General features: G+C 41.0%; 1 pseudogene; it reads right to left on the bottom strand.

Moving 5' to 3' along the window:
* Window positions 1–18,124: 18,124 nt before the first annotated feature.
* Window positions 18,125–44,869, bottom strand: LOC145394987 (uncharacterized; annotated as a pseudogene).
* Between the last annotated feature and the right edge of the window lie 27,220 nt (window positions 44,870–72,089).

Raw genomic sequence — 72,089 nt, 5'->3', positions numbered from 1 at the left:
GCCATACACTCACTCGCTCCCCACCTCACGCCCACTGTGACTCACTCTGCCTGTGTGCCTTACCCAGTGCTGTACATAGTGAAGGCATTTTGTAAATATTTTCATGTAAGTGTAAGTTGAAAATATTTTCTTGTAACTGTAAGAGGTTGTAAATACGTTCTTATAAGTGCCAGGGCTGTACGAAATGAAGTCAAATTGTACCTTCAGGTAAGTGTAAGTTAATGCATTCACAGTCAGAAAGACATGCAAACTGTGATAGATGCTGAAGTAATAAGTAATCAGAAAAGTGTACTCAACATTGCTATACCTCCCCAGCATAAATACCTGAGTATACCTTACATAGAATACGGCTTTCTCTCACGTACTTGGTGAGCGTGAGAGAGCAGCTCTACCTGTACATGAGTATGCAGGGCTCATTAAAACTCATATCCGAGCCTCGGCGAGCATTTTAATGGCGAATTTCGTTGGTTCCACATCAAAATCTATCATTTTAACCCCCCCAACACAGGTCGAAAAATGGCCGGCACTGGGGTGACACATAGGGCTAATAATAGCCAGTATGCGGTGGGTTAAAGCTGTTGGTGGGTATCCAAGTTACACTCACTGAGTGCTCGTTTATTGCTTGTTGGAATCTTTCGGTTCGGCAAAAATTTTGGTCAGTTCTGTATGTTTGTTTGTCTGTCTGTCTGTGTCTGTCTGTCTGTTTGTTTGTTTGTCTGCACTCTACAGGTCAAAATTTTGTGCCAGTCGTTCGGGAAAGTGATTCAGAAGGTAGATATCCATAGACCCTGGATGCCTATTGTTTCTCATCAAAATCGGCCAAAGGTCCTGGGATGGATGGGGTGTTGAAACCCCTCATAGGCCGTGGGTCCGGAAATCGTTGGGACCCGTCTGGTGCACCTGATAAGGCAATTTTTAGCTTCCTAAACCCATCCTGTGATTCGCAATCAAGATCAAAAATTTTTGCCAAATGACTGCCTACACGCCTGTGAAAAGTATGTAAACACACATAAACGCACACACTAAGAAATATCGATATATATACCATCTTTATGCCAACACAGGTCAGTCCAAAGTCCGGTGTAAATTAATGGGTGTTTATTTTCACTAGATGAACACAGATCCTGCCCATTGTACTCTTGCCTAGGAAGTGAACTGGAGCTGGAGGAGAAGCTCGGCTGCTCCTGGTCTAGATCTAAATCAGTATATTTTGCAAGTGATGCCTGCTCAATACTACAAAATTGGTTATGTAGGCCAGGAACACACTTGTAATTCCACACTTGCATATTATTAGATCTACACTAATTGTTCTCGCTTGCATCGCTCGCTCAAACAGTAAATTTAGTCACAGTTTGGACCCCCGACATATGTATCAGAACGAAAGGTGTATCGCATCAGGAAGAAATGGGAGGTCAGGAGGAAAGTTCTGTAGTACAGTAGGCACCTTTTTTGGATATCTCGGCCAATTTTGAAGCTACAAGAAAGTTGGACCCCAAATTGGAAATCGCATAAAAATCCTCAATTATTTTCATTTCACAGACAACCCATAATTGCCAATAGTTTTTCCGTAAATGAAGGGAACGATTTTCTATAAGGCAGTTTAGCCTAACAGCCGGCTATGCAAGAAGTAACGGTCTATTGTTGTGTGAGCAGCGCAGCAATATTTTCCGATGATTGCTGAGAGCAACCAGGTTCTGCCTTTTCAAAACAAATAGTACCTTCTGTTTGGCTTTTTTTTTGGGGGGAGGGGGAATTATTGACTGAATCCGAGTCAGACTAATACAGTACCCTGATCGACAAAAGAAACTCTGCATTTCTGATTTCTTATTCGAATGAGAGCGCACAGAGAGATTTGGTGAAAATAATTTTTGTGAATTTGCAAAAAGCAAAGATATTATGAACCTGCTACGTCCCAAGCCCTAGACCTAAAATTAATACAAGAGAAGTATTGGTTTAGGAAATGTGGGGGAATATTTTTGGTGTACTCTAATAAGTTCTTTACTGTAACTTCAGGTCAGGAAATCAGAGGAAGATGATGAGCCAATTGAAACAATATTCAGCACTGCCTGACTTTCCCGCTCGCTCGCTCGAACACGTTCCACACTTTCAGTGTGGACGCCTATTACATGTTATGTATTGCAATCAGTGTAGTTTGTAAGAAGTTATTAAATAACTTTAACATTTTTTCAACGGTTAATTAAGAATTGAGTCTCCTGACACAATGGAGAAATGCCTATATGAGTCTAGTTACATCGTGGAAGGGGAAGTAATTGAGTAAGATAATAAAAATGTAATAGAAAACGATGTAGCTAGTCCCCCTTTGGTCTTGGCATTCGAAGAGCCGCAAAAAAAAAAAAAAAAAAGGCCACTGTACTGCCCCCCAGCCTTTCCTCCAAGTCTTAAAGAAATGAGATCAAAGCTGCTTAAGTTGTTTTGTCTGCAAACACTCACACACGGGCCGAAGTTCAATATTTCCGTGACCTCGAATTTTGACTGAATGTTCACAAAACTAAATGGGTTGAATTTTTTTCTTACCCTTAATTTCGTGTTTAGTCAAAATTCGATAAAAACTAAGCTTATTTTCCCAAGTAACTTTTTGAGATAGCCCTATGATCTTGACCTTCGGCCTATTGTTCTAGAAAACTCGTGGCTTAACTATTTGCTGTAGTATCCCAGTCAAGGACTATAGAGCCATGACGAAAGCGAGTCCTTCATTAAAGATATATTATAAAGAGCAGTTGTGCCCTCTCTCCAAAATACAGGAAACTACTAGAAAATGGAGAGAAAATGGACATCGAGTCGAGTTGTTTGGCGGACTATTTTTCTTCGATTTCGACACTAGCGCCCATCATGCTGAGGACTGTATAATTGGAAATAATTAAGTATTTTGCTCTGTATCTGTGCCATTACCTTATTCTCATTCAGCACGAAGTAATGATTCATAAATCATACAGTTCTAAAGGATTCTGATACTAATTGCTTAATTAAAATAAGAATTAAAATAATTTGAATAAGGTACCAGCATATGATAGAAAGTATGGAATGAAGTGCACACACACACACACACACACACACACACACACACACACACACACACACACACATTTTTGTTTCTATATCCATCCATCACCCATTCCTACATTGCCCCATGAGGAGCGTAGGAGCCCGGGGCTAGGCAGTTGGTCCCGACATTTAAGATGAGAGTGACCAGCCTCACTCATCCCTGAGTGGCATTACATGAGCAATCAACCCCAACCACCCCTTGAATATAATCCTTCACCGGCTCAATCCGATTGGAGTGCAATAATTACCCACTAAACCACCAGGAGCCAAAATTTGGTTATATGGTTACCACCAAGCGTAGTGAATGGTTTCCTGGTGTTCAGGAAACTATTTGGCTTGTCACTCAGTGTAGAGTCACCCACAGGCAGAGGGAAGAGGAAAGAATGAAGGAAAGAAAGACAGAAGAGGGACTGTAAAGTCACCCGTAGGCAGAAGGACAAGGAAAGAATGAAGGAAAGAAAGACAGAAGAGGATGGAAGGAAAGAAGGATGGAGGAGAGGAAAGGGCAGACACCCGACAGCAGCACTACATCGAGTGAGCGCCCCCACCTACCACTTTTGTTTCTATATACTGACGCCAATTACAGACATCTTCTAAAAGAATTATCTCTTCGATTTGACTGCAATAATCCATTGGCAACACGAGGTATACTCGTACTTAAGAAACTGACAAAAAAAAAAGTATTGGCAAACTATATTGCACTCACAGTGAGTGGAGGTGCATTCACAACTTTACCAATATAACTAACACAGTACTGTTGGTCATGTAACAGGTAACAAGATGCCCTCTGTCACTGAGGGGGGCGTATGCCTGTTATATACCCCCCCCCCCGTAGCAAACGACAAGTAACTGACTGTGCTGCCACCTTGCCTATCAACAGGTATTAAAATCCTCCTCACATCGTCTCGTAAGGTTCAAACGTCCCTATGACTATATTCATTGGTCCCAACCCTTCTATCAAGTTTTGTTAAAGTAGCAATAAAACTGTTTGAATGATTCTGTTCCCCTCCCCCCTCCCAAAACATGTGCACCCCTGTCAAAACCTAACACCTGCTCCATGCCTGCATTTTAATTTTCCGGTATACTTGGTCAGCCAGTCATGTTGTCAGAGATGGATCGAATGCCTTCAGAAAAGGCTCGGCAACATCGCACCTTCATCATCCCCCTCCCTCCAACAAAATAAGTTGTTATACTAGGTTGACATTAGGTTCGGCCTTAGTTGATTAGGTATAGGTTTGTTTTGGTGTGATTAGCATAATTATTTTACTTATTCCCGTGCGAAGAAGCGGCGTTGCCGTATAATTTCTTCCTGAACTCGCTCCGACGTTGTCAGAATGACTGGATGACTAAGTGTACCAGAAAGAAAAGAAACACGCCTCCCGCCCGCAAGCGCAAGTGTAATAAAGAAAGAAGCAAAGGAGAGATACAAATACAGAAAGCAACACAGAAAGAATTAATGATATAAAAACAATTCATATAACAACAACTCCAGAAAAAAGAAATGCAGAAACAAAGAGTGTAAAAAAGACTTGGACACACTAAATATCAAGACAGTGATAACCACAATTAGAAACAAAGATGTACAATAAAGAAATAAACAGGAAAAGGATATAAAATCAGAACAGAAAGAAACAAGGGCATAAAGTAAGGAGGACGGAAGGAACAGACAAGAACACAGACAGAATGATGAAAAGACAGATCAGAGCGGCGATAGACAACCACAAGCAGACAGAAACCCTGGCAGGGGGAACCATAAACTGACTGTAGCAGTGACAGAGACAGTCAGGCAGATGCGCTGAGAGATAAATTCAGACAGACAGATACACAGACAGAAACACAGACTAAAGCACGGTTATACAGAAAACAGGCATATATATATACATTATATATATATATATATATATATATATATATATATATATATATATATATATATATATATATATATATATATATATATATATATATATATATACGCGTAGAAACACAAAACACATACACGACCATAGACAAACAAAAAGGACAGAGAATGAAACAAAAAGACTAGCGTGAAGAAAGACTGACAGACAGATAGATAAAGGGACGGACAGGACAAAAAAATAAAGGACCGAACGAAAGGCACAAAAAAAGAAAGAATCAGACAAACCGAAAGACTGACAAACAGAAATCCAAAAAGAAAGAGGGACAAACAGACAGACAGACCAACAGACTTGGACAATCGAAAATACAATGAGACAGGGAATAGACAGAAAAACTTTCAAAGACACAGGGACAGAGGATGACAGACAGAAAGCCAAAGAAGCAAAGAACACGACAAAGTCTTACTGACAAAATGACAAAAAGAAAGAACGAAAGAACAAGTCCCACCAAGTATTGCTATGCAGTATAAATTCCCCTACCGATGATATCCATACAAACAGTATGTACTACGCATACAATGTGGATATGATAGCAGGACGTATGGACAGCCATTCACTAACCTCCCCAGACAACACACAGAGTGGACACGAATGTAGATATGGCTGTTAAGTATGATAGTACCCGACCTTGTTTAAGCCCCAAGTGTGACCTTGACCTTGGGAGTGAAGTGCTTGTTGCTGTGCACGACACAGTGACATTGCTTGGGGAACACTTGTGTAAAGTTACATCAAAATCTGTCCATGCTTGTGAAAGTTACAGTGCGGACACGAAATTGCGGACGTACTGATGAACGTACTGACATACTATGGTACTGACGAAATCGCGCCAACCTAACGTCCCCGACTGGTTTGACCGGTAGAGGACTAATAAACGCATACGCTTCATACCTGTTCGTGCTGGCGTGATATGTGTTCAGGTCCAGGTGTTTGAACTCTTGCTTCATGAAGCGTTCTCAGATTACTGAGTCAGCCAGTGATTGTTCCCCTGTCCTTCTCCAGCTTTGTCTTCGACTTCCCTCTCGCTGGGATGGGGTGTAAAGACACTTTTGCTCATGACTGTACCTTTAGATGGTTTGATTATTTGGAGAGATTGAATTATCAGAAACTGACTAGCAGTGTATGTGATGAGGTGAAGGGGAAAAGGGGGGGGGGTAACTGAGGATGAGATGCTGGGATAGGGTGGATAGGTAAATTTAATAGGGGGTGTGAGGTAGAGAGAGGGCTGTCTGATGGTGGAGGAGAGGATGCCATGAAAGTGATTAACTTCTAACCACTCTGCTCGGAATAAGACATTTGGCTATAAACAGGCATATAGGTGTTTTTAGTTTAAACAAATGGCAAAAAGTTTTATGTATTGGTCTAGATAATTATTCAGTTTTTGACAAATTTAAAACCGCCTAGCTAATGGTAGACAACACTTCCGATTTGATAAACCCAACACCAAGGAAAAAATAAGGATGGGTTTATTGGAACTAATTTCAGATCCTAACACTTCTTACAATCCCACCCCCACCTCCCGTGACGCAAGTCATGTAGGCTCGTAATTCCCAAGCAACAACTCTCAGGAGCCAACTGTACGCGCCTCATTGTCTCATGTTTGGTAGCAAAAATAAAACATAATTGCACTGAAAATTTTAAACTGGAATCATAAATAAAGGTTGTGGGCGGCCATCCACTTCATAAAATTTCTTACAAAAGGTTTCTATTTCTAAAGGCGGCTGCAACTTTTAGTTTTTTATGTTCCACAGAGAGTGGTTGATCATGATCTGTTTTATGAGACAGATTAATATTATCCAACAGTTTTTTCTTGTGAAGAGTATTTTACTCAGTTCTGTCTCACACAAGTTACCTCTGAAGGGAATGAATCTTACCTCATATATGCGGGATTTGTAACAACGCAACACGAAGTTTGTAGTAAAAGCAGCATCACAGAACTTTTGTGGTATATTGTAGATATATACCGATGTACTGCTATCGGTATCGGTGGTATCGACCCATTTTTAGAGTATCGGTATCGGAATCGGTATCGGCTGATTTTCTGCCAATACTACCGGTACTTAAACAGAATTTAGTGCGTAGCGTACCACTCACTGGAAGTTATTTTGTTAAATAAAATTTGGATGTTTTATATGGATGAAAAATACATTATTGGTAATATCCAATCATTTAGTATCATATTATTTTGAGTATATGGTGATTCGTAGTTTCATAACAAACTTGAAAAAAAAAAAAGTCGCATGAGTATGGGCAACAGCCTAATGGATTGGTCTCCAATGCAATGGTATGGTATCGGTAGTAGTATCGGTATCGGTCCAATTTTGTAATATCGGCATCGGTATTGGTATCGGTCAAAATTTTGGTATCGTACATCTCAAGTATATTGAGTTACCTGCGTCTCTCATCAGCACCCCCATTGGTGAGTCCGGAAGTAAATTAACAGTAGCTTTACGGTTCTTGATGCTATAATCGAAAACAAGACTGGCAGTGGCTAAGAGGAGAGAGGAAATGATAAGAATTTTCATAAGTATCACCTCATGCTCGTAATGGCTTATAGGACTAAATGGCTACTACTCAGACTTTGACAAGAGCGAGTCCTGCTTGCGCATTTTTTTTCCCTTCCGGTACACTTAGTCATCCAGTCATTTTGGCAACATCGGAGCGAGTTCAGCGAGAAATGTTTCGGCAATGTTGCACCATTGCTTGGGAGTAGATAAGGGGGCGCGGTAGCACAGTGGTAGCGCGCCGGACTCGTAATCGGGGGATTGCGAGTTCGAGCCTCGCCCGGGCTGCCGTGCCGGGAGTGGTAGCTCGCTCCTGTAACCCTAGCAGGGCTTAGCTCGGGGGACCTCCATTTCTCCCATTTTTGGGGGGAGTAGATAAAAGAATTCTGGTAATCAAATAAAAAAAATCACCAGAAAAGTTGTGTTTTGACATAAAATCAACCTATACCTCACCAACTTAGGCCTAACTTAAAGTAAAGTACCATAATACCTGATTTTGTTTCGAAGATTGACAAAGGTGCGACTTTGCCGATTCTTTTCTTGGGGCACTCAATCAGACGTTGCCAAAATGACTGGATTACTAAGTATACCAGAAGAAAAATAATTTCATCCCGCTTGTGTAGTGCCAAACGGAAAAGGTGTGACCAGAATAACCCCAAAACTATGACGAGTTAAGCAAAAGTATTTCATGGGTAGGTTGCCATTCCAAGATTATTGTACACAGTTCCTGCCAGATGGAGTGAGAACACCTAGTTCAGAAACGGGGTGATAGGGGTCTCATTGTACTAGGTAACAGTGGTGTGTAGTCATGGAATTTTATGAAGGGTTCAGTCAGCTGTGAGATTGAAACAAAACCTGAGCCTTGTTAAGATAAGAGTGGTCTTAGATAAGTGTGCTTTGATTTCAAATTTTTAACCCAATGTGATGAGCGAGCTGCACTCTCCCTCGTAAACAATAGTCTTCCCCTTAAGTCACCATGAACCGCCAAAAAGAACATACAGTTCTTCAAGGAAGAATCATTGGACCATGGAGTCCCCAGAGGGGGGACCATAAATGCCCCCACCATCCGCCCCTCTCCCGGTGACGACTCGAGGTGCCTGGAACCACTGTCTGACTCTCTTCTTCTTCATTTCTGCAACATTCGCGGCCTTTCCTCTAACTTTCGCTCTGTTGAGCACCACCTCTCCTCCTCTAAACCTCACCTTCTTTTTCTAACGGAGACTCAGCTGTCTGAGGCAACTGACAGCAAACCCTTTTCTGTATCCTCCTACTTTCTCTATACTCATTTCAAAGCCAAAGGTGGCTGTTGTGTATATATACGCAACAACTTATCTTGCTCTCGTGTTCCTGAACTCGATTCATCTGAATTCTCTACACTCTGGCTTTGGCTTTCCTGCCATTCTCTGACTAAATATATCTGTGCTGTTTACTTATCCCCTAATTCTACTGACTATCAAAAATTCTTTGACTATCTTATTTCTACGATGGAACACATTCTATCCATTTCTCCTTTCTCTGAAATCTCCATTCTAGGAGATTTCAATGTTCATCACCACCTTTGGCTCTTCTCTCCTTTCACTGATCCACCTGGTGAACAAGCCTACGTCTTTTCTATCCTTAATGACCTAGAGCAGCTTGTACAGCACCATACCCGTATCCCTGACCGCCTAGGAGAGAGTTCCAACATACTTGACCTCTTCCTCACAACTAATCCTTCTGCTTACTCTGTTAATCTTTTCTCTCCGTTGGGCTCCTCCGATCACAACCTTATTACCTTAACGTGTCCTATCACTCCGGTACGGCCTGTGGACCCTCCAGGGAAACGTCGTCTGTGGCATTTTGGAGCCGCGGACTGGGAGGCCCTCAGGCAGTACTTCTTTGATTTTCCCTGGAATGATTATTGCTTCCATGGCCGTGAGCCATCTGAGTGTGCCTTGCGCATTACGGAGGTTATGCTCTCGGCATGGAAGCATACATTCCTTTCTCATATTCTTTGACTAACGCAAGAAAGCCTTGGTTTAATCACGCTTGTTCTAATGCTGTCCGGAACAAGGAGAGGGCCTACAAAAGGTACCAGAGCCAACCCACCCCTGAAGCACATCATCTTTTCGTTTCTGCCCGGAATCGTGCTAAGTCTGTTTTTCGCTCTGCTAAAAATAATTTCATCCATACAAAATGCTCTCAACTCTCGAACTCGAATTCTTCCCGCTCCTTCTGGCACCTTGCCAAAAATCTTTCTAACAACTTTACCTCATCATCCTTCCCTCTTCTTTTCTACTCTGATGGTTCTGTAGCTATTTCTTCTACTGATAAAGCAGATCTCTTTGCACAGACTTTCTCCTCCAATTCCACATTAGACGATTCCGGTGCTGTTCCTCCATCACTTCCCCTCTCTGACTTCCTCATGGCTGACATTAAAATTTCTTCAGTTGATGTATTTTCTGCCATCACTGGCCTCAGTACTAACAAGGCATATGGGCCTGATGGGGTCACTCCTGTTGTTCTCAAGAACTGTGCTTCTGTGCTTACACCCTGCCTACGTGAACTCTTTCGCCTTTGTCTGTCAACTTGTACCTTTCCTTCTTGCTGGAAGTTTGTTCTCATTCAGCCAGTCCCAAAGAAGGGTGACCACTCCCAACCCTCCAACTATCGTCCAATTGCTTTAACGTCCTGTATTTCAAAAGTTTTCGAGTCAATTCTCAATAGAAAAATTTTAAGGCATCTTTCCTATCACAACCTTCTTTCCGATCGTCAGTACGGGTTCCGTCAGGGATGCTCCACTGGCGATCTTCTCACCTACCTTTCAGACTCCTGGTCATCCTCCTTTCGGGACTTTGGCGAAAATTTTGTCATTGCATTTGACATCTCAAAGGCTTTCGATCGAGTCTGGGATAAATCTTTAATTTCCAAACTGCCCTCCTACGGTTTCTATCCTTCTATCTGTGCCTTCATTGCTAGCTTCCTTTCTGGTCGTTCTATAGCCGCTGTTGTAGACGGCCATCGTTCTTCTCCTAGATCTATCAACAGTGGTGTTCCTCAGGGCTCTGTCCTATCACCAACTCTCTTCCTTTTATTCATCAATGATCTTCTAAGCTGTACATCTAACCCTATCCACTCATATGCTGATGACTCCACCCTTCACCTTTCCATTCGGTTCCTGCAATGCCCATCTCAACAGCTACTTCAACAAACAAGGGATGAGGCTATGGCACATCTAATGTCTGACTTGGCTTGTATCTCTGACTAGGGTAAAAATAATCTGGTTATTTTTAATGCATCCGAGACTGAGTTCTTACACCTGTCAACCCGACAAAATCTTCCACAGGTATACCCACTAATGTTTAATAATATTCAGCTTAATCCTGCATCATCCTTGAACATGCTTGGGGTTTCCTTTACTCGGGACTTATCTTGGAAAGATCATATTACATCTCTTGTAAAATCTGCTTCCAAGAGATTGGGTGTGCTAAGCCGACTCCGCTCTTTCTTTACCCCTGAACAATTGTTGACTCTATACAGGGGTTTTATCCGCCCCTGTGTGGAGTACAACTCTCATGTGTGGGGAGGCTCCCCACATACAGCTCTTCTCAATAGGGTGGAGTCAAAGTCTTTTCGTCTCATTAACTCTCCTCCTCTTCCTGACTTCCTTGGGGGAGGCGGTGGCTGAATCGGTAGAGAGGCGGCCTGCAGTCCTGATGGACCCAGGTTCGAATCCCGGCTGGGGCAGGGAACAGTTTAAGGATTTGAATTTCATAAAAACAGACTTTCCTGATCTACCAGATAACCCGCCGACATGTCATAAAAGTACCCCCGCTAATACCAATACACCAGTCCTGTATGAGACAGCCCTAGCATGTATTCAGTATGGACGGTGGGTGTTAGCGCCGAAGTGGTGACATGTAGAGAGGTGTATGGTATGTAGGAGGACTACTGGGCCTTGAGAGCAGGCTGTGAAGCCTATGCCCAGAAGTCGGACACATAAAAAAAGAAAAAAAAAAAAAACTCTGTCTCTTCACCGCACTGTTGCATCTTTATCTCTTTTCTATCGCTACTTTAATAGTCACTGCTCCTCTGAACTGTCTGCTTGCATTCTTCCACCTCTACGACGGGCGCGTAGCACCCGTCTGGCAGCAAACTCTCATCCCTTTTCTGTCCAACTCTCTAATGCAAGAGTTAACCGTTACTCCCAGTCTTCCATTTATGCAACAGGTCAACTCTGGAACTGTCTCCCTCTGTCTGTATTTCCTGCTGCCTATGATTTCCAGTCTTTCAGAAGCAGTGTGTCCAGGCATCTCAAAATGATCGGATCTTGAATTTGGCTCTCTCTTGTATTTTGTTTTTCTCTTCGAGGGAACTGTTACTGCGGGCTCATGGCCTTTGGTTCCTTCTTCCTCGCATAAAAAAAAAAAATATGCAGTTTTCTGCTTTCGGTGACATCTCAATCTCTATACGTGATAAACATGCAGTGTTGACCCTAGAATCCCTGTCAGCTGGTAGAGAACCCTATTTTAATAATTTTGCTTATTGACTGAAGAGCTTGTGTGGCTCAGATATTCATTCTTAAAACATTAGTGGAAAAATTTCTAAAGAAGGGAAAGAAGTTCTATGCGGCCTTCATGAATTTGGAGAAAGTATATGACAGGGTGGATAGACAAGGATTGTGGAAAGTATTAAGAATATATGGAGTAGATGGGAAGTTGTTAAATTGTGTGAACTGTATGTATGATGGTGCTATGGCTGCAGTGCGTGTGGATGGAGAACTGAGTGAATTTTTCTCTTTGAAGGTTGGGCTGAAACAGGGATGTGTCATGTCTCAATGGTTGTTCAATCTGTACATGGATGGGGTAATAAGAGGTACAAGGCAGGGGAGTGGATGTTGGAGTGGCCCTAGTGAGAGAGGGTAGTGTTTGGAAACTCCCTGTACTGTTGTTTGCCGATGATACTGTGTTGTTAAATGAAGACGACGGGGAGCTGCAAGGCTTGGTGGATGAGTGTGGGAGAGTGTGTATGAAACGGACTCTAAAGTTGAATGTAGGGAAGAGTAAAATGATGGTCTTTGAGAGAGGTGAAGTCAGTGAATGTACAGTGAGGTTGGATGGTGAGGAAATGGAAAATGTGAGTAGGTTTAAGTACTTGGTGAGTGTGATGAGTAAGGATGGAAGTTTGGAGGGTGAAGTGCTTGAAAGGGTACAAGGAAGAAAGGTTGCTGGTTCCTTGAAAGCAGTGATAAGAAACAGGGAAGTGAGCATGGAAGTGAAAAAATTACTACATGACAGTATTGTGATACCAACTCTAACGTATGGAAGTGAAGCTTGGACGTTATTGGAAGGACACAAGGCAAGAGTGAGAGCGGTGGAAATGAGTTATTTAAGAGGAGTCTGTGGAGTCACATGGAGAGACAGGCTGACAAATGAGGATATAAAGGAGCGTTGTGGTGTCGATGTGGATGTGATAGGAAGCGTTAGGAGGAACACACTGAGGTGGTTTGGCCATGTGGAGAGGATGAAGAGGGAGAGACAGACTAGGAGAGTGTATGTGAGTGAGGTGAAGGGGGAAAGAGGGAGGGGGAGGCCGAGAATGAGATGGAGAAATGGAGTGGAGAGGTATAGGGGAGAGGGGGGTGTGAGTTGGGAGCAGGGCAATGATATTGCGGGGGACAGGGCGACGTGGAGGCGATTTGTTTGTGGCCACCCCGTACGGAATTGAGGCGTCTGGCAATGGATAGATAAACAGATAGCTTAATGATTTGGTAAATAGCATATACTGAAGGTGTAGCGCCTTAAGAAGCAAAAAAAAAAAAGAACTGATTTATACTATGATGACTTCATATTTCCATGGTAATTAATGAATGCTACCTTTTCCTGATCCTAGAAACACCAGAGACATTGCAAGACATGTTAAATAACCTGAACAGAAGAAGTCTGAAAGTAGGACTAGAGATAAACCAGAGTAAAGCTAATGTTTAATCCACATACATCTAAGAGCGCCATCAGATTAAGCTAAGAAAATCTTGAAGAATTCGAGAGTACGGTTGCTTGGGGCAAATATTACAATCAACAAAAGACCATGAAAGCGAAATAAAAAGACTCATTTCAACTGGATGGAAAGCTTTCTGTCAACATAGAGACATTATGAAAAGTAGCCTGTCAATATGTATGAAGCGAAAAGTATATAACAAATGTATAATTCCATCTATGATGTACGGTTGTGAGACCTGGAAACTAATAAAATCGATGGAAAATAAACAAATCTGTACTCAGAGAGCAATGGAAAGGTCAGTGTTGGCAATATCTGAATAGACAGGAATACATCAACTTGGGTGAGTGGGCAGACTAAAGTCAAAGTTATTATAGAAGTTATAAAAGAACAAAAATGGAGGTGGGCAGGCCATGTATCAGGAATAAGGGATAACCGATGGAACAAGAGGCTGACTGACTGGACACCAAGAGATGGTAAGTGTAGCAGAAAAGGGCCAGACAGGAGGTGGAGAGATGAGATGACGAAATTTGCAAGGAAAACGTGGCACAGATAGGCTCAGTCAAGGAATTCGTGGAGAAGGTTCGGGGAGGCCTTTGTTCAGCAGTGGACTTGTAATGGGTGATGATGATGATATATATACTGTACATATTGTGTATATATATATATATATATATATATATATATATATATATATATATATATATATACATATTTATATTTATATTTATATATACATATATATATATATGTATATATATATATATAAGTGGTGATTATATATATATATATATATATATATATATATATATATATATATATATATATATATATTTATATTTATATTTATATATACAATATATAAAATGTATATAATATATTAAGTGGTGATTAATATATATATATATATATATATTTGGGCCTGCCTTACTGTCCTATCTTTGCCAGGATGCCCTGCATGAGGACTTTTTTTTCTTAAATAACAGAACAGCGGAAGGAAAAACAAATGAAAAAAACAAAAAAACAAACAAACATCAGATTACTGGCGTCCTCCATTCATAAAATATCTGTAACAGTTGGACTTGAAAACTGTAGGGTGGAAGTTTGAGGGGAAACAACTCCGTGGAAGCGAGTTCCAGAGAGATGCAGTGTGGGAAATAAAAGAACTTTGATAGGCAGAAGTTCTGCAATATGGCTGTGTGACATTCCATTCACAGGGCCTACCAGATGCCCATGTAGCCTGAGGGAAGGCATGGAGAGGTGGCACAATGGACGTAACTTCGTCTGAGCATTTGCCATAAAAATATCTGTAAAATAATGCAAGGGGGGCAACATTCCTTCTTATTTGTAGGGGAGGTAGGTTATTTATAATAACAGGGTTATTAATAATTTCAACAGCTTTGTTTTGATTTTGTCTTGTGTTTTTAGTGCAACCTCTCCACATCCATTCCACAAGGGTGAGCAATATTCAAGCTGAAAGCGCATGACTCTTATAAATTATAGCTGACTGCTCTTCAGTGAAGAAGTTGCAGACTCTGCACAATAATCCACGTTTCTTTGAGGGGATTTCAGCAAGTGATCTGACGTGAGGCCCAGCTGATAGTATTGTTAAGTGAGACACAGAGAATTTCAATATTTTGGAGATGGGAGTATTAGTAGCATTGATGGTAGTATACGAATCTGGAAATATCTGTCTATTAGTAAACTGTATATATTTGGTTTAACTAGCATTAAATGAGACAAGATTGTTTTGTTCCCATTCAATGATCGTAGACAAGTCGTGATTTATGGAGATGGCTGTACTGAGTTGAGAGTTAGAGTTATTAGCCTCTGTAAATGGGTGTTTGAGTGTGAATGAACTGTGAAGTGTTGAGTCATCTGTGTATGAATGGATGGGATTGTGGGTGACAGATAAGAGATCATTAATATGAACCAGGAATTGAATGGAAATTGGAATATATATCATCTACTTTTATTCTTATTTTTCTGTCGCTGAGATATGAGGAAAGCAGAGGAATAAAAGACGTTAGTCCATAGCAAGGGAGTTTGGACAGCAGGGAACGGTGCCACACCCTGTCGAAAGCTTTAGAAATATCAAGGGCTACTGCGTGAGTTTCTCCATGTTGGTCAATTGATTGGTGGATGGTATGAGTCAGGAGACTGAGTATGTCAATGGTGAATCTTTCGTGTATTATCCTCAAAATGTGAGGTACCATTGTATTAGGTATAACTAACTGCATAATATTTCATTTATGATTAGGTTGTCCTGGATTTACCGTATATAAGGTATTGTTTACTACTGTTAATTGTTCAATTGGTACATGTAACTTGGGTAATGATATCATCCCCTGACTCTAGAATGTATATAACTTTAGACCATACTGGGTCCTGTCTTTGTGCCTGTGAGATTTCTTCATTACTGGGTAATGTTTCCTCATTGTTGAGGAGTGATTCTCTTAGAATAATCGTAGAGACATTCGTTGATGGATTTCGTGATAAGGCATCTGCTACCAAATTTACATTACCATTTATGTAGAGAATATTTAATTGTAATTCTGGACTGTACATTTCCATCATGCTTTCCTCCCAGAAACAGTTCTTTCTGAAACGCGCCCAAGAGAGGCTTATGATCAGAATAGAGGTGAATTTAATAACCATATATTAGACCACGAAATTTCTGTAGTGAAAATGATACTGCTAGAGCTTCTAAGTTTGTGTTACAATAATTTTTCTCTGCCTCTTTTGTTTCTCTACTGGTAAATGCAAATGGTTGGTATTTTCCACGTTTATCTTTTTGCATCGATACAGCACCTAAGCCTTTAAGAGAGGCATTTATGAAAGTTGTGAATGGTTTATAAAGTTTGGATGTCAAGCAAGGTGCACATAAAAGCATATATTTTAAATAATGTAATGCTAACTTTTGTTCCTCTCCCCACCGAAACACAGCTTATCTTTTTTCGGAAGGTAGAATAATGGCTCTGCGATATGAGATAATCCTTATATAAAAGATCTGCAATATCCTGCTGGGCCTACCAACTGCCGTACATTATCTATATTCGTGGGTACAGGGAAATACGTTACTGCTTTTATTTTCTCGTCTGAGGTGTGGATACCCTCTGCATCAAGCCTATGGCCAAGGAATTAAACTTTTCTAAAGGAAAATTTGCATTTAGATAGCTTAATTTTTAATCAAACATTGGAATGCTTGTAAGTAGCTGGTCTGATTTCAGTAAATGCTCTTCTATTGTTTTCGTTGTAATTATGTCATTCAGATAAATGAAAATGCCATCACCTAGCATGCCTGATAACAGACTTTTCATTAAACGTTGGAAGGTGAGTGAGCTGTAAATGAACCCCCATTGGCGTCCTTTGGTACTGAAAATGACCACTATTTGAAGAAAATGCTGTGATTTTCCGTGATTCTTCATCTAACTCTAGTTGGTATTAGCCACTGAGTAAATCGAGTGTTGAAAAGACGTTATTTCCTAGTCCAGTATTATACAAGACGTCATTTAATGACATGAGAAAACGGTGTGGAAGTGTTTCTTGATAAAATTTGCGATAATCAACGACTGCCCGAATTTCCGAGTTTTGCTCAGGTACAGTCGGTCAAAGAAGTGACGGCAGAGTATCCAGAAGTTTTCGGTCATCGATAATGTACATATTCTTCCTTATATCTTTACAAGGTAAAACTTATTATGTAAAAGTGTTACAGAAAACAGTAAGTAAATGAAAAAGGACCAGTATATTTCAAAACTGTAGGAAACAGTTCGTTAATTACGATAATACAAATTCATAAACGGAACTAATTGAAATTTCAGAACTATCGCTCAGGGACAGTCAGGAATAATTTGCGAGTTCAAGTATAATATGGTAAAACGCAATAATTTTTAGCAGCGTAATATTAAAAAGAAAAGCGCTTTAATAATCAATTACAATCAGTCATTATTATTTATAAAATAATATCGTTCCTTTATCATTCTTTTTCTTTGCCTGCCCTCCTCTCTTCCTATTTCTCCCATCTTTCCTGTCACTTCTTATTGCTTTACTTTCCTTTACAGGTGGCTTTACACTGACAAGCCAAAAGGTTTCCTGTAAGCCAAGAAGCCATTTACAACGCTGGGTAGTAACCATATAACCAAACCTTACGTGCTCCCTACGTGTCAACAAGTGGGTTCGTGGAGGGTCAGTGCCCCTCCGCGTAAAACAAATAACTCAAAGTCAAATGGTCACCCCTTACGGGATTACGGCGTCTGGAAATAGATAGATAGATAGACAATACTAAGGAATATTTTAGTCATTTATTTCCGTTTTTGTTGTCTCCATAGACGACGACAGAAAGCGGCAATGCAGCGTAAGTTAGTAGGCAATTTTAAATGGTTTAATCAACATGCATGGAAGGAAACAGCTTTTACCGAAAGACATGCGATTATTACACTGCATCTGGCCAGTTTTTCATTAAGAAAATTCTCTTGTAGTTTTTAGATAAGCCAGAGGATTATAAATTATTGAAAAATAAGGAAAATCTCGAAAATTTGCTGAGAGTCGGAACTCCTTGGAGAATGACAATCTTGTGTCGTAGCCTATAGTCTGTCTCAGGAAAGGCGAGGGTAGAATATCGTCTATTGGTGCTACTTTGGCTTGTTATCTACAAGGAAAAAGTATCTACACCGTACCTACCATTTGACCACGATTCTGGTCTGAACCGATCGCTGTACAAACTTCTCTGCACATGCTGAACCAATCGCAAATTGCTTCGGTACCTCTACCAGTTAAACTTTGAACCAGATCATAAGAGAGGTCTTGTATAAAATAAAAGATCAGTTCTAAAATTTGGCAAAGAGAGAGCTTGCAATTTGGTTTGTTATTTATATCTGTGAAGTGGAAGAATACATTGCCTCTGCTAACGGAACGAAAAGTTTGACATCCACGGTTTCTGCAACGAAGAATGGGCATAAATTCGCCATTTCGTCCTCTTTTCCGAGCGTCCTTCATCTCTCCGCCACATCGATGACATGGTGAAACACTTTGTTCTTCATCAAAAAGTCTATGTCTTCTTAAAAATGCCAGTGCCTTAGTTTCGTCGCTGATTTCGGTGTAGAATTCTTTTGCGAGCATCTTAAGGGCTGTGTCAATGACTGAAATATAAATGAGGATTTACGGAGGTTAGGAGGAATTAAGAAAGGTAAAGGACTGGCCTATCTTTGAAATCTAGGTAACAAACTAGCTTGTAGATAACATGCCAAAGCTGTCGAGACTGATGTCAATGGCGGAATGAAGTGTGCTGTTGCCACATGTACCTTGTTAAGTCGGGACCGGAGCTTCGACACTCGAACAGACATTCCACTTATGTTTCAGACTCTCTAACCATCTAGATCGCATACCAAAGTAGATTCATGACACGTAGATCGCAATATAAAGTGTAGATCGCATACCGAAGTAGATTCATGACACGTAGATAACAAGCCAAAGTAGCACCCGTCTATTTTACTCCAAAGTCACTGTCAAAGGCCGAAGGCATCTGATTTCACCTGTGGGAATACAGGACGGCCAGGGACAAGGCCTGAGGGCAAGAGGCACACACACACACACACACACACACACACACACACACACACACACACACACACACACACACACACGCACACGCGCGCGCGCGCAATGAAAGAATGGGTGTAAGTGACCCGCTCTGCTCACAGGTCAATATGAACTGTGGTTCCTGTTTTTGGATGCAACTTTTTTTTTTTTTTTTTTGAGTTGTGGTCAGGCTTGGGTCCGAGTACATGGACTCGTACTCGTACTCAAGTACACAATATAATGTACTTGTACTTGTACTCGGGTTTAAAATTTCCGTAGTACTTGTACTTGTATTTGTACTCGGACTCAAAGTACTCAACAATTTTACGAGTACTTTCGAGTACAACCATGATATATAAAAGTGGTGAGGGTAACAATGGTGTGTCCTTGGAGAGGCCAGGTGGCCTGGGTTGGTGAGTCAATGAGGTCAAGTGGTATTACAGCCACGCCCACTAACTCCTGATCAGCTGCTTTTAATATGTTAGCACCTTGGTACTAATTGCAAGGAGTGAAAAACAGCTGCCTGGACATTATATACCTACATACACACAATAAACTGCTGAAAGCAATTGAGGTTAAATCAGTAAAATGTACTCGTACTTGGATTCGAGTACAGTACAAATGTACTCGTACTTGGATTCGAGTACAGTACAAATGTACTCGTACTTGGACTCGTGTTCAGCTATAAAACGGAGTACTTGCACTTGTACTTGGATTCGTGATACCGTAATGTAATCGTACTTGAACTCGAGTACAGAAAAATGTACTCGAACCCAAGCCTGGTTGTGGTGTGGTGTCGCACGTTGTGTTGTGTTGTATTGTGATGTCGCACGTTGTGTTGTGTTGTGCTGTGTTGTGTTGTGTTGTGTTGTGTTGTGGTGTGGTGTCGCACGTTGTGTTGTGTTGTATTGTGATGTCGCATATTGTGTTGTGTTGTGTCGTGGTGTCACACGTTGTGTTGTGTTGTGTTGTTGTGTCGCACGTTCTGTTGTGTTGTGTTATGTTGTGGTGTGGTGTCGCACGTTGTGTTGTGTTGTACTGTGATGTCGCACGTTGTGTTGTGTTATGTCGTGGTGTCGCACGTTGTGTTGTGTTCAGTTGTGGTGTCGCATGTTGTGTTGTGGTGACGCACTTTGTGTTGTGTTGTGTTGTTGTGTCGCACATTGAATTGCCCACATGCACAACATTTGCACACACACACACACACACACACACACACACACACCTGAGCTGGGATCGGCAATCCCTTTCCCATTGTGACCTCTATTTCCTTCCCTCTCCCTAAGGACTTCCCACTTCACCTGTCCCTTGTTTCTCTCCGTGTTTGTGCCGTGATTAGAAATCTGGACAGAATAGGGTTGAGACTGAATGGCTTGTTCTTTGTTACTTTGTTAAAATGATAAATATAAACAAACACGTTTGTTTAAATAACTGACGACCTACCAAAACATCTATCATTCTATCAGAATATATATATATATCAATCAATCAATCATTTCCTGTGGCACCCTCGGGGATGCATAGGGCCTCGATGAACTCACACCACCACATCCTATCTTGTGCTAACTCCTCAAGATCTCCCCAACACTCATCTCCAGCTTCTCGTCTCATTGTCCTCACCCACGTCTCTTTAGGCCTTCCTCTACCTCTCCTACCAAGTGCCACCCACCCTGGTGTACCTCGTACTATTCCCTGTCTCCTATACACATGTCCTAGCCACTTCCATCGTGAGAATCTAACATATTCATCGATCGGCTGCACTCCCGTTATTTCTCTAATTCTACTATTTGGTATCCTTTCCCACCACTTAACTCCTAATATTCTTCTAAGTGCTTTATTTTCAAACACCAAGAATTTATTTTCCATAGTCACTGTGCTGTACCAAGACTCGTGTCCATAAATTAAGATACTCCTAACCATTACCTTATAAAGTTTGATTTTTGTATGCACAGAGAAATTGTTATTATTCCAAATATTTTTAAGCATTCCCATTGCCTGATTAGCCTTCTTTAACCTTTCCTCGAATTCAAAGTTCAAAGAACCATCCTTGGCTAAGTAAGTACCTAAATATTTAAACCTATCAACTTGCTTTACAACCATACCTCCAATTACACATTCCTGTGCATTTTCCATATTCATATTGATTATTTCAGTTTTTCCACAATTAATAACCAAACCCACCTTGCGACCTTCACTCACCAAACAGTCCAACACTCTCTGCATCTCTTCTGGCCCATCACAAATCAAAACTATATCATCTGCATAATCTAAATCCAAAAGTTTCCTGTTCTCTCCCCAAAGTATACCTGCACCGGATTCTGTTCCAACGCGTTTCATAATGTAATCAATGACCAATATAAACAGTAAAGGCGATAGAACACCACCTTGAATTACTCCGGACTTGACTTCAAACGAATCACTCAGACAACCATCAACCATCACTTTACAAAATGTGTCCTCATGCATGTTCATAATGACCCTCACAAACTCCTCTGGTATTCCATAATGTCTCATGATCTTCCCCATAGTCTCTCTCGAAACACTATCAAAAGCCTTTTCAAAATCAACAAAACAAAGACTTAACGGTACTCTCATTTCATTAACTTGCTGCATCAAATGCCTAACTATAAAGATCTGATCATTGCAACCACGTCCCTTTCTAAAACCAGCCTGTTCATCCCTCAGAATACCCTCAACCACCGGCTCCAACCTATTTAACAACACTTTACTGAAAACTTTCAAAGCTATCGGTGACAAAGAGATTCCCCTCCAATTACCACATTCACTCAGGTCTCCCTTCTTCCGAACTTTAACAATTACACCATTCTTCCAAACTGATGGTAGTAACCCCGTCACCCATATCTTATTGAATAGCTTGGTCAAGATCATTATTAATCTATCCCCCTCCACTTTAAACATTTCCGGAAATAAACCATCCTCCCCTGGTGCCTTATTATTCTTTAACTGTTTTACTGCTTTCTCCACTTCTGCAAGCCTCAACTCTCCTGTTTCTATATTTAAATCTTCCTGAGCAGACGGTATATCCTCTTCTGGTGGTATTGGTCTATTAAGAACTGTCTCAAAATGCTCTTTCCATCTATTTTAAATATCTCCATCTTTGGTCAATAAATTTCCTTCCCTGTCTCTAACTGGTATTTCCTTGCGTTTACCTGCATTACCACTCAGTTCTCTAATCGATTCATATGCTATTCTTTGACTCTGTCCATCATTTTTGTTTATTAAGATTTCAGTCTCTGCAACCTTTTCATCCACACATCTTCTTTTATCTCTCCTAGCTAACCTTCTTACTTCTGAATTCAAACTCCAGTACGCAGCTCTTGCTAATTCAATCTCTCGTTCATCAACGCATTGCATCTCACTCCTCAATTTAGCCTCACCTCTCTTTTTTATCATATCCCACGTTTCCTCTGATATCCATTTCTTTCTCCTGAATCTATGTCTCCTTCCAATCGTACATTCAGCAGTCTCATGCAAAACTTTGTTCACATCCTCCCACATCTCATCTACACTTCTCTCCCCCTCTTCCAACGTTTCCAACACCAAAAACCTATTTCTGCATTCTAATCTGAATTCCTCCTTTTCTTCTCCTTCCCTTCTAAGCTTAACAATATCGTATCTACCAACACCAGATTTTTCCTTCTTCTGATTTTTAAGTTTAAACCTTATTTTTGCAATGCTGAGTTGATGGTCACTACCAATATCCGCTCCCCGTTTAACATGAACATCTAGCAGAGAACTTCTATGCCTCCTACTGATAGCAATGTGATCAATCTGATTTTTATATTTTCCACACGGCGACACCCAAGTAGTTTTGTGTATATTGCAATGCTGAAAGAGTGTGCCCCCGATGACTAAGTCATTTGCTAGACAGAAGCTTCCAAACCTCACTCCGTTTTCACTCATCCTACTACCAACTCCCATCTTACCCATACATGCCTCAAATCCCTCATTTGAACAGCCCATTACTGCATTAAAGTCTCCAACGCAGATCAAAACATCATGTCTAGGTACCCTTCCTACTCCTTCTTGCAACTTTTCATAAAATGTGTCTTTCCTTTCATCAAGTGCATCATTAGTAGGTGCATAACACACAAACAGACTGATGTTGCCATGATTTGATTTAAACCGTGCGTATAACAATCGCTCATCTATAGGATCCCACTCACATAAAGCCTTATTTGCCTTACAACCCAGCAACAATCCTACTCCCTGATAATGCATTCCGTCCTGTCGGCCAGATATCAGTAAACGTATACCATCCTCCAAATCCAACTTATATATATATATATATATATATATATATATATATATATATATATATACAACTTAGAACTATAAAACTTATATGTAAACTTCAGGAAACTGGCAAATGGCCCCCCACCCCCTTAGAAAATTCCTTGGTACGCCCCTGCTGGGAACTGATAGATAAATAGAGGCTTCACATTGTTTTATTACTTAAGCGTCATGTGTGTGTGTGTGTGTGTGTGTGTGTGTGTGTGTGTGTGTGTGTGTGTGTGTGTGTGTTTTCATAGTGATAGCTGAGTAGCCTAGGGAAGAGGAGGGATCGGATTAACGGGATGGAGGGAGGGGGATTCCACCAGTGAAGAAGAAGGTTTAGATGAGGGAGACATGAATATCGAGAGAGAGAGAGAGAGAGAGAGAGAGAGAGAGAGAGAGAGAGAGAGAGAGAGAGAGAGAGAGAGAGAGAGAGAGAGAGTGATTGTATTTTCAATGTAAATTTTAGAATATAATGAATATTTATAAAGGAAATGCTACTGTTGATCCTTCGATCAGTAATACTATTGTAAATCAGTTTGTTTTTTCATAAAGAATAGTAATAAAACAATAAAATAAAATAAAATAAGTTTTCTTCATCTTTGATGGCTATTTCATTGGTTCCTTACCCCAGCCCTCCCCACATTCCGACCCGGGCCACTCCCATCCTCCATCCCTCCTCATATGGACCGATATCTGGACACTGACAGATAAATAGAGGCTACACATTGTTTTAATATATAAGCGTCGTGTGTGTGTGTGTGTGTGTGTGTGTGTGTGTGTGTGTGTGTGTGTGTGTGTGTGTGTGTGTGTGTGTGTGTGTGTGTGTGTGTGTGTGTGTGTGTGTGTGTGTGTGTGTGTGTGTGTGTGTGTGTGTGTGTGTGTGTGTGTGTGTGTGTAGAGGAAAGAAAACGGAAGAAGAAAGGAGGAAGGTCCAGAATCCCGAGGGGACCTCTTAATCCTTCACACGGTCACTCGTGTTCCGATTTTGGCAAAGGCTTTGTAAAATTCTCTCCCTCATGTTTCCTGAGAAAGGGTATAGTAGGCCTATCCTCAGTGTCCAAACAATTGGCAAGAGAAAGAAATTGTAGATGTTCATAAACAAATCACTGAGTTCAGAACTATCAGATCAGCATTTTCAGTTAAGCAGGACACATTAGTTTATTTAAAAAGAATGATACTAGAGATTAATATATAGAGCAAAAAGTAAGTGCTTTTGCTTCGTAAGAGTATATACTAATGGTTTGGTCCTCTTCATTGTCCAGTGTATGAGAAAATAATAAAATCTCTCATATCTACTTATAAAAAAATAATTTTCCATGAATTAGGAATAAAATCGCAAATTTATATAAGCGAGGGGAAGACAAGGAATAAAAGGCAGAATTAGAATGGTCTTGCTGCAACCGCAGGTAGGGTATCATTACAGTACTAAGAAAAGCTTCATTGTTGCGGCATCCTTACTGTTGCTGTATCATCATCATAGCATTTGAATATAAGGTAGTGCATTGCAGTCACATGAGTTTTAACTTAACTGGCCTTCGAAACTAGACCATCTGTATTAAAAATCCTGGGAAGCAAATACATGAGGTTATACTGCGCGCTGCGCATGGAGTAATACATTACACATTCATTCAAACCGTGAGAAGTATCTGAGTGTTAACTTCTAATGTATCACTAACTCATGTTACTCGTTTTACATGATTCTTAGCATGAAATTATATATATATATATATATATATGACGTAATGGGAGCCTCTGTGGTACAGTGTCCGTTTCGTATACGGGTGAGCCAGGGTTCGCGCCCCGCCAGGGTAATAATCTTTGGGAGTGTTCACCCGGCCATGTACTGCATTGGCAGACACAGGGGGTGCTGTGGTTGAACCAGTGTCGCTTACTATAAAGTATGCTTGCACCCAGTCGGCTCGCGCGGGCCGATTACACTTGGTTCACAGACTACACACACATCCAAAGCCACTCCAACACTATAATAACACTTACAAGCACTTCTCACCTTACATACAATCTCTACCAGACAGCCTAAGCCACTTGGTAAAGATACATTGGCTGTATCGTCCCGACTTCGGTCGGGATAGGCCGGTCCTACAGTGGATACTCAAACGGTTGATGATGATGATGATGATGACGTAATGGATGCACAGAAATTTTACCATATATTCACTAAGTTTTCATTGAACGTATATCAATGCAGAGTGACCGAAGCAATCTGAAACTCTCCCAACTCTTCTTGGGGCGACTGTACAAAGACAAGTGGTACATTCCATGGGAACAGTGAAGGTTTAATGTCACCCAAACTTAATATTCCATCCACGTATTGTTCAGCTAGTGCACGCTGTGAATGTGCAACTTTATCTGCTGGCACTTAAATCGGTTGCCTGTCCTGTACATTATATAATCTGGTGTTGTATGAAATTAGTACAGCCAATATTTCATCAGCTAATGCGACTGTCCGTCGATGTTTCTGAAGTAAATCCAGTAGATCATTCTCTTCGTTAATATCTGCTGAATGAATCAAATGCTCTTTTAAGCATATTTTATCTGATGAATTGATTTAGCTTGATGCTCCAGCTGTTGGCATTTCATGAAATGAAGCTGGACAAGTCTCTAAATCACATATGCAATTTCCATTACTGATCTGCACAATTAGGAACACACTGCTTTCCCCTCTGCCATTGAGTCCTTTCACTTGACCAGTTTCTTCTAATACAACAACATTACAATTTTTCAAAATAAACGTTATTATGACTTTCATGAATTATTTTGGTGGTAAATTTATGTTGAAGTTAATGCTAGCTGGATGAGTGAGGCGCGGTTCAGTTGTGGGTGAGTGGGTGTGCGACGTGACTGTTTTTTTTTTTTTTTTTTTTGCAGGCCTATCGACCATTGGGGCCAAAGCCCCTGGTCATTAAGGCTGTATATATATATATATATATATATATATATATATATATATATATATATATATATATATATATATATATATAAACGTATAAATACAAACATATATATATATACATATATATATATACATATACACATACATTCACACACCCTTTCATGCATATATACAGACACACTTTCATGCACACGTACAATAAATTTTATTTTATTTTATTTTTTGTATTTTTACTTTTTAAATTTTTTCTTGGTTTTATATTTTTTATACCTTATATTATAAAGAAAAACCTAATCTGAAGACCCAAAAACTAATCACCTAACAGACAAATCTCGAGACAAATAGCTAGACCTACACTAATGGTAAAAATACCTCGACTAACAGAACACCATCGACTGCGGATATGTAATGCCTTTCTACATTACATACTTGCACTCATCACCTGGTGACTATCAGTCGAGGCACAACCTAATGTAGGGGATATCAAGATATGAAAGGGAACCACACGAGTCAGGAACATTTCCATATACGTCAGCTGTCGGCCCTAATTAGAATAACTTAAGCAAGATGGTATAATGTATTTACATAATTTGTACAAAAAGTGAAGGACCTCGCCCAACAGACCACCATCGACTGCAACTGCCCAATTCCTTTCTATATTGAACACTTACACTCATCAGCTGGTGACTGTCAGTCGAGGAACGGGGTTTAATGTAAGGGACATCAATATTAGAAATAGATCAGTAGGAGGAGGAACTACTTCAAATATGTCAACTGTCAACCCTAATTAACAGTACAATATATACACATTTACAGTCCATAAAAACCATAACCATATAGTAAATAAGTCACATCACTCTGATTAGTCCGGTCTCTCTCAAGAAAGCCATCAATTTATCAGTCATAACAATATCCCCATCACCCAACATGGTAGAAAGGGTGAAGGGGACGTCTACTGCGCCGCAGTAATTTATAAGTGAAGCGCGTTCACGAATAAATCGCCCACAGCGCAGGATGATATGACTGATAGATAACACCGCATCACAGATGTCACAGTGCGGTGGGAATCGTTTTTCCATATAAGGTTTCATGTGTGTTAGGAAGGTGGCATTGAGCCGCAAACGAGCCAACACTTTTTCTTTCAGTCGACTGGGATGGTTGGCAGAGTCCCAGTCTCCCAGGTACGGCTTAAACGTTCGAATATTTAGTCTGGTCCACTGACCGTGCCACAGAAGATTTATTGATTTCTTTCCGAGAGAGAGACTCGACCGTAGATCACGAGGAATGTCCCAAGTCTCCTCGAGTTCTACAGCCGACTTTGCAAGTATGTCAGCTTGCTCATTGCCATAGATGCGACAATGACCAGGCACCCAGATCAGTGTGATTGACTTGTTGCATGAATGCAACTTATTAACGATGCAGCCCTGGATCTCGTTAGAGTCCGTAGTACAAGATGCAATTGCCTGAAGGGCTGCTTTTGAATCTGAAAATATGACAAATGAATCATGCCTAGAACTGAGAGCATAGTCTATGGCTTTGTCAATAGCAAAAAGTTCGGAGGTAAACACAGATGTATGAGTCGGCAACCGATACCTTAGTGCACATTCAGTCGACCATACACTTGCACCCACACATTCACTCGACTTGGAACCGTCGCTGTACAATTGGTGGGACCCCAAGTGACGCACAATGATGTTACGAAACAAGTGGTGGACCTCTGCCTCTGGCGCCTTGGCCTTTGGTGCTGGGAGCCAAGATACATCCACTGTAAAGCCGGGTGGCTCCCAAGGCGCTATATTTTTTAGTACCAACTTGTCAGTCACTGAGATCCACACCAAGCTCCCGAGTCAGAAAGTGGAGGCGAACGGCAAGTGGCCGATGCACCCCCCGCAGAAGGTGGTGGTACTAACGAAGGGGGGTACAGGCCACATTGCCGATATTACTTTTTCTCGATGTTCTAAGGCCATAGGACCAAGCCAGGTGGTCACGACGAATACGGAGGGGAGGCACATTCGCCTCCACTTCCATACGAGCTACATGGGTACACCGGACGGCTCCAAGACACATTCGCAAACATTTATTCTGCAACACATCCAATCCTTTCAGCGTGGCATCGGATGCTGAGCCATACACCTGTGCACCATAGTCTAGCTTTGAATGAATAAGGGACTTATACACCATTAATAAAGATTTTCTGTCGGCACCCCAGGTAGTACCCGCTAGGTACTTGAGGACATTTACAGATTTATCACAACGAGCAAGCAAATTATTAACATGAATTTTAAAGTTCAACCGACGATCAAAATGAATTCCCAAAAACTTTACAGAATTTTGAAAAGGTACCGCCTGATTATCCAAAGTTAAGCACAAATTAGGTACGTTACGATTAGTGAAGACTACAGCGGCACACTTAGGGACGGAAAACTTAAATCCCCACTGCAAGGCCCATTGGTGGACAGAGTCAAGGGCTGCTTGAATCCACCCAGCCGAAAATTGTACATTATGGGAAGTGTGCCATATTGCACAATCGTCAGCATAGAGCGAGTATTTAAGATTCCTCGGAATGGGAGCTGATGACAGAATATCATTGATCATAATACTAAATAATGTAGGACTAAGCACACTTCCCTGTGGCACCCCGTTTTCCTGGATAAATATATCCGATGATACGTTACAGGGCAATTTGACAGAGAAAGTCCTGTCCCTTAAGGAATTTGCAATAAAAATTGGTAAATTTCCTCTTAAACCATAAGCATAGAGCTTCATTAGTAAACCATGTCGCCATGTCATGTCATAGGCTTTATGGATGTCCAAGAACACCCCTATCATGAATTCTTTATTGCCAAATGCCTCTGCAATACAATGCTCCAAATTCATTAAATGATCTAGTGAACTGCTGTATTTACGGAAGCCACATAGTTGATCATTTAACAAATTCTTCGACTCTAAAACAAAAAGAAGCCTATTATTAACCATACGTTCCATGACCTTACATAGACAAGAAGTCAACACAATAGGATGAAATGAAGTGGGATTCATAAGACGACCAGCCTCTTTGGGTATTGGTATGATGTACGCAAAGCGCCATGAGTTTGGGAACGTTCGAGATGCCCAAATCACATTGTACAATGCTAACATCTTAATCAGGTTGTCCTGATTAAGATGCTGGATCATACCGTACGTGATGGTGTCTGGTCCAGGGCTGGTGTCTTTACAGGATTTAAGGGCAAGAAGCAATTCATCTAGCGTAAACTCTTTGTTGTACGGGGAGTCTATGTCTTCTGTGGCAAAGTCAATGATCTGTAGCTCAGCCGTGCGTTTATGATGTTGGAAACGCAGATCATAATTGGCTGAGCTACTTACATGAGAAAAACTCTTGGCAAGGATTATAGCAACGTCCATGGGCTCGTCATAGATGTTATTATTTACCTGCAAGGTGGTCACAGGGATTTTTGGGCCTTTATTATTTAATATTCTTATTGTGGACCAGACTTTACTTAATGGTGTTGTACGAGTCTCCGTGGACACGAAGGACCGCCAGGAGTCACGTTTGGCCCATCTTATTATTCTCCTTGCCTCAGCCTGTGCCTGTTTGTATGCAATAATATTTTTCTCAGTGGGCTGACTATCAAAAATCCTGTATCTCCTATTGCGTTTTCTTAATGCTTGTCGGCAATCCGGCGTCCACCAATGTGCTCTATGCCTCGCATGAACTGTAGAAGTCTTGGAAATAGCAGCCTCAGCTGCGTGTAAAATGGATTTGGTTAAATTTTCGACCTTAACATCTATGGTTTCCCCAGATATATCTAAATTGGCGATCCTTGAGAAAGATCCCCAATCTGCTTTCTTATAGTTAAATTTTGGAGGTGGAGGGTCTGAAACGATGTCGCGTGTATAAGAAAGACAGATGGGTAAATGATCACTTCCCAAGGAATCGTCATATGGGTCCCAGGAGAAAACTTGATGTATACCAGGGGAGGCCAAAGAGAAGTCAATGGCCGAAAAGTTACCAGTACGATCATCTACACGAGTCGCTCTACCATCGTTCAGAAGACGGAGGTTGGACTGTAGTATTAGGTCGGCTACTTGCTCCCCACGACCATCGATCCTCAAGGTACCCCATTGATAGTGATGGGCGTTAAAATCGCCCAACACTAACTTATTTCCAGGCAGATGTTCAAATAGTGAATTTAAAGCATCACTATCAATTGGGCCATGTGGAGACAGTAGAGAAAGGAAATAGACAGATACGTGTTATTAAATTTTACTCTGCACGCGACAGCTTCCCGAGTAGAATTTAGAATCACTTCCGTTTGTGGGTGTGATTTGTGTGTGTAAATGGCAAGTCCGTGACCTTCATATCTTCTATACGAGTGGTAGTGTTGGAACTGTGGAGGATCAGGGTGATCATCCAGGCGCGTCTCCTGTAAACAAATAACGTCTGGCCTGTGTATTGACAGCAAGATTGCTATATTTGGTAATTTATTCCTGACACCTCTACAATTCCACTGCAATAGAGTGAATGCGGCAGTTTAAGATTTTCGAGGGTGGCCAGTGTGCTTAGTTTTTTTATGCCCCCACGACCAGGCGAGTGGCTACCGGGGGACCTTTCCCGGTTCTTGTTCATGGAGACCTCCTTATTTTCATCAATAACAAGGCTCCCAGACTCCACCGAGGAAGAGCTATTCTTTTTCTCCCTCACTGGACCAGGAGTGGGAAGGACATGAGGACATGCCGGCTTGGTGAGGGTGGTCAAGTTAATTTTATCTGACTTGTCAGGCTTCTGTTTTGGCTGCACTGACTGCGAAGGAGCATTGGCAGCCTGGGAGTATGACATAGCAACAGGGATGTCAGTCAGAGAGTTGGAGCGTACAGGAGGCTTAGACTGAGAGTTAGGGCGTGGGACATGAGGAGTGAATGTTAGGTCAGTCTGTGTCTCCACGGTGCACATCACGGGACGGGACACAACTGCCGATGCATAGGAGACATTAGGCTTGGGAGTTCCATGCAACTCCTTCACCTTCTTCCTAGCATCGTAAAAGGATATGCCCTCAGTCGCTTTCACAGTGCAGACCTCTTTCTCCTCCTTCCACTTGGGACAAGCCCTAGAGGAAGTGGAGTGAGCATCCTTACAGTGGAAGCAACATTCAGTCTCGGATGTACAGCGTTCAGCAGAATGTCCTACAGTCGCGCACCTGCCACACACGAAGTTGGAAGCCCGACAAGCCTTTTCATGATGTCCATAAAGCTGACACTTTGCACAACATAGGGGATTGGGGATGTACGGCCTTACATTGATAATTTCGTATCCTACTTTCACATTAGTAGGGAGAGATATGTTGCCAAAAGTCAAGATAACTGTTGCGGTCTTCGTCCTTATGCCTTCCAAGAATCTGGTAATGAACCTCGCCTCTATGACATCTTGCTGAGAAAGTTCCTGTATGATTTCTTCCTTTTCCATAAGCACCATATCCCTGCAGGTGATAACACCCGTCCAGGAATTCATGGAGTGGGGGATCGTCGTCTGGACATCGTAACTGTGGAACTTCCTCAGTTTAAGCAAATCCTTGACCTGGGCTGAATTCATGGTTTTTACGAGAAGGTCTCCACTCGCAAGGTTTTTCACTTGTTCCACCTCACCTGCACACCCATCAATCACCTCCTTGATGATGAAGGGATTGAGGCTGGACAGCGGAGTGGAACCAACCACATGAATCAGTACAAAACTCTGCATTGTTTACGTTAATGTCAAGGTGGGTACGTGTCTGGGGCCGTTCAGTCTGGGGGCAGTCCGTCCGTGAGACAGTCGGGGGTCGGTCAGGACTACCTTCCCCCCTGAAGGGGGAGGAGGCAGCAGTGGCGTCCAGTGGGAAGAAAGAGAAAAACGACCAAGGGACAAATTACCCGGGGAAGACAACCTAGTCTGAGATTACCCTCTCAAACCACTCTCGGGAGGACGCGCCTGTGTGTGACTCACACCCCAGAGTGATCAGTGGGGGGTACACTCCAGAGGTGAGTAAGCAAAGGCGATCTCAGTAATTGAATATAGACACCTACTATATCTACTAAGGCCAGGGAGGAAAATGAGGTCTAGCTAACCTAACTTTATTTTGGGTATGTACAAAGCTATTGCTCGTGAGGCAGCCCTAGAGCGCTAGAGGAGAGAACAACGAATACACGACTGCACTCTCCACGACCATTCATCAAAAGTCCCCGTGACTTTGGTTGAGAGTAGAGTACCTATATAGGTACTCTAGTTGAGAGTTGTGAGACACTGGGACTGAGTACCCGTTTTCTATGGTAGATGGTAAGACAGACTCTTCATGTTTTCTCATATGTCTAAATGCTCTTCTTATTATGGATTTTCTGTAATTGTTGGGTGTAATATCTGTAGAAGAAAATTGCTCTATTAATTCTTTATCGAATTCGATCCCATTGAAATATGGCATTAGTATGATATTTTCTCCCATTGTACTTAGGCCAAGGAGCATGCCGGTACTTGCTTAAATGGATAAATTTTCAACTAAGTAGTACAGTATATAGTAGTGATTGTTTTGGAAGTTTGTAAATTTGATGTCTAACTCAATCATACCTATAACTTGTATTTCTTTACCGTATACAGTGTCTTTACAGTATAATCTAAGTTTGATTCCTCCAGGAATGTTACCTTTCTTCAATTTCTAAAAATTCTTTCTATTTCATCTTGTGTTATTAGACTTACTGGTGAGCCAGAATCCAAAAATACTGGAAATCTTTTCTTCACAGAGAGCAGAACCAAAATGCTTTCATTTCCAAAAATACTTCTTATGTTTACTTTTTATTTCGTTGCTTTATGTATTGTCGTCTTTAGTGCTGGTACAACCTTCCCCCGACTTGTAGACATATATTAGTTTCTCTAATATTTTACAGTCTGAGGTCCAGTGATCGACAGCTTTGTGTCACCTACAGTAGGGTTGACACCCTATTGCTTTGTTTGTCCTCATTATTTATTTATTTATTTATTTATTTATTTTTTTTTGTAACACTCGGATATTTTGTGGTGTACATTTGCACAGTAGTAACACAGCCTATCTCTCGGGTTTTACCAACTAGGTGATTCAGCATATCTTCATCGTTTTTTAGCACGTTGCCTACTAGGGTTAAGCCTGTATTTCCGAGCTTGCCTGTTATCTGGTGTGCGTGAGCGACTTTCTTGAGTTCAGTTGTCTGTTGGATTGATTGTACTCTGGTCGAGACTGTCTTTGGTCTTTACTTGGACTTGAATTATTTATACCCGCAACAACCTCTGGTATTTTCATTCATGTCTTATTGCCTTGTGATATATCAGTCACACCAGCTTTGTTGTAATTCAACTCCACTTTGTATACAAAACCTAGTAAGCACATTCCTTGATTATAAGGTACTGTTGTTTGCGATTTTTAACAATCTTTCAGGCAGTTTACATAATCCTGTTAAATACCCAATTATGTCAATGACATGCTTTGGTGACAAACTGCTACCAGCTTCAACCCAATCTGATGTTTTATGGTAGATAACAGAATTCTTTTAATGGTGGAAATGTCTGCCATTATTTCACCCAAATCTGAGTTGGACTGTGTTTGCTTCAGTAAGTGTACAACTTTGTGAAATTCTGGGGCTATACCAACTAGAATATTTCTGCATTCAGAGAACTTCCTGAGAAATTCTATCTGAACTCATCATATATTTGAGCTCTCAAAAGCTTGTCTGACATAAGCCAATTGCTCGCTGGGAAACATTCCAAATTTATTCCAGCTAAAAAAAAAAAAAAAAAAAAAAAAAAAAAAAGAGCTAGTTTTTCCTTTTTATTTGGTAATGTTCTTTCCAGCGGAATTTTCTTGACATTCATCTATCACTGTCAGGATATCTCATCTGTCTTTCTCAATACCTGAAAATATTGCAAGATTTTTGTCCCCATGGTATATATAGACTGGTACCGAAATAGCATAGAAATTTTGTGGAGAAGATACTGGACTGGCAGTAGCCTTGTCCATTTTCACTGGAATTTCCTTGCAATGTTCATTTGAAAGGAATTCGTGTGTGTTTCCTGATCTGTTTACTCTCTAATTAATTTTTTTAAAAATTACAATAAGTATGTATGTTATCTTCCAAATCATCACTGTTTATGTCTGATCAGTTTAACTTGAGTAAATTTCATATATTTGTTGTTTTTTATCTTTTCTTTCCGGTGGGTTTTGGTTTTCTGCTTGTTCTTGAGTCACTAAATGTGTTGGGTTATTTCTGTCTTCATGCCCGCTCTCTGATTCGAGTAATTGTATAGAGCTGTTAGGTATGCTAATGCTGATTCATTTGGCTGTAATTTTGGTGGGCCTTTAAACATAATGCTATTTACCCACTAAAACGCATTTTACATTTCTTATGATAGCTCACTAAAGTATATCGATCTATCTGTTGCCAAAAGCATTAATCCCGTAAGGAGTGGCCACAGACAAATCACTTCCACGTCACCCTGTCCCATGCCATTTCACTGCCCTGCTCCCAGCTCACACCCCCTCTCTCATATACCCTTCTACCCCGTCCCTCCATCCGATCCTTGATCTCTCCCTCCCTCTCCCCCCCTCCACCTCAATCACATACACTCTCCTCGTCAGTCTCTCGCTCTCCATCCTTGCCACATGGTCAAACCACCTCTGTATGTTTCTCCTAATGCTTCCTATCACATCTGCATCCACACCACAACGTTCCTTCACTTCCTCATTTGTGAGTCTCTCCATGCTCCTCTCAAATGAGTCATTTCCACTGCTCTCAATCTTGACTTCTGTCCCTCCAACAAGGTCCATACTTCACTTCCATACGTTAGAGTTCGTATCAAAATATTGTCATGCAGTAACTTTTTCACTTCCATGCTCATTTCCGTTTCTTACCACTGCTTTCAAGGAACCAGCGACCTTTCTTACTTCCTGTACCCTTTCAAGCACTTCACCCTATAAACTTCCAACCATACTCATCACACTACACAAGTACTTAAACGCACTCACATTTTCCATTTCCTCCTCATCCAACCTCACTGTACATTCACTGACTTCATTTCTCTCGGAGACCCTAACTTTACCCTTCCTTACATTCACCTTTAGATTCCGTTTCTCACACACTCTCCCAAACTCGTCCACCAAGCCTTGCAGCTCCCCTTCGTCTTCACTTAACAACACTATCATCTGCAAACAACAGTACATGTAGTTTCCAAACACTGCCTTCTCTCATTAGGGCCACTCCAACATACACTGCCCTACATTGTATCTCTTTTATAACCCCATCTATATACAGATTGAACAACCATTGAGACATGACATATCCCCGTTTCAATCCAACCTTCAAATAGAAAAAATTTACTCAGTTCACTATCCACACGCACAGCAGCCTTGACGCCCTCATACATACTGTACTCTTCAAGGATTTCAACAACTTCCCATTTACTCTGTATGTTCTTATTCATTTCCTCATTTCTTGCTATCCAATGTCATATGCTTTTTCTAATTCCCTGAAGACGGCATACAACTTCTTTCCCTTCTGTAGAAACTTTTCTGCTAAAGATGTAAGAATGAATATCTGATCTACACAACCTTTTCCCTTCATAAAACCTCCCTGTTCTTCTCCAACTAATTCTTCTGTTATTTCCGTAACATTGTCAATAAGTATCCTACCATATAATTTTCCTGTTACACAAAGAAGATATGTGCTCCTATGATTATCACACACTTTTTCCCCTTTCTCTTTCTACAGGGGAATAATTATACCTGACTTCCAATCCTTCGGGACTCTACTTTCCTCCCAGGCCAATCTGCACATCTTCCACATCCATTCTACTACTGTCTCTCCTCCATGCTTCCCCATTTCACCACACACTCCATCGATTACTGGAGCTTTCCCCATTTTGACACTCTTCATCTCTTCTGCAACTTCTATCCTACTGACTTCTTCCTCTCTTCTGACATTCCCCCTTCTCCCTACCATTCCCCAGCCACTTATACTCACATTTCTTTCATTCTCTATGTTCAACAATTCCTTAAAGTGTTCTCTCCATCTGCTCACTTTCTCTCCCTTCTCCACTAGTAATCTATGATGTTTATCTTTCACCCCCCAGCTAACTTCATCACCCTGTCTTATTCTCTTTACCTCTTACCAGAATATTTTCTACATTCCCTCCACTTTACCCTCAAATTCCTTCCAAATTCCTCATCCATGCTCTTCTTACTGTTTCTTGCTAACTTATCCATCTCTCTCTATCTCTCAACTTTTTCCACACCCCTGTTTCTCTTCTACTCACTATATACTTTCTTCTTTTTTGCCACAGCCTGTCTCACCTCTTCATTCCACCATGCTGTTCCTTGCACCCCCTTTCATCTTCTCTTCATCCCACGCACCACCTCACACGCTGCACAGATTTCTTCTATGTATATCTTGTACACACCTTCCACGTACCCATGTTGATCCCTCACTCGTCACTTGTAAGCTAATTCAAAGTCCTGGGTGATTTTACGGCTATGTATTTACACAAGCTGAACACAGGTCTTGCCTCCACCACTTCTGTCTTGTCTCTAACCAGCAAGCCGGCCCACTCCTTGTTCCCCCCCTTGAAAACGACTATGTCAGCAGAATCTGAACTAGACCAGACCTTAAGTAAGGAATTTAGGTCACGTATGTCCTACTTAGAACACTTATAGACGACTGGTAGAACATACAACATTCTTGCATACTACTGTATTACAAGTGGTTACAATGTTCCCTTCCACTATCGGAAATTTGTCTCCTGACACAAATGGATGAATATTACACAGGTAGCTTAGGTACACAGCAGATGGAGGCATCAATGATTAACCCGCCACATCCCAGCAAATTTTTCACAAATGACTCTCCCCCCAATCCCGGCAGTTTCATTTATTTTTTTGGGGAGGTAAAACCTCCGCTTTCTGTGAGAAACATCGAAAATTCAGAGAGGAAGTGCTCAGCTGAGTTTAGAAATACGGTACAGGTAACAGTACCTTTACTAAAATGCGTGAGCTGCAGCATAGTCCCCCCAGAAACTCCTGACACCCCCACCAGGACCCCACGGAGGAGCTGCAGCCGAACCGCAAGACGCAGTGCGACAACGGCACAAGTCAGCCCAGGCCGTGTGCCCCTATGACACACAGCCACCTCACCATCGCCCTAGCAGGCATAGGACACTACCTTTGGGGAGAGGTATCGCTGGATCAGATCGGGGTAGACCTGTCTATCCAGCTCCAAACAGCACCCCTCAGGAGTTGGCCTGTAGCCACTCCCCCCTTCAACAGGAGTGTGCCTGTAGCCTCTCCGAAGGTATCTTCCACTTTGGGACTGCCAGTAGCCGCCCACCCCTCGTAAGGGAATCGGTGAACAACCGACCTGAGGGTAACCAGAAGACAGCTGTAGCTGCTCCTGCCTTCGTCAGAAGGTGTTCTTCCAGGGACGGCCTGCAGCCACCCTACACCCCGTCCTGCAGGAGTCAGCCTGTAGCCACTCCTCCCCCTGGCAGAAGGAGACGGCCTGTAGTCGCTCCCACCTTCATCATATGGCCAGTAGCTGCTCCGAAAGTGTTGCCCCCGAGTCGGCCTGTAGCTGTTCCTCCCTCTGACAGAAGGAGACGACCTGTAGTCGCTCCCACCTTCGTCAGACGGCCGGTAGCCGCTCCGAAGGTGTTGCCCCCAAGTCGGTCTGTAGCCACTCCTCCCTCCGGCAGAAGGAGACGGCCTGTAGTCGCTCCCACCTTCATCAGACGGCCGGTAGCCTCTTCGAAGGTGTTGCCCCCAAGTCGTCCTGTAGCCGCTCTCCCTTCCTCCTGCAGGAGTCAGCCTGGAGCTGCTCCCACCTTCGTCAGACAGCCGGTAGCTGCTCCGAAGGTGTCCAGAGGCGCACTGATTCACTCACTCAGGCCATGGCCAGTAGCTGGGCCTTGGCGCCTCATAGCCGTGCCCTTGGGAAGCCACGGCCAGCAGCCGGGCCCCACGGCTGGAGACAGGTGAGAGCAGTGCCACTGCCCCAGCGTGAGATGAGGGCCCGGACTCCCGATGCAGGGGACGCAGTAGGATTCCAGAGAGGCCCAAACGCCTCCCCTGGCCTCTGTTCCCTACGCCTGGCCCTGGAGAAGACCTACCTGACGGACCCTGATTCAGGTCGGTGCCACAGTCCCTCTCTGACATCGCCTCTTGACTCTGGGGGCCGCTGCCCTAGGGTACTCCAAGCCCTCCCCAGGACGCCTGTCAGGACTCCATATTATAATTACAAATCATAATAGATAGATAGATAGATAGATAGACAGATAGAAGCAGCAAGTCAGAGGTATTGTGTCTGTGAGAATCGAGCAATGCTGAACATGCTTACACACACTAACTCAAGGAATGCTTGATAGGCAAATGACAGCGCCTCATGACCATACACACACATACACACATACTCACACACAGGCTTCTAGAACATTTCAACAACAGTGTAACACACGTGACACGACCCCTGCTACACCAGAATTTAGGAAGCAGAGCTCAGAAGGAGGTTAGCTATAGAACCGACATGGGCGAGAGGGTGGAAGAGAGAGAGAGAGAGAGAGAGAGAGAGAGAGAGAGAGAGAACGAGACAAGGAGGTAGCTCGCGGGACTCTACTTATACTTCACTCGTGTGTGAGAGACTTTGTTAATATTTCCAAGACAAATAAAAATAGTCCCATACTCATCTTTACTTCTGTCATTGCATGACAAATGGGAACCAAGATTATCTACTTACAAAACTACTCACGCATAACAACCGCTCGTCCACGAGTCTAATATATGTTAACTGATCTACAAAACATCACTACAAGAACCTACAAAGTTATTGTGAGATATGGCAGCAGCGAACGTATGAACCTCGTCTACGAATCTACAGTGAATTTCTACAAAGGCAGGCGAGACTCTAACCAAGAGTAGCTCCAGTTCTACAGTGAATTCCTACAAAATACAAGCTACAAGCCTACGAGTCTACAAGCCTACGAGCCCACGAGTGTACAGTTGATTCTGCATTATCAAGATTGAAAACAAAAAAATACCTCTAACAACCAACAACTCACAGCCAGCTCCTGACAGTATTCTCTCCGACCCCCTCTCCGTCTGCCCGATCATCACGTTGATGTAGTTTAACAAAATATTAATACAAACAATCTTGCAATTTCTACGACGAACCAACGAACTACAACCACCTACAATCAGCTACAAGTAACAACTCTACGAGTCGTCTGTATAATCTTCTACACGCACCTACAAGTAGCGGCAGTCTGCATCTCACAACGAGTAAATTACAAGAGAAATGGACGGAGAATACATCGAGAAAGAAAAACAAAACAAACAAACGAAGAGTGAGACACGACTCACAACTCACAACCACCAGACCTCACCCTCCTCTCTCTGCTACCTCCACCCAACCTCCACCGCTGATGCAGGAATGAAGAGGTCAAGACGACAAAGCAAATACCAAGCCCATATTCACAACTCATCTTACTCACTCACCTTCACTCAAGTTATTCATCGCTACTCATTTACTCACCACAGCTACCAGTGTGGGAAGTTGACGTTATCATAGGCCTACCGTGTTTGCTGACACGACGTCACGCCTATCAACGTGTGTCTGACACCCCACAACAAGTCAATCAACCCGTGAAGAACAACGCTATTACCACATGCAACACCACTATCACCTTTCCCACTACGATAAAAATTAGTGAGTTACATAGTTACTTCATTCATACGATACACAGTGATAGACAACACATTTTGCACAAACATATAAAACCTGCTGTATAGTTACAACTTAAATACATATACCTACTTCAATTATCTTCATAATTCAGTCATTAAATACTTGCACCAACAATTAATATTCTACACTGTATATATTCATTCATTTATTATAGCAATTATTTACTACAAACGATTGTTACCATTTATACCTACATAAAATATGTGTTTCATACATACAGCTATACATTATTACATCTACAAAGTAATAAAGAAAATATACCATCACAGTTACTCAGTGAGCGATTAAAAGAACTGTATTAAACATTTTTAAATTAAAGCTACCTTGTGGAAACAGATAAATTAAGTTACAAGGAAAACCAGAAAAAAAAATGGCCAACACAAATGACGTTAGCAAGAATGAACATCAACACAATCGTGAAGACAAAGATTTCCACACAATGCTAACACATATATTGCCCACGATAGATACAAGTCAGTGTATATAGTTAATACTGTATATAGTGTATATATATATATTTTTTTTATATAAAATAACAAAATATGGGGCTATATAATATCATTTTCAGTACTATCTGTGCAATATAAACTAAACCTTAAAAAAGGGTCCCAAGGAAATTAGCCAGCAATTATGCAACCTCGAACAGCACTGAAAAAGCGTAGACAAACGAAGAAAAACAAACTAAAAAAAAACAATACGTACAAAAAAAGAAAAGAAAAAAGAAAAAAGAAATACAGTACGATCACATAACAAACAAATGAAAATAAGCGTTAGTGTTACTACAAATGCCAAAATACCACATAAACTCCTTCTATAAGATAAACAAAAATCATATTAGTGTTCTCCACAAGCAAGTGGCATGGCACATCATCACATGAACTCCTATAAGTGAAACAAAAAGATAATTAGTGTTCTCCACAAGCAAGTGGCATGGCACATCATCACATAAACTCCTTCTATAAGTGAAACAAAAAGCAAATTGTTGTCTCCACAAGCTAGTGGCATGGCACATCATCGACCGAAGCATGACCGGATTCAGTGTCAGGACTGCAATTATTACAATTATGTAACTACAAACGATATGTAACTTCAAACAATATGTAACAATTATGTAACAGTTGCATTAACAAGATGTATCTTTTATGTAACTTTAACTACAATTATAAGGCCAACACAAACATATAACAGTTGCATTAACAAAATGTAACTACAGTTATAAGGCCAACACAATTATGTAACAGTTTCATTAACAAAATATAACTACAGTTATAAGGCCAACACAATTATGCATTACCACAATATTATGTATAAATTCATACAATATTACTACAATTCTGTATTACCAGAATCATCACACGTTAGGTGAAATATTAGACATTGGTAAAGGGATAACTCAATATGTAATGTAATAACCTAGCAGTATTACCACTGCACAATTATATGCGTATGTCTATTATACATACACATCTTACAAAATGTCATACAACAACCATTGCATTTGTTCAATTATGTATACAACTTGTTTAAAATGTAATATTACTGGATCAGTACAATATTATCATGAATATTATGTCTATACAATATTATAATCAATATTATGTACTAATAGATTAGCATATGTCAATGATGATTGCTGTCGGAGGACCTCCAGTGCGTGACCGAGCAGTGTCAGGACTCCATATTATAATTGCAAATCATAATAGATAGATAGATAGACAGATAGATAGACAGACAGATAGAAGCAGCAAGTCAGAGGTATTGTGTCGGCGAGAATCGAGCAATGCTAAACATGCTTACACACTCTAACTCAAGGAATGCTTGATAGGCAAACGACAGCGCCTCGTGACCATACACACACATACACACATACTCACACACAGGCTTCTAGAACATTTCAACAACAGCGTAACAAACGTGACACGACCCCTGCTACACCAGAATTTAGGAAGCAGAGCTCAGAAGGAGGTTAGCTACAGAACCGACAGGTAGTAGAGAGATGGAGCCTAGCAACATGGGCGAGATGGTGGAAGAGAGAGAGAGAGAGAGAGAGAGAGAGAACGAGACAAGGAGGTAGCTCGCGGGACTCTACTTATACTTCACTCGTGTGTGAGAGACTTTGTTAATATTTCCAAGACAAATAAAAATAGTCCCACACTCATCTTTACCTCTCCTGTCATTGCATGACAAATGGGAACCAAGATTATCTACTTACAAAACTACTCACGTAAAACAATCGCTCGTCCACGAGTCTAATATATGTATAATTGATCTACAAAATTCATTACAAGTTACTTACAAAGTTATTGTAAGACGCCCGGGAAGACCTCCCTACGCCCCAATGGAGGAAGACCTCCACCTCCGGCCAAGACCTGAGCCAGAGATTTCTGGACCTGTTTGGCCCCAGTACTGAGGGCCACACCCCTGTACCCAGCCCGGGGAATACGGGCCCCTCTTCGCCACCTGCAGCCCCAGACGAGGGAAGACGCCCCTGCGAGTCGTCCCGTGCCCTCTTGGCACGCCCTCCCCTGGCGGTGCCCCAGTCCCGGCAGCATTGTTGCTGGCGTGTCTCCCCGCCGCCCCCACCATATAAGTGACTCATGTTAAGTGTGATATTGCCCCTAGTTAGTGTAACAGAGATATAGTGACATAGTGCACCCCGAATAACAGGTCAAGTGTTCACGAGAAGATAGAGGGGGAATGAATGATACCACGGGGCGGAATAATAATAACAAGTGTAGAGTCTAAGTGCCAGTGAATCAGACTCACGGAGTGACGCCCTTGTATGAAATCAGTAAGACACCCAACCCAAGGGATTCACATTAGTAAAATATCCAAATGTCCTTTGCTGCCAGAAAATAGTAAAGAGAAAGTGTAAATAATACCCTCCCCCTCATATTACTATAAACATAATGAGACTCTCAGTGCCCTACACCCTCCCTTAGTAAATCTCTTGGCATTCGACGCGTATGTGAAAACCTGGACTAGTGTTATAATAAATTACCAAAACCCCCTTGCTACCAGAAAATAACAAGTCAAACTCCTTAACATCAATTCCCACTCGATACTACTATAACTATAATCAGACCCTCAGTGCATCACCCCTCCCCCCCGTGTGAGACTCACCCCCAACTCCCCCATGTACACGGCGACCCTGTGTTCTAAGTAAACCTGTACACTAAACCTAGAGTATTAGCATCAGTGCCTGTTAAACTGTATCCTGCGAGATAATGATTATCTAGTTAAGGTTTTATCATTCACCAAATATTGTGATGTACTATCTGCTGTTTTGTCCTGTGTCTGACTGAAGTAATACACGTGTAAAGGTTATTGCCTGGAGATTTTGTGTCCTACCTCTCTCTTATTTGCATTAAGCCCCGGTCTCGAAAGTCGACCCCACTACACGTTAGGTGTTCTAGGACCGAGGAGTCGGGCCTTTTTCACTTAGCATTACATGTTCTCTCAGGCCAGGCTCCAGAGAAAATGTTTTCCATGGGAGGGGTAACTATTCCAGACCGATCATAATTGGTTAGATATTAATTTATTTGGTACGAATTTATATGTAGTACAAGAGTATGTTGGTTTTCAGACCATAATATAGGCGATAAAAGCGGTGTTCACTCACCAAACATGTCAACATATGGCACCTTCTTTTATGACGTTACCGCCTTATCATTTCCCCAGACATATGAGTAATGGCCCGATTCTGGAAAATACTGGATTCATTATGTTTATAACGGATTATGAAATGCAAGAAATGGATTTGTATCGGCCCAAATTACGATTTATATTATCAGAGAGTACTGGTGTGCATGATCTGGTTCCATATTGCCCCAGTAGGCTACGTGCTTGAAGATATTGGATGTTAAGGAATTGGATCTTTATTGGCTCAATATATGATTATCAATATCAGGCAGCGGTGAATACCAAACAACAAAATCAATGGATATGACTTACCTGTATACACTCTTGTGTAATATAAGCATAAAAACGACTTCTTAAAATAATTATAATAGACAAAAATATATAAATATTACACTGACTGGGATTAGAACCTACATTATCACACTGAGCCAATTATTCCTGTATCCACTTGGCCACCATGTCATCTCACTTCAATGGGCTTGAGAGGAGATATTTCCTGTTTTTATTTTTGTTCAGCAACTGTATATTAGAACCTATATGCTTATTTGATATAAATATTGTCTTATTAATCTTGTAAAGCTACTATAAGTGAAATAGCAGCCGTGGCAACAGAAGGCATCACAACACCCCCAGGAGGCGACAACGGAGGGGTAGGTAGGGCATGTGTGACGTCTGTGCGATATGGCATATGTCCCATGCAGCCATGCGCCCCTATTCCATGGAGTGCACCCAGCACCAACACCTCAGTCTGGGTGCATTACCCTCCAACTAATCCAGCTTTCATCAGGATTGGGGTGGAGCAAATAAACTAGCTCCAGGCCCCTAGTGATGGCCTGTAGCCACACAACTAAAGCAACGGCCTGTAGCCGTTCACAAGCAATGGCCTGTAGTCGTGCACCAGCAATGGCCTGTAGCTTTGCACCAGCAGAGGACTGTAGCCTTGCACCAGCAACGGCCTGTAGCTGTGCAATTGTGACGAACGGTAGCTGTGCAACTGTGACGGCCGGTAGCTGCACCTGCAAGAGACAGCCAGCAGCAGCTCATAGTGCTGCCCATCCCCCTTTGCAGAACTTGCGACAGCCGGTTGCCGCATGTGGGGAGAGAAAGGTATGCCCCCTCTCCTTCTGCAGTTGCCTCAAGGGGCATGACACCTTGTGATGGCCAGCAGCCGCACAAGTAGACAGGGGACTGCCAGTAGCCATCCCTTGCCTACACGTCGCCCCTCATAAGGGACTTTGGCGACAGTTGGTAGCTGCGCCCATGTACAGGTGATGGCCGGTAGCCTCACTTTGTCTGCGGTCCCATCAGGAAGTCAGGCCCCGGTGATGGCTGATTGCTGCACCAACGAGAAAGGGATGGCCGGTATCTGCCCTCCTCCTGTTGCCCAAGGGACCTCGGCAATGGCCAGTAACCGCACCAGGGAGGGACGTCCTAAAAGCCCCTTGCCCCCTTCACAATCTGAGGGAGACTCCTGCTCGAGCTGCCCCACCGGTGGCAGAGTAAGTCCCACCTCCAACTCTCCAGACCGAGGCAGCCTCCAGAAGGAGAACCTCCCGATAGAGGACCGGTGGAAAGGACCCATGCTGACCCCGGGGATGGTCTCCATCCAGCCGGCACCAGAGGGAGACCAGCACCTGTCGGACTCCTGTCACCAGCAACGTTGCAGCCGTACACTGACGGCGAAACAGCGGGAGCGAGACCACAGCAGGCTGGCTCTCCACAGCGTCCCTAGTACCCTGGGGCATGACCTCTCCAGTACTGAGAAGGAGTGACACCCTTCTCACACTGGGCACCTGCAGGAGCACCTACAAAAGATATTTGGTCTCAGTCCTGAGGGCCAAACCCCTGTATCCAGCCCCTCCAGTGCAGGGCCCTTCACCACACCTGACCATAGCCCACTCCAGAGGACGACACCCCTACGAGTCCGTGGCCCCTAGACGAGAGGACACCTGAGGGGATGCAGCCGACACTGGGCTGCCACCAGTGAGCCACCGCCCCCCGCAACTCCTTGGTTGGCCCGCTCCCTTGCCCCACATCCTTATGGTGACTGCGACTCCCTTGCCTGTGGAGTGAAAGCGAAAGTGACAGTCAGTGTATAGAGCATAGTGACAGTGTTTAACCACCTCAACGCCACTGAATGTGAGACGAGACAAAAACAGTGTTCCACCACCCTACTCCACTCAGTTGTAACGCGGGACACGTGTATAATTATTTTAAAGTATATGCAGCCCTAAAATGAAGTGTAATCTCAGCTCCACTTAGGTGCAGTGTCTGTCCGTCTATTCTCGAGACTGTCGGTATTCTGCGAGATACCTGTAATGTATACCTGCCAGTCCCAGCTTTTGCCTTTGTGGATTGTCTAGCTTCCCTGTATCAAGAATTTGGTAGTATACATGTAAGGTTGTTGCCCTGTGTTTTTATGCCCTGTTCCTCTCACACTGTGTCTAAGCTCCGCTCTAGAAAGGGAACCCAGCTATACCTTAGGTGTTGCGAGGACGGTAAGCCGCCCTAAAAACACCTAGCATAACAATCAGTATCCAGTATCATGCATAAAGTTAAATGCCATTCATCACAGACCATATTCTTACATATAAGAACAACAAAATATCAATATTTCGAATGGCAGAATATTCCAGAAGCAAATATGTATCTTATTAATTTATGGAACTGTTTACTTCAACTATAAGGATAATAGTTTCTGCTATGCTGTTTCTACTTAAATTGGCATCTTTCTCTCTTGAATAATTCGTTATAACAGAATCTAATGCATTAGAATATGCTGACAGTCATGATCGAAGACAGACTGGATGTAGTCAGAGATCTATTTTTGTCTTATTCTGCCATTGAGCTAAGTGAAAAAAAAAAAAAAACTGTAAAAGGCAGGCTATGTTAATGAGGCATTTAATTTACACTCCCCAGAACCACATACACAGCAGAGAGGACTGTAAACACACACACACACACACACACACACACACACACACACATATATATATATATATATATATATATATATATATATATATATATATAACCAGAGACTTCACTTCACCGTGAAGATATGTATGCAAACTAACCACAGGCGAAATGAAAGGAGCGACAGTGAGTACTTTCGTATATTACATCTTCAGACAGAGTGAGACAGAAACGTAAAGGGTAGAGGTCTTTTATGCACACCCGCAGCAGGTAGTGGCACACAGAACAATGGATGACCTGAATTTTTACCTGCGGCTTAACTTAGGGTCATCTGCAGCGGGGAATGGAACACAACAAAGGATGACCTGAATCTAAAAAATGCACGTGACAAAGGAGGAGGGAGTAGGAGAGGAGGAAAGGGGAGTGGGAGGGAGGGGGAAGGGGAGAGGGGAGAGGGAGAGGGGATAAATACTGCTGCTTAACTTAAGACCTAGAGGATTAATGCTTGGTGTGTCCCACACAGGTGTGACTACACCACAAGGAGATGACAGGGAACAATCACCTGTTAGTCTGGGGGATACTGCTTTAAAATTAATTCAGTTAACAATTTATCACACTTAAAATGACCATAGCTCATGTTTACATTCTTTTCATATGTGCCAGAAATTAGACAAGATTCTATTACATTTCTTTCATCTAAGCTTTTTGATCTTGCTAGAATCTTGGGGCCTGTCCAGTCAATATGGTAATCACTGGATGCTTTGTGCTGAAATAAACCACTACTCTGTTGGGCTGTTCTGACACTGTATTTATGTTGTGAGATTCTAGTTTCCAAATCTTTTCCAGATTGTCCTATGTAAAATCTGTTACAGCTTTTACACGGCATTTTGTAAACAACGCCTGAATTACTGAAAGGGCTGTTCTTGATGAGGGTTTTTTTTTATGGTGTTCTCATATTTGACTACTACGTGTACATTGAGTTTCGTCAGTATGTGAACAACATCAAGAAAATTTTCATGGAAGGGGAGGACAAGGGTTCTTTGAATGTTCTGGCGATCTGGCTTATTAGTTTTCCCTTCAAGGAATCGTTTCTTGGCTGTATTGTGGCACTGAGTTAGTATGCTTTGTGGATATTTTAGCTTCTTTCCAATATTCTGAATCATTTTTAGTTCATCACCTAAAAATTCTGGGTCTGAAATTCTATATGCTCTTAGGTACATGGATATGAACACAGATCTTTTTACATTAATATGATGGTTTGAATAGTAATGAACATATAATATTTGTAGGTTTTCTATATACCTTAATCTTCAAAACATTTTGATCCCTGATGACTTTTACATCCAAATATGGCAATTCATTATCCATTTCCATCTCATGAGTAAATTTAATCGATGGAACTAACGAATTTAATTGCAGGAGAATTTCATCAATTGGAAGACTGTTAGGCCAGAAGCACAGGATATCATCAACGTATCGGAGCCAAACTATGTTTTGCTACTTTATGGAGGTCAGTAAATGTTTCTCAAAGTACTCCATGTAAATATTTGCCAGAACTGGGGTGAGGGGATTACCCATGTCCATACCAAATTTTTGCGTGTAAAATTTACCTTCAAAGGTAAAAGAAGAGTTCACAATGCACAATCTAATTAGCTTGATAATGTTTTCAGAGGGAATGCCATCAGTGTTACTACCCAGAATGCTTGGCAGGAAAGTTAAAACATCATCAAGAGGGACATTTGTGAATAATGATTTAACATCAAAGCTGACTAACTTGTAGGGATACATGACATTTAGAGATTTTAACTTTCTTACCAAATCCCCATTGTTTTGTACAAATGAATTAAATTGTGCACTGTGAACTCTTCTTTTACCTTTGAAGGTAAATTTTACACACAAAAATTTGGTAAGGCCATGGGTAATACCCTCTCCCCAGTTCCGGCAAATATTTACATGGAGTACTTCAAGAAACATTTACTGACCTCCATAAAAGAGCAAAACATAGTTTGGCTCCGATACGTTGATGATATCCTGTGCTTCTGGCCTAACAGTCTTCCCATTGATGAATTTCTCCTGCAATTAAATTCGTTAGATCCATTGATTAAATTTACTCATGAGATGGAAATGGATAATGAATTGCCATTTTTGAATGTAAAAGTCATCAGGGACTAAAATGTTTTGAAGATTAAGGTATATAGAAAACCTACAAATATTATGTCATATGTTCATTACTATTCAAACCATCATATTAACGTAAAAAAATCTGTGTTCATATCCATGTACCTAAGAGCATATAGAATTTCAGACCCAGAATTTTTAGGTGATGAACTAAAAATGATTCAGAGTATTGGAAAGAAGCTAAAATATCCACAAAGCATACTAACTCAGTGCCACAATACAGCCAAGAAAAGATTCCTTGAAGGGAAAACTAATAAGCCAGATCGCCAGAACATTCAAAGAACCCTTGTCCTCCCCTTCCATGAATATTTTCTTGATGTTGTTCACATACTGAGGAAACTCAATGTACACGTAGTAGTCAAATATGAGAACACCATAAAAAAAAAAAAACTCATCAAGAACAGCCCTTTCAGTAATTCAGGCGTTGTTTACAAAATGCCTTGTAAAAGCTGTAACAAATTTTACATAGGACAATCTGGAAAAGATTTGGAAACTAGAATCTCACAACATATATACAGTGTCAGAACAGCCCAACAGAGTAGTGGTTTATTTCAGCACAAAGCATCCAGTGATTACCATATTGACTGGACAGGCCCCAAGATTCTAGCAAGATCAAAAAGCTTTGATGAAAGAAATGTAATAGAATCTTGTCTAATTTCTGGCACATATGGAAAGAATGTAAACATGAGCTATGGTCATTTTAAGTGTGATAAATTGTTAACTGAATTAATTTTAAAGCAGTATCCCCCAGACTAACAGGTGATTGTTCCCTGTCATCTCCTTGTGGTGTAGTCACACCTGTGTGGGACACACCAAGCATTAATCCTCTAGGTCTTAAGTTAAGCAGCAGTATTTATCCCCTCCTCCCTCTTCCCTCTCCCCTTCCCCCTCCCTCCCACTCCCCTTTCCTCCCCTCCTACTCCCTCCTCCTTTGTCACGTGCATTTTTTAGATTCAGGTCATCCTTTGTTGTGTTCCACTCCCTGCTGCAGGTGACCCTAAGTTAAGCCGCAGGTAAAAATTCAGGTCATCCATTGTTCTGTGTGCCACTACCTGCTGCAGGTGTGCAAAAAAGACCTCTACCCTTTACGTTTCTGTCTCACTCTGTCTGAAGATGTAATATATGAAAGTACTCACTGTCGCTCCTTTCATTTCGCCTGTGATTAGTTTGCATATATATATATATATATATATATATATATATATATATATTTTTTTTCATCATTTCATTGTTAAAGGCTCCAACATGCTTGCATGCGTCGGCCTTGGTCAGCTAATGGTGGCTTTCCACCCTGCATGATCCATTGCAGCCTCCCTGTTTAGTCCCTTAACCCTGAAGATGACCTCGTCCCATGTCTTTCTCGGTCTACCCCTCATAATTAGATCTATAAAATTATTAAACATGTCACTTATAGCTAACGATCTGTGATGGTGCAGTGAGCAGCATGCTGGCGTGTGAGTTGCGAGGACGTAGGTTCTAAAAGCACCTCTACAAGTAATTTAAATTCTCTCATTTCAGACATTCATCGCTTGACAGCAGTGCAGGAAGTAAAGAGAGCTTGGCTTGACATCATATGGTCTTGACAGATTAATAAGATCTGGGTGAGCTCCTTGAAAAATGAAGGCATGAATTTAAATCTTATATATATCGCACACTGGAACTCTAATGGAAGACAATAATTGGCTTATTATCAGCTTGATACATTGCCGTTAATGGGCCGGGGTGGAAACGGATACTGGATTTACATCGGCCCATTAATGACAGTAGAATCTGGAAGTATTGGGCCAATATTTGATGTACAGGAAAACCAGTATTGGGTCATTATTGTGCCAGTAGTACAATGTTTATTGGATTCTGATTGATTTTTCCTCTGGCTTGTTTCTTCCTTTGTCTTCCACCTCAGGAATCACTTTCACCTTGAATTTCGCCGTTGGAGAGACCATGGTGCGACATGTCTTTACCGGCCAGGTCACTGCTAACAGGTGAGTTGCCGAGAAAATGGCATGTGGTGGGGGAACGGGGGTTGGGTAGAGCCAGGCATTATCCCCGCCTGGCGTTGGGTAGAGGAAGGTCTCCCACATATGACTACCAAAAATTACATGTGAAACTTCAGAAATGTGCAAATGATAGACCTCGCAATTGCAAAATGTATGGATACGTTGTCGGGTGTCACTGTGACAAAATGTGGCAATGTATCCATACGTCATCGGGACGCCTCGGGTTAATGTAGTAAGAAATTGGACGGATAATAAAGCTAACTTTTGACTTCATGGGAGTAAAATAACGAAAGGGGTAGTATATTGTAATGTAAGCAGTTGCATCCAATAAGGAAGTATATTTACAATACATGGCCATGTTAAAAATGCAGTGAAAGTGATAACTATAAATAAATATAAAATTAGAATGTAAATAATGCATTATAATAAGTAATGGCATAACAAGGCATCGAGTATGTGATAAGTATAGTAATTTTAGGAATGCATAGTCTATAATGCTGCACAACTTCACACATGAAGTTCAATATATAGGATAAATATTGATAATTAAAATATGTGTTACAAGGAACATATAGTTGCTGAGTACACTAAAGCTGATTTCACATATAAAGCCACTGTCTTTGAGAGTGATGTCTTTTAAATATTTAGTAATTACCATACATTTGTTACCCTTTTCTAATTTCTATTATATCAGTCTTTATGTTAATGATTCACACTTCAATGTTTATGTCTATTTTATCATACTTTTGTTTCCTTTAGAACTATTTTCATTCATTCACAGTTATCTTACCTTCAGTATCAAGTTGCATGATCTTCACATCTTCATCAGTCATAATGAGTGTCACTGAGAACTATCAGTTTCCAGGTCTCGTCGTTTGGATCTCATGAAGTCTTTTGTCCATTTGCTTAATACAACAGTTATGGACACATGTAGTGACAAAAAGTCCAGTAAGGCAAACTACCACTGGGGGAAACACAAAGACTGGATGTACCCACGAACGGCTAAAGGCTGAAGAAAACTGGTCTATAACGAAATCACTCTGATTTTAAAAATCCAACATGCGTAGGTTGTCTGATGTGATGGAAAGATTGTCAGCAGGCAGATCGAAGGTAATATTAATAGGTTTGAAGATTTTATACTGTAATTGCGGGTGTTCAGTGCAAAGTGGTGATGTGTAGCATAGGCGACCACAGAACTCTGATTTTACCATACAATAATCAGGGGCCTTGTACAAACCAGCTGCAGATACTGAGTGAACAGGAGTTCCAGGACAAATAAGACTAACAGGAGTTGATACACTAAAGAAGAAATAGCGAATATGGTTCAGATGAGCATGGTGCACTTGGACCTTGGGGGCTGGAACAATGGAAGAGACAGATCGTACCGAGAAATTACGGACTAAGACAGATTCGCAAGGAGCAGCGCTGCTAAGAAAGACTGTCAGGAGGTATGCAGCACAAACTCGTGAGTTACGTGCAAGAAAAGCACACGTGTTGAGTCATTGGAGGACGTGAAAGCAACAGATATGATCATGTGGGAGAAGGAAGTACTCCGAAGAAACAGAGGCCTGTAATAGGGAGTTATTGTGCCAGAAAGGAAAAGCATTGGTGTGAAAGTGATCAAATGTGATGTTATTAACACAATTTCTTTAGTAAGGAACCTGGCCTCAAGTATTGGGTAGCAGTATTCTGAGGAGGAAAATGAAATCACTGGAGATAAGTCGAAAGTGGAGTGAGCCCATTCCAATGTAGAGTGGAGGTCAGAGATACTGTAGGTACTATATCTACAGTGACACGACCATTGACAGCATTTACTAGAATACGAACTAAGAAACTTGGGAGAGAAGAGAGTTCACAGAAACCTGTACGTTGTCCATGTGAAGTTTTACATACAAAAGTTCTGATACAATATTAAGCTTTGCGATTTCCTTTGTTAGAATTCCTGTGCAGTTGTTCAATGTGTGTGTGTGACATCATTTAACCCACCGCGTCTGGGCAGATTTTTCACCAGTGACCTCCTTCAATCCCGGCAGATTTTCATTTTTTTTTGGGGGGGGGGCTAAAACCTCCGCTTTTTATGAGAAACATCGAAAATTCAGAGAGAAATTGCTCACCTGAGCCTGTAAATGCCTGCTACAGGCGACCCTACCCTTACCTGGTACCATGTTCTGTCAAGCCCGGCTCCAGAAAAGACGTTTTCTGTGGGAGGGGTAACTATTCCAAACCACTCAGAATAGGTAGATATTTATTCATTTGGTACGATTTTATATGTAGTACAAGAGTATATTGGTTTTCACACAGTAATATAGGCAATATAAGCATTTTTTCACTCACCAAACATCAATATGCCACACCATTTTTGGCAATATTACCTGCTCATCACTTCTGATTGTTTCTTCCTTTAACGCTACATAAACTTTGTCCTCCACACTGTCATCAATTGGGAAATCACTTTGGCCTTGAATATCGTACCATGGCGCGACATGTTTTTACTGGCTAGGTCACTGGTAACAGGTGGGTTGCCGAGGCAGTGGCATGCAGGGAGCGGGAGGTCACGCTTGGTAAGGCATTGTCCCCACCTGGCCTCAGGTAGAGGAAGGTGTCCCGTGTATACGTACCAAAAATCATGCACGAAATTTGATAAATGTGCAAATGACGGACCTTGCAATTGAGGCGCATTTATAAACGATAACGGGAGTCACAGTGACAAAACGTTCGGGCACCTTTGTACATCAACGGGACGCGGCGGGTTAACTGGTTTGTTATCTTCTGTAGCACAGAATGTTGAACATTAATTACTCTATTTTGAGATACTAGGGCATTGGCTAATTCAACAAGGTCAGATTTATGTCCAGAAAGGTCACGGATAGTCATTACACCAAATAATCCACTTAAAATTCCTCCTCCAAGATCAAAGAGTCTACATTTCACTCATGAACGACCTACGTGTGTTTAGTCTGAGAAAGTGTCATGTAGATGAGAGAACTGAAGCCTAATGTAATCCATCTTCTATTATATGGGTAGGCAGAGAGGTACCTAAACGATTCCCTTTCATGTTGTTCCTGATAGCAGACAGAAGGGCCTGTAACTCCTCTAGCTGGTGTACGAAATGGGGCAGGGTGACGGCCACGGTGGCCAATGGCTCTAGGTCGTAGCGCAAGGAGACTACATCTCTCACCACCATTACCTCGCCTCCCACACCAATCAAGGCCACGGGCCGTACGACACCATCGTCCTTACCCAATGCAGACTCTACTAGGGTCAGCACTGCCAGCAAGTGGACCCACAACATCTTTCCTATAAAATAAGGTGAAGTAAGAGGCGATGATTATGAAGATGATTATGACAAGAGTGTGGAATTATAATTTTATGTTAGAGACTTGCTGGCAGAATGTAACTTTGCACGATAATTATTAATAGCAGGGGAAGGTGGCATCATCCTAGAAGAAGAAGAGTCTGAAGACGTGTCAAAGGAAGGACTGGAAGAAGAAACATTTCCTGGTTGAGAAGATTAGGCTTCTCCTAGTGGCTCCTCCAATACTATGCCCCTCGACGCACGTTTGAGGGCATCGGCATGCACCCATTTGGTCAATGCTTTAGACAGATCTTTTATTTCAAATTTATTGTGCTTATGAGAGATGACACAGAAAGGACCCAAGAAATTACTACGAATTTTGAATCTCGCTAGTGATCTAGGGCAAAACTAAGTCACCTACTTGGATGGTAACATTGAAGGCAACTGCACGTTGCTTATGTACCATTTCTTCATTTCATAGGGCCAAATTATCCTGAACGTACTTATGAATATTCAAAAAATTTGACAGGTGAACTTTGACATAATCATCGTGATTGTAGATCGGATCAGGCTTAGACTGCAGTAAGGAATAAGGTAGACTATTGTCAAAGCCATAGATGACAACGAATGGAGTTTCACCAATTGATTTATTGATGGATCAATTAATTGATGCAGCTACCTGTGGGATCCACTCATCACAAGTGGAACTCTGATCTCACACCATGTGATGCAGACTCTCCATTATCTTCCTATTCTGGTGCTCTACGAGACCATTCGAGGCTGGGATGATGGGCAACTATATTGCATTTCCTAATTCCGTATTGATGACAAATTTCTTCTAACACTGAATTGTTGAACTCTGACCCGTTATCAGTTAGAAAGACTTCTGCGGTTGTGAAAGGGCAAATGACTGAATTAAAAAACGCATGAGCAACTGCATTAGCAGATTAGTCATGCAATGGAGCCAATATCATGAATCTGGAGAAATGATCGACTACTACTAATAGATAGACTAAGCCAGATTATGTACGTGGTAGCTTCAGAAGATCAAAGAAGACAGTTTGCCAAGGCCTTGACGGTACTGGGTATTGCAATATAGTAGCAAGTTAACCAGTTGTTCCTTTATGACGAGCACACGATAAACACGCGTCGCAGTGCAATTCCACATCCTTTTACATAGTGGGCCAATAATACGAAAGGCATGTCTGTCGCAAGCTTGTCTTTACCCGGGTGTGACGCGTGAGGGGTGTCATGGATCAAATGAAGAGCAGCAGGAAGGAAGTCAGTTGAAATGACTATTAACTTCACGACGAGGAACCTTGTTAAATGTGAGTACCGAGTTTTTGTAGAGTAAGTCATTGTTGAGGAAGAAATCAGACACAAGAACTGGTAACTTTGGCAAGGAAGAATCATCACCGTATTCAAGAGAGTATATGACCAGAGACCATAAAGGATCAACACGCTGGAACTCATGGAGTGTGTCATAACTGAACGCCAAATTTACGTCACAACCAGTCGAGACTGTGGCAACATGATAAGAGAGAGCATTAGCTACAACATTTGACTTCCCTGGAACATATTCAAAGGTAGGATTATAGTTATTTACAGTAACTGCCCAGCATGCAAGTCGACCAGTAAGATTACATCCATGAAACAGGTCACACAGAGGAAGATGGTCTGTTTGAATGTGAACAGGGTAACGGTACATGATGTCACAGAAATGTTTCAGGGACCAGACCACAGATAGGGCTTCCCAATGAGTTACACTATAATCCTTTTCTGCAGAGTTTAACACACACCTGGTATAGGCAATGACACGTTTCTTTCCTTCAGAGTCATCTTACATGAGAACAGAACCGAGGCCCATTCCGGAAGCATTGTGGTAGCTTGACCATATAATACGTAAATCTTGAGATTTGGTTCTAGTTATCGTGTAGTCGAAGGCAGGAGATGTTAAAGATGGATACAGGGTGTTGATTGTAGTTTATTATCTTCAAGGAAAAGTTTAAGTTGAGCAGATTACACAGGAACGTAATTTACTAGGTAAGTCTCGTCTGACCCCTCTGCTCTCTCCTCTCTGTACAACCTTTCGGTGTTATGGCTAGCCCCTTTCTGCTCTCTAACTCTTTCATCCTTCCCTAGGAGGGCTAGTGTCACGTGTGCAAGACACATGTGAATGTTCGAGAAGCCCGTGTGCCTTTGTGTATGTAGCGTTTCCGGTGACCTAGTGCACGCCTGGCATTCCTTACAGAAATGCAGACACATTTCCCTTCCCATTGAAATCGCAAACACATTTCCTTTGGTCGACTCTCGCTGACACATTTCCCATTCCCACACCTTGACTGGTGCTCCTATCTATTACACTATCTATCTATCTACCTATCCATCATGCTATGAGTTGTAATATTATAGTATGGAGTCCTGACAGCATCAGTACATAGAAGAAATGGTTTTGAATAATCAGGGAATGCCAAGACCGGGGCTTGTGCAAGAGCAGTTTTCAAGGTGGTAAATGCGGTAACTTGTTCCTCTGGCCACATAAAAGGCTAGTCCTTCTTTAACGGTTTTGTTAATGGCTCAGCAATTTAGGCGTACCCTTTAATGAAACGACGACAGTAGCCACTAAGACCGAGAACACAACGTAATGCATCTGTGTTGGTGAGAGTAGGGAAGTTTGTTACTGCACTGACCTTTTCATCTGATGTATGAACTCTGTGAACATCGATGACATGCCCTAGGAACTGTAGCTTCTTATGTAAAAAATGACTCTTTGATAGTTTGATTTCAAGTCCAGCCTGTTTGAGCATAGTGAATACCTCGGCCAATTTCTCTAACTGTTCCTATACAGAGTGTCTAGCAGTTATGACATCATCTAGATAAGCAAAGACTGAATGACCTATCTGCCGGCGAAAAATATATGAATTACCCGCATGAACACTGATGGCCCATTTCTCAAGCCAAATGGGAGTCTACAGAACTGGTAATGACCAGACAGGGTGCTAAAAGCAGTGACTGGACGAGATGATTCCTCCATTTCTACTTACTAGTAGCCACTCAAAAGATCTAGGGAGGAGAAAACACAACTGTTTTCTCCTAAGGATTCCAACAAATCAGTGAGCACAGGAATTGGGAATCTATCCAGAATAGTCAGCGCATATACGCGTCTGTAATCTATGAATGGGTGCAACTCACCATCTTTCTTTGGAACAAGAAATAGTGGACTGTTCCAAGACTGTCAGAGTGATCGATAATGTCGAATTCCAACATTTCCTGAATAAGACGATTAGCCTGTTGACGTTGACTGAGGTAAACAATAGGCAGGGATATACACTGGTTGAGCTTCAGGCTGTAATGTAATAATGTACTTGATAAGGCTAGTTTTGCCCATGTTCTTACTACTTCACGATAGACTCTTAAGAGGTCAAGCAACTGACTTCTGTACTCAGGATAATTACTCTGTTTCACATGAAATTCAAGATTAGATGGGGTGGTAATGTCAGCGGACTGAACAACTGAGCGCACATCTACAACAGAGAGTGGTAAGTCTTGGCACACCTGTATGGCCACTGGGTATTAAAAAAAAAAAAAAATCACCAATCTTTGTCTCAGCATGCAGCTTAAGTTCTTACCTAATTGTATCTTTACAGGAATGAGTCAGTCTCGTACTGTCTCGTGTATTAAACCATTTTTATCATACATACCACTGAATTTATGAATAGTGTTGGCCACAACTTCATTTGTTAGTGCATTCCACTGATCAGTTGCCCTATTTGGGAAACTGAATTTCCTTACGTCTTTATCACCTCTCTTTTTATACAGTTTTTTGCAATGTCCTGTGGCTAATGCTTCACCTTATGATATATATTCATTTATGTCTATTTTCTCTTTCCCTGGGATGCACTTATATAGCATAACCATGTCTCCCCTTCTCCTTCTCTCCTGCAGCGTTGGCAGATTCAATTTTTCCAGTCTTTCTCCATAGCTTAGATCCCTTAAGCTTGGTACCCATCTTGTAGCGGCCCTTTGTACTTTTTCAATCTTATGTACAGTATGTGTTTTTTGAGATGAGGATTCCAGACTACTGATGCAAACTCCAGGGTTGGTCTGATGAATGATGTTATTATCTTCCTCAGCATATCGTCATTTATATATATATGAATGCTATTCTCATATTAGCAAGCAATGTATACATGTTTCGTACCTTCTCACTGATGTGATCATCTACAGTAGAGATAGTCTGTTATTGAAAATTACTCCTAGGTCCTTCTCCTTTTCTGATATGTGTAGGGTTCATCTTCCTAACTTATAATCCCAATCTCGTCTTTTCTCACTATTACCAAATTTAATTACATGACACTTATTCACATTAAATTCCATTTGCCATTTATTGCTCCATTCATGAAGCTTATTCAATTCCTCTTGCAGCTCTTTGCAAGAAACTATGTTAGTAATTTTCCTTTGAATTTTTGCATATTCCGCGAACATATTTAGATAGCTTCCATTTCTAGTGTTACTGTCTATGTCATTTATATATATTAAAAACATATCTTGTGCCAGCACTGAGCCCTGTGGCACTCCGCTGGTCACTTCTCCTCATTATGAGTAATTTCCCCTTAATATTGTTCTCGTTTCCCTTTTTCTGAGAAAATCCTGCATCCAATAGTGGAGATTGCCTTGGATACCTCCTTGATGGTACAGTTCCCATAAAATTCTTTGGTGCAGTACTCTGTTAAATGCTTTGTTAAAATCTAAACAGATACTATCCACCCATCCTTCTCTTTTCTGTAAAGTTTCTGTAACTTTATCATAAAATCTTGAAAGATTAGTTACACATGATTTCCCCTTCATAAAACCGAACTGGCTGGCTGTTACCATACTGTGTTCTTCTAGTTGTTTTACCCAAACTTCTCTTACCAACTTTTCTAGTATCTTACGACACTGGTCAGTGATACTGGTCGGTAGTTGAGTGGATCCTGTCTATTCACTTTCTTGAATAGGGGAATAATGTTTGCTTTCTTCCAAATGTCTGGTAGTTTACCTTGACCTAATGATTCCTTAAATATTAAATACAATGGTCTGCTTAGCTCTTCTGCACATTCATGTAACACCCAACCTGAAATTCCGTCAGGACCATTTGCTTTTCCTTTGTCCCGTTTACGTAACTCCTCCTGTACTTCTTTTTTCTTATATCTGCATATCTGGTAATACATGTTGGCATGCATGTTCCATATAATCTCTCAAAATTTCTTTCTTTTGAAAAACTGATTAAAAGTTTTTATTTAGTACTTCACAAATATCTTATTCTTGTGTATAGATGATCCCCTCATCCGTAATGGATTGTATTTTATCTTTAACTTTGATTTTACTTCGGATGTAGCTGTAAAAAAGCTTAGGTTGATCTGATCATTACTTTTATTTACAATGCCCTCCTCAAACTGTCTCTGAGCCTCCCTCCTTAGCTTTGTATAATCATTTCTTGCCCCTTTATAGTTGTTATATGCCCTCTCATTATTGTGTCGTCTGTATCTATTCCACAGCAAGTCTCTTTTTTCTTTTGCTTTTTTACACTGTGTATTAAACCATTTCTTTATTTTCATTTCTGTTGCTTTGTGCTGTGGGGTGTAATTTTGGAGTCCTGTTTCATAAAGATCACAGAATTTTCTATACATAAGTTTAAATCTTGTCCTCTAAATTCTTTTTCCCAATCTATTTCTAAAAGTACTTCTTCAGGTCATGATAATTGCCCTGTTTGTAATTTAGACTCTTTTTGTAACTCTCATTGTTGGTAACGTCATATGCAATCCAGAAGGCACAATTTAATACTACATGGTTGCTTTTGCCAGGTAGGGGGTGATATATTGTATTGTCAGTTTCATTTTCTTTCCTGGCAAATATTAGATCTAGTACAGATGGATCATCAAGTCTTCTTTTTCTGGTGTTTTCCTTTACATGCTGTGTTAGGAAGAACTCCTGCACAAGATCTAAGAGACTTTGATCCCAACTACTTTCATGGCTTTTAACATCTAGAGAATTCCAATTTATATTTGAATTGCAGTCTCTAGTTAATACAATTCTTTCATATTTCTTTTTCATTCTATGTAATAATGTTCTCAAACTCTGAATTGTACTTTCTGCCAGGTCTTCATATTCGCCTTTTTCCCAGGTGTTTGTTTTAGGTGGCATGTGTAAATTTGCCACAGTTAAGTTCCTTTCATATGTGTTAATATCCAATGCAGTCAGTTCTACTTGTGAGGGTATATCTAGTTATATTTCTTTGACTTGCTGATTTTTCTTTGTTAAGATTATAGTTCCTCCTCCCTTTCTTAGATTTCTGTCTCTTCTCCATGTATTGTATTTCTCTAATTTTAGGGTATCGTTTTATATATTTGGGGTTAATTTTGTTTCCGTTAGGCAGATAATGTGTGGTTCCTTTTCTTCAATATAGTCTTCTGTCTCTAATAATTTAGACACCATTCCATCTACATTTGAGTACATCAACCTAACCATCATATTTACATACTTGCCATGACTTAAGTCTATTGCCTTCCTGCTTTCGCTTCCCTGCTGGTTATGTACCACTTTCTAACCCACAGTCCAAATACTTTGTAAAAAAAAAAAAAAAGTACTCTTCTCTTCTTCTGGTCTTCCCTCATTCTTTGTTTTTGCCTCCTCCCTCTTCTCTTTTAGTATTCCCAATTCCTCCTGAGTTAGGCATCGTTTTATCCATACTTTTTTAAATTCTATTTCCATGAGCTTATTTGCATTTTTAGTATTGCCTCCACAACGTTCACACTCTGGAAGGTTACTTTCAGGGGCCTTGTCTTATTTCTTTCATATCTCCCTAGCCTTTAGCTTTTTGTGTTCCTCGATGTCTTTATTGCAGATTTCCTATGATAATTCCATCAATATGCTCATTATATTTGCCATCTCCTTTTTGTCTCTTGAAATTTTTTTTTATTTCTTCCTCCTCTATGCCGATGATTACTATAGATTTATTGATATCTGCAGAATCTTTGACCAATTTGGGATTATTTTTTTCTTTTCCTTTCTAATCCTTTTTTTCTTCGACTCTTGTTTCTATGTCTTTCCTAACTTTCACCATCTCAGCATACGCAGTTTCCACATGATCTTTAAAACTTTGCATCGGTTCATTCACCTGGGTTAACTTTTTCTTCAATATCAATATTTTGGTCTATCAGACTACTTGCATGCCTAACACTCTCTGTATCATTTTTGAATTCCTCCATAATACTCTTATGGTAAACAACTGTACTTGCCATTTCACTGATCGTCCTTTTAAGCGAACCTACCTCAATTGTCAGTTCATCTATTGCTGTCTCTTTCCTGTTTAATTCCTTTACTAATTTTTCATTTTCTTCCTTCTGCATGCGCAGTTGTTTCTTAATGCCATCCATTTCACTCTGAAATGCCCTTTCCAATCTGTTCACCCTTTCTACTAATATGCTGAATGTTTCCATTTTGACCAGTTCCTGGTAGAAATCATCCTGTTTTTTAACCCTTTCTCTCTTCCCAGCTCCTTCCATATTCACATCACATAATATGGGCATTAGTAGTGTTGGCTAAGTACAGATAGTATAAATCATCATCTGACACAGAGCACACAACAGACTCGTAACTCAAGTCTGTAACGCGACAGGTTTCAGGCTGAGATATGGCAGTGACACCGCTAGGTGACCAAGCAATCCTCAGAGCAACTTTACTATATAGAATGGGGGGTAAAACTGTGCACTGTTTTACAACCGCCGTCTTTGTTGTAGAGGACTGCATGAGGTCTGCTAGGGATAATGAGGTGGGTAATGACGAGTACAGTGAAGGCTCAGTGCCACAGATTAGTTCACCAAGATTAAGCATGGATGAGCACAGTTCATCATTATGGCGATCGGAGAAGTCAGTAACTGGATCAGGCAGAGCAGCAGAGGATGGATCTGACGATGGATCATTAGGAGGGGTCATAATCGTGTTTATTTGTGACTGTGAAGTGTGGTCTGAGATACTTGGTACAAACAAACCTTTAATAGTGACTCCCCCTTGTGCTGGTAACATTTTGATATTTTCGTCTGCCATCGTTTGAACGCCGAGTAATACATCAGCGGGCAGCTAATCCAGGGTGTAACATAAAAATCAGCAATGAATGGGTCTGCCAAATCATGCAAAGAAATTGAAGATGAGTTTTGCCTTTAAAGAAATTGAAGATGAGTTTTGCCTTTAATGACTATGTATGATCCATCCACTGTGCATAGGTTTCGAGCTGAGGGCTCAAGCAAGCTAGTTTTTTTCGATCTGGTACACTGAATTCTTGCTAACGCCTTTTCAGATAGTAAGTTGACGTCAAAACTTAAATCGATAAAAAGTGAAACATCTACCTGACCACAAGTTCCATGCACAATTACCCCTAAATAATCTAATACATCAACAATACTGAGAGGTAGCTCATCGTGTTTGGTATCTTCTACTTTGGGTGTTTTCGAATGTCATGCTGGTCGTCCCCCAATCGATGCTGTGCAAGGTAACGACACTCATCTGTGGTATGGATGGTGGAGTCTTTGTGGTATTTGCAATATGGACGTCACGATCTGAAAGATGTACGGCGACGTGACTCCTAACAATTGTGTCCATGTTTGTGAGAACAGCTCGATTCACGGTGACCAGGGAAACCACAGTGCCAGCATATGATCGAGGACTGATGGCTACGACGCTTATGTGACTGGTGAGATTGCTTTGTCCAATGCGCACTGAACTGATCATGGATATCGGCAGGTGAACAGCATCGTGAAGTGGAATGGATGCTAGAAGCATCTCTGTTACTCAGCTGTGAATGTGAAGGATCAGTCGAGACCTTTGCAGCTGGTACATTCTTGCAGCAGCATCTGTAAGATGTGTGGATGTAACGTGAGTACTTTCTTGACGATTGACATGTGATCCTACCCTGTCGGTAATCTCCTTTGAAACCTCAAACAATTCATCTGGTGCATACCCTACTTGTAATGCAGTTTCCAACATTTTTGGGTTTAACCAATTTAGAAATCTAAGATATCTTAGCAAACGACTGAAATCTTTTAATTTAATGACCTCATCTCCACTGATGTCACTAACTCAAGGTGTTTGTCTCATAAGGTGGGTTATTTCAGAAGTGGTCGCATTCACTACCGCGGCTGCCTCATATATGTTTGCTTAAATGGGAGGTATGGGGTGGAGCGTTTTTGAACATTTTTTGAAATTCTTTTGTGGCTAGTGCTGAAAAGATGCCAACTGGTGAGAAAAAAATGGTGTTTAAAGAATTTTTCTCTAGGACAATATCTTCTGTCCCCGCCAGCTCATCAAAGTTTGAAAAATAAGGGTCTAAAATGGGTAAACTTCACATAATACCCCATTTTTACAATTTATTATGAAATGTTTGTGGCTAGTGTGCAATATTGTTTTCTAATTGCATATTAATAACATACTAAATCTGGAAGCTGTACAGATATATCTTTTGTCCCCGCAATGTGCTTGAAATATTGAAAAATTCTATTTTTTTTAGACAAGATTCAAAAAATTTCCAAAAATCAAATACAAAGAAACTTTCATATGGCTAGTTCCTAAGTTGTTTTATATCACTTATACTTTATCTGTGTAAAATTTCAGCGAGATTGATTAATATCTTCTGTTCCCGCCACGTCACTTTTAAATGTTAAGTAATTATATTTATTTATTTTATATCGAAAATGCAAGTGATGTCAAATGGGGGGGTCTTACAGCTTTTTTTTTTTTTTTTTTAGCTCGTTAAGGTATATCTGGAATAAATAATTTAAAAAAATAGCCCAGAACTCACCACGAGGAGGTGGCTGTGTATCGAGTTCCACCCATTCTCCAGCCCATCCACCCTACCATTACTAGATTTACTTATATCTTTATATTGCTTCATGGTGTCAAACTTAGGGATGTTCTTCCTTGATTCCAATGCATTCTTAATGAATCTCTTTCTGCTTCTCCGCAAACATGTTCTGATGCTTCTGTTACTAATTTAATTAATCTTTCAACAGCTTGTGTGTGACAGGGGATATCTTTGTAGTATGATGATGGCATGCCTCCTGTCTAAGTTCTGTTATTGCTTCCTGACTCATGTTCTTTGTTAATGGTGGGTCTGTTATTTCTATGTTTTGCCAGTTGATCATATCTATGAATGTACTGCAGTTGAAATTTAACTCAGGAATTTGAAAACTTCTGATTCCTGATCTGGCTGATGTTCAAGCCTTCAAAATTCTTCGCCATCCCAACTCTCTGATATGCTTATGGTCGTCGTTTTTCATAGAATGTAAGATGTTTTCCGAATGGCCAAAGTACGCATTTCTCTGAATAACTGGATTTACTATTGCTTGAATATTTGCATCCATCTTTGCAGCTCTTCTAACAGTATCATGAAGGTGTTTGGCTCCAAAAATAACTGATGGTTCGCATTTAATTGAACCATATTGGTGCATAAACTTCCATTATATATTTTATTATTGTTAGCAAATATTCTGTGGGATTTTCTGTTGCCATGTACAAGCGAAGAATTCTATTCGCTGTAGTGATCCAACGAGAATGCGCCATTTTACCTGGATTGCGATGCATTATGGATACTCCACAAACACCAGAGGAAACATCTCTATATGCTTCAAGCAAATACTTTTGATCAGTGCTTATATCTGAAAGGTCGACTTCAGTGTTGATCTCTTCTGCTTGGATGGGTTCAAAGTCAATAATAGGCAAATTTTCACGGTTAGACAATTGTTTTCCAATTGTGCCAGTAGAGCCTTTTGGTCCTGTTGTAGGACCATCTAATTTTATAATCAGATGCCTCAATGGCAATTCATTACCATGCAGTTGACACACAAACCATTGTAATGGTTTTTTAAGTTGTTGTTCTAGAAGAGAAATTACACCATTCTTTCTGCCAGTATTTACAACAGTGCCATCACAACCAACTGCCTGAAGTTCAGAAATAATGTTTTTGTGATTCAAAAAATCAATAATTCCTGACGCAATTGTGTGCGAATTTCCAGACGACACAGCTATGTGACCAAGGTACTCAGAGTCAGGCTCCTTGACACAAGTTATATGTTCTTCAGTTATTACTTGTTTGGCAATCTTTTTCCCCTTTTTAACCTGAGATAGAGTTCTATCTTTTCTTCCATCAAAGAACATGCTAAGAGCAATTTTTTGATCAGTCTTATCATGTTTTCTTGTTTCAAGTCTCTTCTTACTTCGAGCTCGACGAATTTTACTTCGGTCAACAATTTTAGAGGCATCTTCGGGAGATATTATTCCAATATCTTGTAAAGTAGCACTAACTATACTTGCTGCAGTTTTGTCTGAAACTCGTGACCTGTCACAAGCTAATGCAACTAATGGTAACCTCAAAAGATTAGTGCTACTTGGATTTTTGTCTGTTATTAGTGTTCTATCTTCAAAATCAGAGTTATCATCAGTTGTAGATGTAGAATCTGATTCTGACAACGAAGCATGAGTTGCAGCACCACTCGTCGATGGTTCAGAGTGAGATGGACCTGCTTTGTCTTGACTTCTTTTTTCTTTCCTCAGTAATTGCTTCGTCAGTTTTTGCGTGGTTGCTTTGTCAATAGCTTCAATAGCCATTTTTCTGTTGCTCCTTTGATCATTTAGAAATGTTGCTTCTCGCTGCGGGATCTTTCTAGTTGCATCACATGAGCAGTGGTTTATGGCACATTTACAAGCTGCAATGTCAAAAAGTTTTAAGCTCTCTTCTTTGAATACTGTTACTTTATTAATGGAACTCGGTTTGTCTTTCCTCAGAGGAGTAATCCTCCATCAAACTGTTGTACTTGCTTTGGTAGTTATCTAACATTGCATGAATGCGCCTTGAAGAAAGAGTTGGTATAGAAGCTGACTTCCAAATATCTAGTAACTGTTCGTTGACAGACTTGGCAAAGTCATCCCAAAGTGGTTGTTTTTTTGTTTTCAACTGTACTTTCTCCCATAAACATGCTTTCATGACATCTTAGTACGTTGGGAGGCATCTCTTACTGAACTGACAAGGATTTCCGAAAATAGGGCAAGTAAATGCTTGTCTCGCATTCTGTTCAGAGCTCATGGCTTCACACGGTCACACGTCTCTCCCCTCTGAGCTCTAATGGGAAACTATAGTAGGACTCGCGCACGCTCGCGGCCGTGGCGCGGCCCGCACCTGTGTACAGTGTTGCCACGTTTTCTATACCGTTATCTCTCTCTCTCTCTCTCTCTCTCTCCTGGCGGGAAATGTGAGCCACCCTGAGTACTTTTGATTCTTTTATAAGTTAGTTATAATTGTGCTTTCATTTGTTAATTTGGTTTTGTTATATTTAGTAGTAGATGGAGTGTCAAAGTTACTGTCTGCTGAGAGGTTTGTTACGTTACTGATTCATACACCCCGACATAGTGGTCCAGGGGGGAGGGGAAGTGTGAAGGGGGATTTGACCTGAGACACCCAGGAGGGATTAAGAAGGGAGGAGAGGGGAAGGGGGGGCTGGATTCACCTACCACGTGGTCAGTATTAGAAGAGAGAGAGAGAGAGAGAGAGAGAGAGAGATCAATAGGAACAATGTATATCAGTGTGTGCAGTATGTACAAAGGAACAAATGAATACAAAGAAGGCAGTGACAGACCTCTCTCTCTCTCCCCCCCCTCCCCCTCTCTCTCTCTCTCTCTCTCTCTCTCCCTCTCCTGGCGGGAAATGTGAGCCACCCTGAGTACTTTTGATTCTTTTATAAGTTATTTAGTAAGTTTTTCTTTGTAGTATTCTTCCAATTGACATCATTTCCATTTCTGATATATAATAAATAAATATAATTACTTAATACTTAAAAGTGATGTGGCGGGAACAGAAGATATTAACCAATCTCGCTGAAACTTTACACAGATAAAGTATAAGTGATATAAAACAACTTAGGAACTAGCCATATGAAAGTTTCTTTGTATTTGATTTTTGGAAATTTTTTGAAATTTGTCTCGAAAAAATATTTTTTTTAAATTTGTCTCGAAAAAATAGAATTTTTTCAATATTTCAAGCACATTGCGGGGACAGAAGATATATCTGTACAGCTTCCAGATATAGTATGTTATTAATATGCAACTAGAAGACAATATTGCACACTATAGTCTGACAAATCTAAACATAGGGTTTTGGTGGAGTCTGCCTCTGCCTACATTATTGCCATGTTTCCTAACCCTACGATGTATAACGCCTGTGGTTTGTGTAGTAGGAATGATACATAAACATAACTCATACTAATATAACTGTAATGAAAGTGCTGACATGTATCAAGGAAGAATAAAACTATTCTGCATACTATATTATACGATAATAGAGAAACGTGGCATAAAAATTTGGCAGTGTTGCTCTAAAAATATTCTAATTATTATTTACTTCCCCAACACTTCTAACATTGCTAATTAATTTAGCAAGTATAATTGAAAGAAAATTTGAAGGGATAAAAGTGGGAAGAGGCGATCCTTTCATAATTAAAATAAATATATCAAACAGCTCTGGGGTGGCAGCACTCACGCGACACGTGTTTGTGTAGCGAGAGAGAGAGAGAGAGAGAGAGAGAGAGAGAGAGAAATAATAATAATAGTAAAACTTTATTTCCACTAAACAGTGGGTATTCTTATACATTATACAGTAGTACAGCATACAGTATGAAAGTTCTATACACAATATAATACAAGTTGATACATATGGTGGAGAATAGTGACAGAGAGGTAAATGGTTTAAAAGGTGTGGGGACACTTAGATTAAAAATAGATCAATTAAGGGATTTAGGAACGAAGGCAGTGGGAAGGATTAAGACAGATGGGATTGTAAGATTAGGGAGTTTGAGCAATAGAGTAGAATGCTTCCCAATGCACCTGGGAGGAGGAGGAGGAGGAGGAGGAGGAGGAGGAGGAGAGAGAGAGAGAGAGAGAGAGAGAGAGAGTCAAGCAGTTACGGTACGGTAGGTTACATTTCCGTATGCTCTCAATAAAATAGCATAGCAATTATCAACGGCTAATTATTATACAGGTGTTGATGGTGGGGGTCTATATTTATAGGAGGTGTTGATGGTGGAGGTATAGCGGGTGTTGTTGATGGGGGTGTTGTTGGGGGTAGGGGTATAGGGGGTGTTGGTGGCAGGGATATAGGGGGTATTAGAAAAACGGAGATCACAAGAGGGAAACAGTGTCAAGGTCATCGCTGATGGAGAGGTCAGCTCGGAAACGTGGCAACAGTGCAGGGAGGGGCTGACTCCACCAAAACCCTACGTTTAGATTTGTCAGACTTTAGCCACAAACATTTCATAATAAATTGTAAAAATGGGGTTTTATGTGAAGTTTACCCATTTTAGATCCTTATTTTTCAAACTTCGATGAGCTGGCGGGGACAGAAGATATTGTCCTAGAGAAAAATCCCTTTAACACCATTTTTTTCTCACCAGTTGGCACCTTTTCCACACTAGCCACAAAAGAATGTCAAAAAAAGTTAAAAAACACTCCACCCTAATGAACATGTCATCTTGCATGTTTCTCAAGAGAGTAGGGAAGACAATTAGAGAACCCTCTCTCGAGGAAGAGCAACAAAATTTAATTAACTTCTTGCAAAAATCAACAAATGTTAGGCACAAATCAAAATAGCCTGATTGCAATCTGGAACCCATATGCGATTTGCCTTGATCTAACCTGCCTTTATGATAAGAGATCTTCAGGGGTTCGTCTCTGCACTGTCTGTTTGCCGTATCAGTTTTCGACTTTACTGAGGAAGTAGTAAACAGAAATAGAAGGATCCTCAGCAGTGAATTTTGGCCGGTTAACATCATCTAGGAAAACTGACTGTGGAGGTTGAGCTGGGGCAGTCATTGCGGCGTGAGGTTGAGGTGGCAAGAATATGGAAGTAGTCACTGTACTAAGTTGAGATGGTGCGTGGGAAGAGACTGTTGTAGTGGCAGTGGTGTGTGTCGGGGTTGATGGTGGCGTATTCGTAGTCGGGGGTGAGGACAGGGGCCGTGGTGAAGGTTGCGGAAATTCAAGAGAAACAGTTGGGGAAGATGAATTTAAGGTATCCGGTGTCAATTTATCTGGATTTTCTACAGCAGTTATGGAGTTTGTATAGGTGGTAGTAGGTGTGGTAGGAGTAGTAAGGGTAACAGTTGAAGTAGTCAAAGGAGTTGCTTGAGATTTAGTGTACAATTTACCACTACAAAGGTACATTACACGATCATCACCTACATAATCACCAGTTTCACTGTTATATTCAACTGGGGAGATATCTACTTTCTTAAAAAATATAAAGAAAAAAAACTCATTAACCCCTAAACCGCGGGGTTGTTGTTGCCTGACTTGCATGTCTCGCGGGCATATTCGCGCTCCGACAGACTCTCTAAAAATATTTGCCAAAAATCAGTTATTTGTCCTAGAATATTAAACTTATATATGCTTATGGCAAATACCTTCAGCTTTCTCCTGGGATGTTTGTTGAGCCTTCGTCGAGTACCGTAGGACTTGTGGAGACCTCTGAAATTCGGTAACGAAGTCGCCACTTTACACTTCCCGACAACCCGTAATATGATTACCACAGCCTGATATCATCACTAGAAACACTATTCTATGATTCTCAAATAGTTTGGAATCCATACTTCAAAAAAAAAAAGACACTGCAAAAGCAATGAAAATTACAAGGGCGTATGACCTTCCCACTTGACATCGTTTGCCACTGGTGTTCTGTCATTTATTATTCATAAAAACACTCACAGTTTATATTTCTATTACTATATAACACTTATATATATCTACAGTCCTTATCCATAAGTTTCCTTCAGTAATAGTAGTTTATTGTCACTGCAGGCATTCAATTTCTCTTTTAGTAAAATACGTAGCATTCACTTTCTTGTCCTGTATACCAGCATTGAGAGTGAATCTGTCACTTTCATTTTCACTTTCATAACTCATAGTATTTATACATGCTGGAGTGAAACTTTCACTTTCGTTACTCCTAGTATATATACTCGTATTCTTATATTACTACTCATTTACATTTCTATTTACATTCTCTATTTTATTTACATTATTTACATTTCTATTTAATTCACACTGTTATGCAGTCACTTGCAGTAACTTATAAAACTATTTTCCACTGTTCACTTATATTTACAATCATTGCTTTCACTTGCTGTTTACACATTATTTACATTTCCACTTGCACTGTTTTACTCACCAGATAGATCGTGGTCACTGTCTATCATTTTCATTGACAAATTAGCCAGTTCACGTTCAACAGCAGTCACTTACCCCTTTACCTCTTTCCACACGAGGTTTAGTAGGGGGTAGAGGTCACAGGGCCCTTTGCATGGGGCTAAAAAGCGACGGAATTGGGCAGGCGCGAATCCGATGTGCTTTCACCTTGAAAGACGACAGTAAACTGAATACAGTATGGTGGCCTGCCTAGGGGAAATGCAATGCTGTCAATGTCAGCGGGGTGAAAGCTGCTAATATATACGCTATGAAATGATTGGCAAGAAATCTAGACAATACATAATAAGTTAGGTAGTTCCAGGTGAATGTAAATATCACTTAGGCTTCTCCCTTCCTTTCTTATATATATTTTTATTACGAGAATAGATTATACGGCATATTTCAAGGGGAAATATACAGCGAAAATTAGTGAACGAGTGCATGTGAGGTGTTGTCAGGTGATAATTAGCCAATTCCAGGTGTATTGCACTATCACTTACCTTATTTCTTTCTTGTATATATTATTTGGTATAAGAATAGGGCATAGGGCTTATTTCAATGGATGAAATCAGTGGAAAATTCTAGGGAAGATTTACTTAGTGTAGCACGGCCGGGCAGGCGAGAGGAGAGGGTAATGGAGGTGAGGTAGGGAGTGGAGTCAAGAACGAGGAGAAATGGCTAAATTGTCAACAATGGATGGGAGTACAGATGAGATTAGGAGTGCTAACTAGTGGTGGACATTGGCAGTACTGATAGATGATACAAGCCACCACTTGAAAGGCCGGGCGAATTCAAAATAACACAGAATCACAAAAGTGATGCCCCGCGGTATGATCTCTTGCTCCCAAGCGTCACGAAAGTGACGTCCCGCAGTTAACCCCTCTGTGACCGAAGGCCCAGAAATTTCTGTGCACCCCAGGCCGATGCCGGGGCCATTTTTTGAAGTTTCGAAAATTGATTTTTTTTTCTTGCCATATTGAAGAGAAAGTTCAGATGCACCTAACAGTGCAAATCCCAGCTTCCTAGACGCATTTTGTGGCTTGCAATGAAGCGTGGAAGTTGCAGAAATATCGGCAACTGATATTGCCGCCCAGGTGTTGTTATTTTTTTTTACCTCCCAAAACAATGTGAATGATGCTGAAATGTTGTGCATATATGAGATATGATGATATTGAATGATTTCAGTACATAATCTGTTAGGAATGGCTGGAAAAAAATGTTATGAATGCATTTTCATCTTTTTGATATAAAATATGTTTATGGTAGTTTCCAGTTAATTTTTATGTTATCGTTGTGCCCATGCTTGGAAAAGGGGGCGAAAGAGTTGATTTTTCAGTCCTAAATGAGAAAACTCCATGTCCTCCAAGGCTAGACTCTGCCAGGGGAGGATAAAGTGGAGGGTCAAATCCGATTAGCAATACGTAAGTTGAGTCGCATCTTTGAGCTCCCACACCACAAGCATGGCTAAAAATAGAATCGTAATGCAGTTTCAGAACTAAGAATAAGTCTAATTATTATGAATACAGATACAAAGCAGAAATAAATACGTTTACAGGCGGGGGAAAACGTATTTTTTTCCGTCATAACATGTTCATCTTTCGCTATCACTTTACGTTGATCTTTATTATTTTACCTTGTTATTTTCGTGCTATATATTGCTGTCTCGTAAACAGGGTGGTTGTGTGTGTTTTGCAAGGGAGGAAAAAGATTGTATTTTCTGTCTGGGTCGAGATAAAGGGTGTAACAATGTGTATTTAGGCATAGCCACGAGCAAAA

This window comes from Coenobita brevimanus, chromosome 29 (genome assembly GCF_032717465.1).
Source record: "Coenobita brevimanus isolate Jiangsu-jjx chromosome 29, ASM3271746v2, whole genome shotgun sequence".
NCBI classification, from domain to species: Eukaryota; Metazoa; Arthropoda; class Malacostraca; order Decapoda; family Coenobitidae; genus Coenobita; species Coenobita brevimanus.
The sequence above is the reverse complement of the archived record's forward strand: the minus strand, read 5'-3'. Positions and strand labels throughout refer to the sequence as shown.